The sequence below is a fragment of the Medicago sativa genome, chromosome 6, assembly GCF_051527215.1.
Source record: "Medicago sativa cultivar Bolivia chromosome 6, Bolivia_mono, whole genome shotgun sequence".
Taxonomy (NCBI): domain Eukaryota; kingdom Viridiplantae; phylum Streptophyta; class Magnoliopsida; order Fabales; family Fabaceae; genus Medicago; species Medicago sativa.
Genome location: NC_140754.1, coordinates 85,067,484 through 85,139,572, shown reverse-complemented (window position 1 = coordinate 85,139,572; position 72,089 = coordinate 85,067,484). Strand labels below are relative to the sequence as shown.

The 72,089-nt window shown below is 35.3% G+C and overlaps 4 protein-coding genes and 3 pseudogenes across 7 annotated transcripts; 4 read left to right on the top strand and 3 right to left on the bottom strand.

The window, feature by feature from the left end:
- Window positions 1-27,304: 27,304 nt before the first annotated feature.
- LOC146917620 (miraculin-like) lies at window positions 27,305-27,792 on the bottom strand (annotated as a pseudogene).
- Window positions 27,793-29,450: 1,658 nt separating this feature from the next.
- LOC146917619 (kunitz trypsin inhibitor 5-like) lies at window positions 29,451-30,202 on the bottom strand. Its single transcript, XM_085719453.1, has one exon. It carries the CDS (start codon window positions 30,135-30,137, stop codon window positions 29,556-29,558), a length of 582 nt encoding a protein of 193 aa, XP_085575579.1. The 5' UTR covers window positions 30,138-30,202; the 3' UTR covers window positions 29,451-29,555.
- Window positions 30,203-37,907: 7,705 nt separating this feature from the next.
- LOC146917618 (miraculin pseudogene) lies at window positions 37,908-38,903 on the bottom strand (annotated as a pseudogene).
- Window positions 38,904-42,391: 3,488 nt separating this feature from the next.
- Window positions 42,392-71,483, top strand: LOC146917614 (uncharacterized). Of its 2 annotated transcripts, XM_085719444.1 has the most exons (3): window positions 42,392-44,405; window positions 71,027-71,128; window positions 71,248-71,483. In XM_085719444.1, exon 1 carries the CDS (start codon window positions 42,690-42,692, stop codon window positions 44,391-44,393), a length of 1,704 nt encoding a protein of 567 aa, XP_085575570.1. In that variant the 5' UTR covers window positions 42,392-42,689; the 3' UTR covers window positions 44,394-44,405; window positions 71,027-71,128; window positions 71,248-71,483. The 2 variants fall into 2 exon arrangements, with proteins under 2 accessions (XP_085575570.1, XP_085575571.1); XM_085719445.1 differs by lacking the exons at window positions 71,027-71,128; window positions 71,248-71,483 and having other exon boundaries at window positions 42,395-42,730; window positions 42,912-44,553.
- On the top strand, window positions 50,241-54,712 carry LOC146917617 (uncharacterized). Of its 3 annotated transcripts, none has more exons than XM_085719451.1 (2): window positions 50,241-50,360; window positions 50,457-52,299. In XM_085719451.1, the coding sequence occupies exons 1-2, from the start codon at window positions 50,356-50,358 to the stop codon at window positions 52,024-52,026; spliced, it is 1,575 nt and encodes a 524-aa protein (XP_085575577.1). In that variant the 5' UTR covers window positions 50,241-50,355; the 3' UTR covers window positions 52,027-52,299. The 3 variants fall into 3 exon arrangements, with proteins under 3 accessions (XP_085575577.1, XP_085575575.1, XP_085575576.1); XM_085719449.1 differs by adding an exon at window positions 54,152-54,712 and having other exon boundaries at window positions 50,273-52,032; XM_085719450.1 differs by adding an exon at window positions 52,647-54,115 and having other exon boundaries at window positions 50,273-52,032.
- Window positions 57,641-60,097, top strand: LOC146917616 (uncharacterized). Its single transcript, XM_085719448.1, has one exon. The coding sequence runs from the start codon at window positions 57,896-57,898 to the stop codon at window positions 59,585-59,587; it is 1,692 nt and encodes a 563-aa protein (XP_085575574.1). The 5' UTR covers window positions 57,641-57,895; the 3' UTR covers window positions 59,588-60,097.
- LOC146917615 (uncharacterized) lies at window positions 67,037-69,109 on the top strand (annotated as a pseudogene).
- Window positions 71,484-72,089: the final 606 nt, after the last annotated feature.

Below are 72,089 nucleotides of genomic sequence, written 5' to 3'. Positions count from 1 at the left end.
TTCCAGCTTAAAAAACTCATTGCTCCCGGCAGGCCTGACTGCCAGGACCCGCCGATAAAAAAGAATTTTTGTTATCATTTTTTTCTGCCTTTGCTCGCCCACCTTCAGACCCCTCACGTCCCATGTTGAGTTTGGTAGCATCAATTTGTATTGAATGGGATACTGATTGCATTGATTGAGGAAAAGAAATTATTGATTCCCTCATTATAGCATCGCCCCCTCTTCATTATTCCCATTTCTTGGCCTTTTTTTATCAGACTCCACCACATCATTTTCTATTTCTGTTACATTCATTTCATTGCTCACCTCCACTTTTTTCTCCACATTAATTTGCGCCTTATCACCTATTTTCCCCTTCATCAATGATTTTTCTTGTAACTGCTTTTTTATCATTTCAGCTATTACATCCTTCCATAGCCGTTATGTTTCCCCCCATAATTGCTCCATGATTGCGGCCATCTCTCTCCTGGCCTGAACCTGAACCACCCTGTGTCGTCTGTCCTTCTTTCATCCACCTGTTACCTCCGTCTGAACCTGAACCACATTTTAGACCCAGTTTTAAACTTATTTATTGGGATTTTGCATGGTCGTCCCTGTAGTTAAAGCTGGAAACTTAATTTTCATCCATCATTCCATCACTTTCCGTCCCTAAATTTGTTTTTTTCTTTTTTTTTTGAATGGCGATTTGTTTCTTGGTTTTGATCCATAGAATTTGGTTTTCATCAATACCACATATCCGTTAGAAATTGACTGACATGATGACATATCAACTCAACACCACGTAAGACTATCGTCTAATGTGGCAGATATGCCAACGTGGCTTCTATTTGTTTTGTAAGTTGCTTTTTTTTGGATGGAGAGATGACATTAAATTATCAAGATCGTAACAACAAAAACAAGATATTTACTGCAAGACATGTGCAGTATAATATAGTCTAAATGTTTGTAATTTTTTTTTTCAAATTTTAAAACTTATTTTTCAGTGATAATGATTACAGTCGGTTACAATAAAGGATCTAAAATATAATATATTGTGTTGGGTCATTTCGCTTTTTATTGACATACCCAATTCTTTTTAGTTGTGATTATCATTGTTTTCTTAAAGAAATTGTCGCATCTTCTCTCTTTTTTCCATGTTGTTAATACCGACGTTTTTGTTGATGTTGCGCCTGTTGTCGTTAATTCCGATGTCTATGGTATTTTGGTTTTCCCCGCTTCGTTAATTAATGAGAAATCTTTTCAATCATTTAGATTTTAGTTTAGATTTGTTTTATTGATGTTTTTGGCATTGGGCGTTGAAAAAAACCAATTTTTTTAATCATTTTTGCACAAAAAACAAAAGAAAAAAACGCTAGTGCAAATTTTATCAACTCTAATTCGAATGACTTCGTTTGAAATCGATATGATGCTATTTTGACCGGATATGATGCTCTTTCTCTCCACTCACAATCTTTCCTTCCTCCATCAGTTGAAACAAGCAGACCATTAATGGTGCTCTTGAGCATGACCAGGATTACCAAGACCTACTGCTCAAAGCCCAATATATCAAGGGGAACCAATATTTTATTTTTATAATAAGTCTATTCTAAAAAATATTTTGTGTATAGATAAATAAATGAATAGATTTTCCCTCAAAAAAATAAATAAATAAATAAATAAATAGATATCTACATATAAATATAGATTAAAAAAAGAGCAATGCTATATGTCCCGATATAATTTATCGTGAATCCTCACGAATGACCATACAGCTTGTGTTAAAGTGTTACACTTACACCGCTTGCACTGTTTTTTTGTGTGATAACCGCTTGCACCTCTTCACTATTATTTTGTTCCTCCTAATCTTCTGCAACAAAGACTACTCCAAATCTTCTCTCCATGATTCCACATACCAAAACCTTTTCTTCACCTACTCTATTTTTTCTTCCAACAAATTTACCTACTCTATCTTGGACAATCAAGATTGCTTAGTACTTATTCAAGATAAAAAAACTCTGTCAAAATTGAATAACATATTTATGTTAAAAGTTGAATTTGACCTTTGAAGCAGTGCAACTGTAGAAAGGAAAACATTTGCCACCTTGTTACTTAAGAAGCAACACGCTCGGGAAGCTTTCGTGAAGCCTGGCTTCACGAGATGTAGCATTTTCCTTAAAAAAATGAATATATATAAATACAGATATAGACATATTTATTATATATTGAGCATAACATAATAAGTATATAATTAATATAAATTTATAATCAATTAAAAAAGATCAAGTTAAGGAATGTAGAATAAAATACATAAATATTAAGAGGGGTACTAAATTTGTTTTAATTTACTCCCTCCGTCTCTATATGTAACCACCATTTCCCTCTAATAAAAGGGTGTTTACATATAGGGACGGAGGGAGTATATACTTATAGTTAAGAGTAACATTTTTGCGCAACAACATTGGTACTTGTACGTTCGTAAAAATGTCTTTTATTTTATTCTTGTTTGCAAGGAGAAGAAAATACAAAAGAATATATGAAGATATATGAGGGATAAAATAATTAATTGATATTGTTGTTGTTTTTTGTGTCTAATTTCAAAGTGGTAAATGATGTAATTTATAATTTTTTTCATAAAATAATATAACATTACAAAATTTTATGTTATTATTTAAAGAGAAAAATCAGATATTTGATAGAAAATAGATACATAGTACATAAATCTAATATGAACGTTATATGTTGTTATTGTGTGAAGTGTGAGCAAATATAAATAAAAAAATGAGTGAGAGAGCGTGGTCCAGAGAGAGAGAGAGAGGCGGTTACCCTAGGCTCCGCCACGGGCAACCGCGCCGGTATTCACCATCGCCGGATGCGAGGTACTATGGGGGGGATCGGGATCCAAGCAGGGTGCCACCATATGGGGGGGATAGGGGAGAATGGGCTGTTGTGAGATCGCGGAGGAAGAAAGCGTCTGAACAGGTCGATGGAAAGCGGGACAGGTTTCGAGAGGAGCAGCGGCGCGGAGGAGCTTGGGAGGAAGATCAGCGGCAATCTAGGGTTAGGTCTCGGTACGGTTCAGAGGTTCGGTATGGTTCAGAGCAGTGGTATTACAGTGATATGGAGGATTTAGAGGATTTCCATGAACCTAGGGTTTCTGCTGATGGTCAAGTGATGTTACAGTATGCGCGTCATGGCTATAATCCTGATGATGATACTCGACGTTCAACAAGACAGAAGCAGCATTCACATTTGCGGCATTATCACAAAGTGGCAGGTGCAGCTTCTTCCATTGCAGCAGCGAGCAGAATCATTAAACCTGGTAGGCGCTCACTATCAAGGCCTCGGATGCAACTTCCTCTTGGAAATTCTGGTATTGTTTCCCATAATTTTGTATCTTTTTATTTTACGAACGTTCCAGACAATATTACCTATCGTTCGTTACGTGAAGGCTTTGAGGTTTGTGGTATTTTGGAAGATGTTTATTTAGCTAGGAAACGTAATGTCAACAGAGGTGTCTTTGGTTTTGTGCGGTATAGTAAGGTGAAGGATATAGATAAGCTTTTGAAAGCCTTGAATAATGTACGGTTTGGTGATTGGAAGGTGGTGGCGAAGGTGTCGAGTTTTGATAGGTTTGGGAATGCTCGGACTGTTGTCCGGGATATTGGTGAGGGAGAAAAAATTGTTAGTGGTAGAAAAAACAAAGAGGGAGAAAAAATTAAAGAGGGTGGTAAGGGGGTTATTGGGGCAGGTGTTACGTGTGAGGGTGTTAAGGGTAAGGCGGCTGAGGTGGAGAAGGATGTAGAAGGAGTGGTTAAGGATGTCCCGAAGGTGGGAGTGCCTAGTGGTAATATGGGGAGAGAGGAGCGGGAGGTGGACGTGTCGAGGGTGGAAGAGCCTGTTATTATAATTGATGGTGAGAAGAAGAGTGGTATTGATTTGAAAGGTAAAATGGTGTATGTTCCAAAGTATGTTTCGTCTCATGATGACTTGGTTTGGGCCACAAATTGTGTGGTTGTTTCGGTGGTTAACGGCGAAGCTATACCGGTTATTCAACGTCGAATTTCTGATGCAGGCTTGGGTTCTTTGTTAATTATTCCGTTGGGAGCGGATAAGGTCCTCTTGAAGAGTCCTGACGGCGGGGATGTTAAGACTATTTTGTCGGAAGCACCGGATTTTTTTAACATTTTCTTCTCTAATCCCACTCGCTGGAATAAGGATTTTTTAGTTCAAGAAAGGGGTGCTTGGGTCAGAATATACGGTGTGCCACTTCACGCATGGAACTATGATTTCTTTAAATTGTGTGTCATGGATTGTGGTCGGTTGTTACGGGTTGATGAAATAACATTGGATAAAGAACGGCTCGACCATGCTCGTGTTTTAGTGTCAACAAGTTCTTTGGATTTATTGATTTTGAATACTTCGGTGTTGATTGACGGAGTTCCTTTTAAGCTTAAAATCATTGAGGAAGGGGGTTTGTCCTTGGGTGAAGATGCATGTTTGTTTGACGAAGAGTTTAATTCGGTGGAAAATAATTCAGGTTTGGGAGTACATCATGACAATGTGGGGGACTGTGGAGATGTTAATGATTTAATACAACACTTATCTGAAGATTGGAATCAAGAGGTGCATCAGGATTATGTTGCAAGTCGGCATCCAGCTGTTCCAGTTACTGTTCACGATAATAAAGAGCAGGAATATATTGATTTGTTGACAGCTGAATGTTCTCTGTCGCCATCCATTTTGAAGCCAGTGGTGCAGGTTCCTTCTCTTGATGCGGTTCCATTGGTTCAGTCTCAGCCAACATCGGTTCAGAATTGTAAAGTGGCTACAGAATTTTCTCCTTCTATTCTTGATCGTGAATGTGCAGGTGGTCAAGTGTCACACTCTTTTAAACTTTTAAACCAAAATAAAAAGGCTGTCAAACGCACCAGCTCTTGCCCTCCAGCCAGGGAGCGTTCGTTAAAGGCAGGACCGTGGAGTTTGGATTGGGTGAATAGAAATAAAGTGGATGTTGTGGGTGGAGCCGGAAAAACTTCAAGTGCTCCTATTTTTTCTTCTTGTCGTGCTCCTCCAGTGACTAAGAAGAAGGGTGGTGGATATCTACATAATTGTGCTCGAAGTTTGAAACGTATAGCTAGACTTTCTGATAAGGATCGACGGGAGGTGCTACGGGTTTTGAGTAAGAAGGAAAAGAAACGCAAGAGGGTGTCAGCTTCATCTAAGGTTATGGGTACTTCGGGTGAAGGGTCTTCCGGTGGTGATTCTCAATCCTCTGTTAATAATGATTTAAAAAATTGGTTAGTCCTTCATGGTAATAATAAGGTGGTGTCAGATGATGTTAGTGGGATAGGCAAGACGGTGGGCATTAAATTTCATGGTGATAAAAATAATATGTTTGACGTCTTGTCTGGGGTGGGAAGGAAAAATTCGGCAGTTGGAGGGAAAGGGGTTTAAGTTGTGTCAGAGGTTGGTGGTGGGGGTTGGTAACGTGTTTTGAGTGTGTCATGAAGATTGTGTCTTGGAATGTAAGGGGTCTGGGTGGCTTTGAAAAACGGAGGGAGGTGTCTCAGTTGGTGCGGGAGAAACAACCTTTTATTCTATGTATTCAAGAATCGAAATTAGCTGTGTTTGATGTTCGGATTTGTAAAGCTATGTGGGGGGATGTGGATGTGGATTTTTCTTTTCAACCGTCGATTGGGGCGTCGGGAGGTTTAGCCATTATGTGGAATAAAAATGAGGTAGAGGTGTGGTCGTCAATGTCGTTTGATCATGTTTTGGTGGTTGCCGGGAAATTTGTGAAGTCGGGAGAACAATTTGTTTTATTTAATGTTTATGCACCTTGTGATGTAAACGGTCAGGAGGCTCTTTGGGTCAATATTTCTAATAGATTGAATTCTTTAACTGATCAAAATGTCTGCATTTGCGGTGATTTTAATGCGGTGAGGTGTGGCGATGAAAGGAGAAGTATGGGTGGCGTTTCTAGTCAAGCTGGTAGTGCACCTTTTAATAATTTTATTGATGGGAATTTTCTGATAGATCTTCCTCTCCGGGGTCGCAGTTACACTTGGTTTCGGGGAGATGGGAAGTCTATGAGTCGGTTAGACCGTTTTTTACTATCAGAAAAGTGGAGTTTGTCTTGGCCGAATTGTTTTCAGATGGCGTCGGCGCGTGGGTTGTCTGATCATTGTCCTTTAGTGCTTACCGTTGATGAGGAAAATTGGGGACCGAGACCGGTTCGGATGTTAAAATGTTGGGAAAATTTTCCGGGTTATAGTAATTATGTTCGTGAAAAATGGAATTGCTTTCATGTTGTTGGATGGGGTGGTTTTGTGTTGAAAGAAAAGTTAAAATTGATCAAATTGGCCTTGCGGGAGTGGCATCAGAGTCACGCTCAAAATTTACCAGCCAAAATTTTGGCTTTGAAGGATAGAATTTCTTTGCTTGATTTAAAGGGGGAAACATCTGTTTTACTTGACGAAGAGGTCGAGGATCTTCATGGGTTTACGGAGGAGCTGTTTTCTTTATCCCGGATTAATTCTAGTATCTGTTGGCAACAATCGAGGATGAATTGGCTACGGGAAGGGGATGCAAATTCTAAATTCTTTCATGGTATTATGTCAAGTAGAAAACGAAGAAATAATATTCCATTCTTTCTGGTGGATGGTGTGTTGGTTGAAGGTGTCGATAATGTCCGACATGCTGTATTTTCCCACTTTCAATCGCATTTTCGTACCTCAAGTGTTGTGCGCCCCTCTATGGGCAATATGGAGTTTCGCTCTTTGTCATTTAGAGAAGGGGATGGTTTGATAAAAATCTTTACTGTCGAAGAGGTGAAGGCGGCGGTTTGGGACTGTGAAAGTTACAAATGTCCGGATCCGGATGGAATTTCGTTTGGCTTTATCAAAGATTTTTGGGACATTTTGAAGGATGATTTGATGCGCTTTTTACTTGAATTTCATAGGAATGGAAAATTGGCTAAGGGGATAAATAGCACTTTTATTGCTCTTATTCCTAAGGTCGATAGTCCTCAACGTCTGAATGATTTCCGTCCCATTTCTTTGGTGGGAAGCATGTATAAAATCTTGGCTAAAGTTCTTGCTAACCGTCTTCGCTTGGTAATTGGTTCGGTAATATCAGACTCTCAATCGGCTTTCATTAAGGGGCGACAGATTCTTGATGGTATATTGGTGGCTAATGAAATAGTTGATGAAGCTCATAGACATAGTAAGGAGTTGTTACTCTTTAAGGTTGATTTTGAAAAGGCGTACGACTCTATTGATTGGGGTTACTTACAAGAGGTGATGCAGAAAATGGGGTTTCCTACTCTTTGGAGGAAATGGATTAAGGAATGTACAGAGACAGCTACAGCTTCTGTGTTGGTCAATGGCTCTCCAACTGATGAGTTCTCCCTGGGGCGAGGACTGAGGCAAGGTGATCCGCTTTCTCCTTTCTTGTTTCTCTTGGCGGCAGAAGGATTCCATGTTTTGATGAAATCGATGCGTGTTAATAATTTATTTCGCGGTTATCGAGTGGGAAGTGGTGATCCTGTGGTAGTGTCTCATCTTCAATTTGCGGACGACACTTTAATTTTGGGAGAGAAGTCGTGGGCTAATATCCGAGGCATGAGGGCGATTCTTCTTCTCTTTGAAGCTTTGTCTGGTTTGAAGGTGAATTTTTCCAAGAGTCAATTGGTTGGGGTAAATATTCATGCGTCTTGGTTGTCTGAGGCGGCTTTGGTGTTAAACTGTAAGGTTGGTTCTATTCCTTTTGTGTATTTGGGGCTGCCCATTGGGGGAAATCCGAGACGGTTGGCTTTCTGGGAACCTCTTCTGTACCGAATTAAATCTAGATTGTCAAGCTGGAATTCCAAACATTTATCCTTTGGTGGTCGTCTGGTTTTATTGAAGTCTGTCCTGTCATCTCTTCCTGTTTATGCGCTTTCTTTCTTCAAAGCTCCTTCAGGTATCATATCCTCTGTTGAATCTATTTTAAATTGTTTTTTTTTGGGGGGGGGGGGGGGGGGGGAGTGAGGACCACAGGAAAATATCATGGGTTGATTGGAACTCTATTTGTAGAAGTAAGGAGGTTGGAGGTTTGGGGGTAAGGAGAATTAAGGAGTTTAATGTGGCGTTACTAGGGAAGTGGTGTTGGCGTTTGTTAGTAGAGCGGGATAGTTTGTGGTTTAAGGTGTTGTCAGCCAGGTATGGTATGACAGATGGGAGGTTGAGGGATGGGGGGCGCCATGCATCTGCGTGGTGGCGGGAGTTACAAGTGATGTGTAGGGAGGAGTGGTTTACGGACAGTGTCGACCGGGTTGTTGGGAATGGGGTTAATACGTTGTTTTGGACGGATGTTTGGGTAGGTGAGGTGTCGTTTTGTGTTAGATTTCCTAGATTATATGCTCTGTCGGTGTATAAGGAGGCGTCAGTGGCGGAGATGTGTCAGTTAGGGTGGGGGGAAGGTGGTCAGGCGTGGAGTTGGAGGAGGGGGTTGTTCGTGTGGGAAGAGGAGTTGGTGGGGGAACTTATATTATTACTTCACAGGGTGACTTTGCAGGTTGACAAAGAAGACATGTGGCGTTGGAATTTGGAAACATCTCATGTTTATTCCGTCCGTAGTGCTTACAAGTTGCTTACTTTTCAACCTCCGTCTGATAGTGTGGTGTGTTATACCCTAATTTTGGACCTAAAAATACTTGTTTAATTCTTCTTTTCTTGCATTATAAGTCATTTGATATGTCTCTGATCAATTGCATCTTTCTCTGCATTTTATTTCAATGTTATTTGCAAAATTCACATAAAAGGGTATTTTAGTCATTTCCTGCATTCAACTCATTTTAATCTTTGAAAATTGTTTGAGTCTTTTAAATTGGTTTGTATAAGCCCTTGTTTCAATCTCATGTCAAAATTCATTTCAAAAATATCAGTTAAGTCATTTTTTTAGTCAGTATAGCCCCTAGGGGCATTTTAGTCATTTCCTATGTCAAAAGTTCTTTCAGTCTTTTAAAGATTTGTTTGAGTCCTTTCAAGTAGTTTGAATAAGTCTCTGTTTCAATTCTATGTCAAAATCCAGTTCAAAAATTGCGTTTGAAGTCATCTTGAGGCAGTTTTGCCCCTAGGGGCATTTTAGTCTTTTCATGTGTTAAAGTCCTGTTTAAATCCTAAAATTTGTCTCTGAGTCTTTTAATGTTGCTTGTATGAGTCTTTGATTCAATTCCTTGTTAAAAATCCATTTTAAAATTCATATCTGAGTCATTTTTAGTCATTTTAGCCCCCAGGGGCATTTTGGTCATTTCACATGAAATTTCGGCAGAGAGGTACTTTGAAGTACCTCATTTAGGCCATTGGTTCGTTTTAGTCCATTTTGTCAAATTTTAGACGTTTCACTTTACGTTTAGTCAATTTACCCTTTTTATTCCAATTTTATTTTAGTTTTATTACTTTTTTCATTCCAAGTCCCAAATTCCCAAAAAATTTTGCATTTTGGTCCTTTTCCTAGTCTCAGATATTTTTTTAGTCCTTTATTTCGAAAATTCTTATTTTTTAAGTTTTTAAATTTGCAGAATAATTTCTTTGAATTTGCAGATTGGGTCTTTAGTTTTAAGAATTTGCAGTTTGGTCCTTTTGTCCCAATTTTGTCCAGATCATCATTTCATAACACGTGTCAGCTTATTACTGGGTCTCAGGCACAGGTGTCAGCCTATAAAAAGGCTTCAATCATTGCAGAACCACACACTTCACGCCAACTCATCAAAAATCATCACAAACACATTTCAGTTTCTCTCACTTCACAAAACAGATCAAACCCAGAAAAGTTCAAGAACAGCTTGAAGATTCAACGAATCTTCAAACCCTAACCGATTCAGTTACACTCCCAAACAACAAATTCATCACCAAATCCTTCAGTCCTTTACCAAATTCAACATCACGAAACCATTACATTCATCAAAATCACTTCAATTCCATAGAACACAAAGAAATCAGCAAAATCACGCGCAAAAAGAAGTTTCCAGAATCTTCGGTTGAGCAACATCGAAGTGGATTTCGTGCTGGTTCTCAGAGATTCTTCAAAGAATCATCATCATCGAACTGTAAGGACTGCAATTCAAGTGCAAATCCATTGGATTCACACGATCACAGTCAAAGAAAGAGAGAAGAAGAAGAATCGAAGGTTTTCTCAAAGATTTCGTTCGAACCTCCATTAAATCCAGGTATATTCAAAGAATCCTCTCGTTTACACTTCAAATCATCATCGAAGACTCAAGGTTGAAAATAAACGGTGAATCAAAGCGAAAGTTTCGAAGAAATCAAAAATCCAAAACGAAACCCTAATTTGAAAAAAATCCCGAAGATTCACCGTTCGTTTTCAAATACGAGTTCAAATTCGTAATCAGGAGAGAAAATAGAACATGTTAGGGTTTCGTTTCATGAAGTTTGAAAACATAAGAACCGAATGATTCAATCCTAGATCTACTCCGATCTGAACTTGCTTTCAAGAAAACGTTTCCAAAATAATGAAGAGGAGAGAAAGAGCTTTAAAAAGATGTACTTAGTTCTCAGATCGGAGAAGGTTGAGACTCCGACGCGGCGGCGCCACCGTGGGCCACCACGTCGGAGAAGGAAGGTCTCATCGGAGAAGAGAGAATCATCTGCAGACTCTCTCTCTCTAGGTTTGGTCTTAGAGAGAGAAGGGAGGTTAAAAATGGAGGGTTGGACCGGTTTCTTGATTATATATGCATTCAAGCCGGTTCAACCCGTTCCTTCAACCCTAACCCGGTCCATTCTCTTCATTTTTAGCCCAATAACTGTTTTATACCCTGCCTGCTCTTTGCGCCCCCCACCCCTGTGTTGTTTCTTGCTAAAATCTGCTGTTCATACCCCCTGCATGTTCAAAAATCTTTTAAAAATTCCAATTAAATTTCCATAGGTTCTTGATGATATTCTTGATATTTTTATGACATCTTACATGGTAAAATTTGATAAAAAAAAATATGTATAGCATTTTTCCTTATTTTTGTTGGAATTAGCAACTTTCTTGCACTTTTTAGTCCTAAAAACCTTTAAAAATTCCTAAAAAAAATTCACATAGGCTTCTTGATATTTTTGTAGCATTTTGTGATAATTTTCACATGTTAAAATTGGTAAAAAAAATAAGGTGCTAATTTTCTTGGTATTTTTGTTATATTTTGTGCCAAAAATGAATGAAAATTTACTTGATTTTAATCCAATTTGCTTGATGAATGTTGGTGACCTATACTACTTGAGTTCATAGGATTTTAGCTACTGTTTGTGTTTAATTTTGTTGCCTAATTGTGAGTTTTGGTAGGTTACTTAGCTTACAAGTCATTAGGTAGTTAAATAATGTAAATATGCTCCAAATTTGTTTTAAAAATGTCAAGTAAATCATGTAGCCTTAATGCCCATTCCAAAACTTGTTTCTAAACCTTTAAAATGTAATTGGAATGTGAGAATTATAGGTCACTTGGTTCTTGCATTTTATGAACAAATTTTAGCCATATTTGCACTTATTTTCTATCTTTTATATTCTAGTATTTCTCTTACTTCACTTCTTTGATATTGCCTTATGCTACTAACCTTTTCATTTCATATTTCACATTCACCATAAGCATCATCATTGCATCCCATTTTCATCTCTATTTTCTTTCTTGCAACTTAATTTGTACCAAAAGTTAGAATGTAAACACTTAGGAAATTTTGTAATATTCTTTCATGCTTTTAATTTCTTGGCAAAGAGGCCATAGAATGTATCTAGGGTATGATGTAAAGGACAATGGACTCTAAAAATGTACACCGACACAAGCACCGACACATGCACACACATCACTAAGTAGCTAGAATATGCATGTTTAGATGTATGTTTAGGATTGTATGTTTAGATGAATGCCTAGGACTTATGCTTAGAAAAAACCAATTTTCCAAACAAATGTGAACAACTTCACACAAACCTTTTCCAAATAAACCTTGGGATCCAATATCCCATTGTATTTTCTTTTCCATTTTCTTAATCAAATTTCAATGAAAATAATCAAACTTTGACTTCTTTTGCAATTCACTAATTCAACCTCACTATTTCTTAATCTCATGCCCTTGAGGCCTCTTTCTATTCTTCAAAATCCATTTTCAAACTTAAAATCAACCAACAAAAACAAAAACATTTTTTGAGAGAGAACTACGGTGGATTTGATCCCTTAAACGGGTACGTAGGCAAGGAACAAAATTCCTTCAATTCAACTAAAATAAAAATCCAAAAACATTCTTCTCCCTCCAATTCTTCATTTAGTAACTTCCAGGTGTAAATAACATTTTCAAATAGCATTTAAAAATAAAGCGCGCGCGTAGAAATTAAAGACGGTTCCTATAGGTTACTATAGTCGTTATGGGTGCCTAACACCTTCCCGTAGCGAAAACAACTCCCGGACCTCGATTCTCAAGGGTTTTGCTTACTTTTTCCCTTCCCAAGAAAAAATGAGATATCACCGGTTTAAAAGGTTCAAACGTAATCAATGTTTGACACCCGAAAACCAAGATAAAACAGCTGGTGACTTCACTGGGGAGATTCGAGAGTTACGCCTAGTCTTTATTTCCACGCTTGCGCTTGTATTTTTACTTGTTTCTTTTACTTGCTTTCTTACGTGAATAAATGTTTAATTTCTTGCAAACGTGTGGGGTGAGAATATCAAAAGTCCTGCACCCGGGCTGAGTGAACTTAGGATTTAGGAGGGATATAATCGACAATTCATTCCGGGGGTTGCCTCGTGTTTTGGATTATGCGATCAATCCCACATAGCTAAGGCATTTTGGAGGTGATGTTGTCGGCGCGTGTTGTCGCGTTTAGGCACTTTACTTCTAATTGTTCTATGACGCTATGAACCGTAGATAACCAAACCCATCCATGGCCATTTTCTAGGACGTAGTGCGGAGGCTAAACCGAGTGTTGTCTCGAGTTTTAGTCGTCACGCGATACTACACTCAAGTTAGACCTTCTTATGTATAATCATGGAGCGAGTGTTGTCTCGTGACACCGTGATATACGTCGGAGAGGTTGCGACTTGGGAACCTTTTTAGAACCCGGTTACTATCTCCTAAAGCCCTAGTTTCACCGGACACCATGTCCACCCGTGACTCCTCGACTTTGAACTTCAACCCACCATGTTTTCTCCGAACTTGAACATAATCATGCATACATGCATACATGCATAAACTTTTTTCCATGCATTTATCAGAGGACTTAGACAAGTCATCTTTTGAAAATCACAGATGTGAACACCAAGTGATACCATCTCAACTAAACTTTTAGTTTTGCTCAAGATTTTCAAATAAAACCGTGTTTCTCCGTGATGTTCACAACCACTTTGACAAAGTCCTCTGACAAAAAAAAAAAGTCTTTTTGCATTTGCATATCATGCATCATATGCATCATTCATCAGTCACAAATGGCTTCCCGTGCTCATTGTCTCCTGGTTCCTCTGCCGCAGTCTGAAAAGTGGCTCGTGCTCGTAAGGTTTACCAACCAGATAGAGTTCATCAAACAAGATTGTGCAAGAGAAGAAACATGGCTAACCTTGAGGAAGAGAATGCCAGCCCCTCGGGCCAGCCCATTGAAGAGTCTAATCTGGACGAAATTCTGAGGCTTATCAAGAAGAGCGATTATAAGATTGTTGACCAGCTGCTGCAAACTCCATCAAAAATCTCCATCTTGTCTTTGCTCTTGAGCTCAGAAGCTCACAGGAAAGTGTTAATGAAAGTACTGGAACAAGCATATGTTGATCACGAAGTCTCCGTGGATCAGTTCAATGGAATAGTGGGTAACATCACTGCTTGCAATAACTTGGGGTTTGGTGATGATGAACTCCCCGAAGCAGGGAAACACCACAACTTGGCCCTGCATATCTCGGTATACTGCAAGTCTGACATGATATCCAATGTGTTGGTGGACACTGGATCATCCTTAAATGTAATGCCTGAGTCTACACTGAGACAATTGAGTCATCATGGGATTTCTCTGAGGGGAAGTAGCTATTTGGTTAAGGCTTTCGACGGATCCCGCAAAGATGTTCTTGGGGAAGTAGACTTGCCAATTACCATTGGACCGGAGACATTTCAGATTACTTTCCAAGTCATGGACATCAATGCTTCTTACAGCTGTCTCCTCGGAAGACCGTGGATTCACGACGCTGGAGCAGTCACTTCTACTTTGCATCAGAAGCTCAAGTTCATGAAAAACGGTAAGATTGTCACTGTACATGGTGAAGAAGCCTATCTGGTTAGCCAAGTATCATCTTTCTCTTGTGTTGAAGCAGGATCCGCGGAAGGGACGTCGTTTCAAGGCTTGACCGTTGAGGGTGCAGAACCCCGGAGGGCTGGTACTAGCATGGCTTCACTAAAAGACGCCCAGAAGGCTGTTCAAGCAGGGCAGGCTGCTGGCTGGGGCAAAGTGATTCAGATTCTGGAAAACAAGCATAAAGAGGGCCTTGGATTCTCTCCAACCTCTGGTGTTTCAACAGGGACTTTCTACAGTGCTGGGTTCATCAATGTCATTACTGAAGGTGCTGCTGGGAGTAGTCACGTGCCCACTTTTGTTATACCAGGAGGCACTGTGAGAAATTGGGAGGCCATTGATGTTCCCTTAGTCATGCATGCTTCCATGTAATGTGTTTTGTTGCTCATGTCTTTTGTTTTCAAAATAACAATCCTTTCGCTCTGCCCAAGGCGAAAGTGATATCATTGTAAGGGCATGTTTGTTTCGGCATTGCCGTTATCAATAAAAGTTGTCGTCTTTCTCACGACTCTTTGTTTTTTACTTTTTAGTGCCTTTTCTTGGAAATAATGGTAATGCCAGAAAAAACCAAAACATCTGTGTTTTTCTTATTAATTTCAAAAAATCTGCATAGAAAACATCTTTCTAAAATCATCCCAATCATATTATGCAGATTGAACCATAATAAACCCGTTGAACACGGTGACCCTATGGTTCCTCCAAATTTTGAATTCCCTGTATATGGAGCTGAAGATGAGGATGATGATGATGAAGAGATACCGTATGAGATCACTCGACTGCTTGAGCGAGAAAGAAGAGCCATTCAGCCTCACCAGGAAGAGATTGAGCTTATCAACCTGGGAACTGAAGAGAACAAGCGAGAGATCAAGATTGGTGCTGCACTTGAGCCAGAAGTGAAAAGGAAGATTACTCAGCTTCTCCACGACTATCCAGATGTCTTTGCATGGTCTTATGAAGATATGCCGGGTCTAGATCCCAAGATTGTGGAACATCGGATACCGACAAGACCTGAATGTCCTCCTGTCAAACAGAGATTGAGAAGGTCTCGTCCAGACATGGCTCTTAAGATCAAAGCTGAGGTGCAAAAGCAAATTGATGCGGGTTTCCTCATGACAGCTGAATATCCTGAGTGGATTGCCAACATCGTACCAGTACCAAAGAAAGATGGGAAAGTTCGAATGTGCGTTGATTACAGAGATTTGAATAAAGCCAGTCCAAAAGATAACTTCCCATTGCCTCATATTGATGTGCTTGTTGACAGTACTGCTCAATCCAAAGTCTTCTCCTTCATGGATGGTTTCTCTGGCTATAATCAGATACGAATGTCTCCTGAAGATAGAGAAAAGACGTCCTTCATCACTCCATGGGGAACATTCTGTTATAAAGTGATGCCATTTGGCTTGATAAATGCTGGTGCTACCTATCAAAGAGGTATGACAACTCTGTTTCATGATATGATTCACAAAGAGATTGAAGTATATGTTGATGATATGATTGTGAAGTCAAGAGATGAAGAGCAGCGTGTTGTGTATTTGAAAAAGATGTTTGAAAGACTGAGAAAGTACAAGCTGCGGTTGAATCCTAATAAGTGCACATTTGGTGTAAGATCGGGAAAGTTGCTAGGCTTCATTGTCAGCCAAAGAGGCATTGAAGTTGATCCCGACAAAGTTCGAGCTATCAGAGAGATGCCGGCCCCTCAAACTGAGAAGCAAGTCAGAGGTTTCCTCGGACGCCTGAATTACATTTCAAGATTCATATCTCACATGACTACTACTTGTGGTCCAATTTTCAAATTGCTCAGAAAGAATCAGCCTGTTGTATGGAATGATGAATGTCAGGAAGCTTTTGATAGCATCAAAGAATACCTGTTAGAGCCACCTATCCTTGTCCCGCCAGTGGAAGGAAGGCCTTTGATTATGTATCTGTCAGTGTTAGATGATTCAGTGGGCTGTGTTCTTGGTCAACAAGATGAGACTGGTAAGAAAGAGCATGCTATCTACTATCTGAGCAAGAAGTTCACCGACTGTGAGACTCGGTACACAATGCTTGAAAAGACTTGTTGTGCTTTAGCCTGGGCTGCCAAACGCCTGCGTCATTATATGGTGAATCATACAACTTGGTTGATATCCCGAATGGATCCAATCAAGTACATCTTTGAAAAGCCTGCTGTTACTGGAAAGATCGCACGTTGGCAGATGTTGTTGTCTAAATATGACATTGTATACAAAGCCCAGAAAGCAATCAAAGGAAGTGTCCTTGCTGAGCACCTTGCTTGCCAACCTCTTGATGATTACCAGCCAATTAAGTTTGATTTCCCTGATGAAGAGATTATGTATCTGAAAGCAAAAGACTGTGAAGAGCCACTGATCAATGAAGGGCCAGATCCCAATAGCAAGTGGGGATTGGTGTTTGATGGTGCTGTTAATGCTTACGGTAAAGGAATTGGAGCTATCATTGTGACTCCGCAGGGGCACCACATTCCTTTCACCGCTCGAATAACCTTTGACTGCACAAACAACATAGCTGAATACGAAGCATGCATCTTGGGCATTGAAGAAGCCCTTGATCTGAGAATTAAACACCTTGACATCTATGGAGATTCTGCACTTGTTATTAATCAAATAAAGGGTGAATGGGAGACTCATCATGAGAAACTGATCCCTTATCGTGACTATGCAAGACGTCTGTTGACATACTTTACCAAGGTTGAGCTGCACCATATCCCTCGGGATGAAAATCAGATGGCTGATGCTCTTGCTACTCTGTCTTCCATGTTTCGTGTCAATCACTGGAATGATGTGCCCGTAATCAAAGTGCAGCGTCTTGATAGACCCGCTCATGTGTTTACTATTGAAAATATGCCAGATCAAGCTGATAGAGATGTGAATGATAAAAAGCCTTGGTATTACAACGTCAAACAATTCTTGCAGAATCGTGAATATCCACCTGGTGCTTCCAACAGGGATAAAAAGACCTTGAGACGATGGGCTAGCAGATTCCTTCTGGACGGAGAAGTCCTATACAAGAGGAACTATGACATGGTCTTGTTGAGATGTGTTGATAAACAAGAAGCTGAGAAATTGATGCATGATGTACATGACGGTACTTTTGGGACCCACACATCGGGTCACACCATGTCAAGAAAACTATTAAGAGCCGGCTATTACTGGATAACTATGGAGCGTGACTGCCACAAACATGCTAAGAGATGCCACAAGTGTCAAACTTATGCTGACAAGATTCATGTGCCTCCACACGCTCTCAATGTTATATCTTCCCCATGGCCCTTCTCTATGTGGGGCATTGACATGATCGGAAGAATTGAACCGAAAGCTTCCAATGGACATCGTTTCATTCTAGTGGCAATTGACTATTTCACCAAGTGGGTTGAAGCTGCTTCCTATGCCAATGTGACCAAACAAGTGGTTGTCAAGTTTATCAAGAATAATATCATCTGTCGATATGGTGTTCCCAACAAGATCATCACTGACAATGGTTCCAATCTGAACAATAGTATGATGCAAGCTTTATGTGAAGAATTCAAAATTGAACATCACAACTCTTCTCCTTATAGACCTCAGATGAATGGTGCAGTTGAGGCCGCTAACAAGAACATCAAGAAGATTGTTCAGAAGATGGTCACTACTTACAAAGACTGGCATGAAATGCTACCGTTTGCCTTGCATGGTTACCGCACTACAGTGCGCAGTTCAACCGGGGCAACTCCTTTCTCTCTTGTGTATGGCATGGAAGCAGTTCTCCCTCTGGAAGTAGAGATTCCATCTCTTCGAGTGATCATGGAAGCAAAGTTAACTGAGGCTGAATGGTGTCAAAGTCGGTATGACCAATTGAATTTGATTGAGGAGAAACGTATGGATGCTATGGCTCATGGACAGTTGTATCAAGTGCGAATGAAGAATGCTTTTGACAAGAAAGTCCGACCTCGGGAATTCAAGGAAGGCGAACTTGTATTGAAAAGAAGACTAAGTCAGCAACCCGACCCAAGGGGCAAGTGGACACCTAACTATGAAGGTCCTTATGTTGTCAAGAAGGCTTTCTCTGGTGGTGCTTTGATTCTTACACACATGGATGGTGTTGAACTCCCAAATCCTGTCAATGCCGATATAGTCAAGAAATACTTTGTCTAAAAAGAAAAGAACAGCGTGGTAGGTCGAAAACCCGAAAGGGCGGCCTAGGCAAAAATGCGCTTCCCGGTGGATCGAAAACCCGAAAGGGCGATCCAGGCAAAAGTTAGGGACAAAAAAAATGAATATGAAAAAGCTCGCTGAAGTTGTGCGCAACTCAGGCAAGAATGAGCGCCTCGATGAGCCGAAAACCCGAAAGGGCGGTTCATGCAAAAATGAGGTTGACAATAAAGACAAGTAACTATATCTGGCAAATCACCATCACCCCTTGGGGCATCTACAACTGTCAAACGATCGTCTTCATCAGAGGCTTCTGTACTTGTGGATTCAAAATTTCTATGAAATGTAGCGGTCATCGTGTTCAATGTATCACCAACCAATAAAATTACCATTTTCCAAACTTTGTAAATCCGTGAAGTCATGCCCTTGGCTGACCCTCACTCTTCTACGTCAATTTGAGCCTTTCTATTGTTTGAAACTCTATTTTTCTTTCTACTTTCAATGCTATATGCAAAACATTTTCTGTCTATTTTGATAATGTTAATGTCTGAAACAAACATTTTTGAAAATTGAAAAATCTTTTTCTGTCTATTTTGAAAGCAAACCTGAGCAATAAAGTACATTTCAATGAAACATGCATGAATGAATGAATGTCAATGTCCATTTCAATACATGTTGCAAGCAGGTTACTCCCCAGGATGATCTGTGGTCGATGGCAAGAATGAAAAAACAGAATGAAAATGAAAAATGAAAAGAATACAAATAAAGAGCTCGCTAAGTTGAAAACCCGAAAGGGCGGCTTAGGCAAAAATGAGCACCCCGCTGATTGACAACCTATGAAGGCAATTCAGGCAAAAATGGGGCAATGCAAAGAACCTATTCCCCGGTGAATCGAAAACCCGAAAGGGCGGTTCAGGCAAAAGTGGGGTTTGAAAATGAAAAATGAAAGAATGGAATATTAAAAAAGCATTGACCACAGATGCGAACATCCAATATTTACCCAGCACTGACACGCCTAGCAACGGCGACCTGTATCCAAGGACTTTCCAAGGGTCCCTCCTTTACAAGTTTTATTGCCCTCAGCCATGGTTTCGATACGTCTCCCGACGACGGTCTCTCCAAAAGAGTTTTTTCCCCTGTGAATATGTCGCAGCACGAGCCACTACGTGCCCAATCTTCCAATGTTTTGTCTGCCTTTGTGAAACTTCTCTGTCAAACTGCCAATCAATCATGCATTTCAAGCATTCATACATGCATAATCATGCATTTTATGTGCTCATACATCCAATAATCTTGCTATACCATACATACATGTTGCATATCCAACTTTCAACTGCCAAATTCAATGCAAGTTTCCACTCTCCAACTTCAATTCCAATCATGTCGACTGTCAAATTCGAGGCAATTTCCAATCTCCAATGTCAATCCTAACCTCAATTTCAATGTCAAACTGTCAAATTCAACTCAATGTCAATTGTCAAATTCGATGCAATCTCAACCTTCCAATCTCAATTCCAAACCATGTCAAATGTCGAATTCGAAGCAATCTCAACTCCAATAACAATGTCAATGTTGACATCCAATGACAATGTCAATGTCAATCTCCAATTCCAATGTTGACATCCAGTGACAATGTCAATGTCAATCTCCAATTCCAATTCCAATGCTAATCTCTAATTCCAATTCCAATGCCAATTTCCAATTCCAATGTCAATTTCAATGTCAATTTCCAATCCAATCCCAATGTCAAAATTCCAATTTCAATCCAATTCCAATGTCAATTTCCAATTTCAAATCCAATGTCAATGTCAATGTCAAATGTCAAATGTCAATATCCAATGTCAATGTCAAATGCAAATGTCAAATGTCAAATGTCAAATGTCAATGTCAAATGTCAATGTCGAATATCCAATGTCAAATGTCAAATGTCAATGCCAATGTCAATGTCAAATGTCAATGTCAAATATCCAATGCCAATGTCAATGTCATTGTCAATGTCAATTTCAATTGCCAAGCCAATGTCAATGTCAATGTCAATGTCAATGTCGATGTCAATTCTCAATTCAAATCAATGTCAATTTACTCTTGGGCCAACAAAAATGGTCATGTCTACTTTCAAATTAAGTCAATGACAATTTACCCTCAATTGGTATCTTGTTAAACCAGACTTTCAATTTGTATCTTGTTACTGGTCAAGCGCCAGGTTCGATCCAAAAAAGAACCACTTGTACCTGCTTATATACCTATGCTTCCGGACAAACGGCAAGTTCGATAGAACAGTTTGTACCCAGCTTATGTTCTATTATCGGTCAAACGGCAAGTTCGATAGAACAGTTTGTACCCAGCTTATGCTTTGTTATCAGTCAGACGGCAAGTTCAACCTGAAGAACAGTTTGTACCCAGCTTATGCTTTGTTATCGGTCAAACGACAAGTTCGTTCTAAGAGAACAGTCTGCACTCTCCCACATGATGTGGTGATAATCCAACAAGCAAGTTCGATCCAAAGAAACAGCTTGTATCAACCCTTTTGTCTATGTCTCCAGCCAAACAGCCAGTTCAATCCAAAAGAACAGTTTGTGTCTGCCTATCTGTTTGTACCTTCAACCAAGTGTCAAGTTCGATCCAAAAGAACCGCTTGTATCTGCCTATATGTTTATGCTTCCGATCAAGTGTCAAGTTCGATCCAAAGAACAGCTTGTATCTGCCTATATGTCTATGTTTCCGGTCAAGTGCCAAGTTCGATCCCAAGAGCAGCTTGTACCTGTCTATTTGTTGCCCGTTCTTTCTACCTTGATGTCTATAAATCCCTTGGTGGTGTGACACAGCCCGTAGATTCCGGTTCGATTGTCTTGCATTCATAAATGAAATGTTGCATGGCATTCGTGCTTGTTTGAAAAATCTGAAAGTGTATTTTTATGTCCAAAAGCAGTGCAAATGTTAATATTTAAGTATCTTCGTCCCGTCAACTCAAAGACTTCGTCTCTTGACCCTCCGGACAAAGAAACTTAAATAGGGGCAGCTGTTATACCCTAATTTTGGACCTAAAAATACTTGTTTAATTCTTCTTTTCTTGCATTATAAGTCATTTGATATGTCTCTGATCAATTGCATCTTTCTCTGCATTTTATTTCAATGTTATTTGCAAAATTCACATAAAAGGGTATTTTAGTCATTTCCTGCATTCAACTCATTTTAATCTTTGAAAATTGTTTGAGTCTTTTAAATTGGTTTGTATAAGCCCTTGTTTCAATCTCATGTCAAAATTCATTTCAAAAATATCAGTTAAGTCATTTTTTTAGTCAGTATAGCCCCTAGGGGCATTTTAGTCATTTCCTATGTCAAAAGTTCTTTCAGTCTTTTAAAGATTTGTTTGAGTCCTTTCAAGTAGTTTGAATAAGTCTCTGTTTCAATTCTATGTCAAAATCCAGTTCAAAAATTGCGTTTGAAGTCATCTTGAGGCAGTTTTGCCCCTAGGGGCATTTTAGTCTTTTCATGTGTTAAAGTCCTGTTTAAATCCTAAAATTTGTCTCTGAGTCTTTTAATGTTGCTTGTATGAGTCTTTGATTCAATTCCTTGTTAAAAATCCATTTTAAAATTCATATCTGAGTCATTTTTAGTCATTTTAGCCCCCAGGGGCATTTTGGTCATTTCACATGAAATTTCGGCAGAGAGGTACTTTGAAGTACCTCATTTAGGCCATTGGTTCGTTTTAGTCCATTTTGTCAAATTTTAGACGTTTCACTTTACGTTTAGTCAATTTACCCTTTTTATTCCAATTTTATTTTAGTTTTATTACTTTTTTCATTCCAAGTCCCAAATTCCCAAAAAATTTTGCATTTTGGTCCTTTTCCTAGTCTCAGATATTTTTTTAGTCCTTTATTTCGAAAATTCTTATTTTTTAAGTTTTTAAATTTGCAGAATAATTTCTTTGAATTTGCAGATTGGGTCTTTAGTTTTAAGAATTTGCAGTTTGGTCCTTTTGTCCCAATTTTGTCCAGATCATCATTTCATAACACGTGTCAGCTTATTACTGGGTCTCAGGCACAGGTGTCAGCCTATAAAAAGGCTTCAATCATTGCAGAACCACACACTTCACGCCAACTCATCAAAAATCATCACAAACACATTTCAGTTTCTCTCACTTCACAAAACAGATCAAACCCAGAAAAGTTCAAGAACAGCTTGAAGATTCAACGAATCTTCAAACCCTAACCGATTCAGTTACACTCCCAAACAACAAATTCATCACCAAATCCTTCAGTCCTTTACCAAATTCAACATCACGAAACCATTACATTCATCAAAATCACTTCAATTCCATAGAACACAAAGAAATCAGCAAAATCACGCGCAAAAAGAAGTTTCCAGAATCTTCGGTTGAGCAACATCGAAGTGGATTTCGTGCTGGTTCTCAGAGATTCTTCAAAGAATCATCATCATCGAACTGTAAGGACTGCAATTCAAGTGCAAATCCATTGGATTCACACGATCACAGTCAAAGAAAGAGAGAAGAAGAAGAATCGAAGGTTTTCTCAAAGATTTCGTTCGAACCTCCATTAAATCCAGGTATATTCAAAGAATCCTCTCGTTTACACTTCAAATCATCATCGAAGACTCAAGGTTGAAAATAAACGGTGAATCAAAGCGAAAGTTTCGAAGAAATCAAAAATCCAAAACGAAACCCTAATTTGAAAAAAATCCCGAAGATTCACCGTTCGTTTTCAAATACGAGTTCAAATTCGTAATCAGGAGAGAAAATAGAACATGTTAGGGTTTCGTTTCATGAAGTTTGAAAACATAAGAACCGAATGATTCAATCCTAGATCTACTCCGATCTGAACTTGCTTTCAAGAAAACGTTTCCAAAATAATGAAGAGGAGAGAAAGAGCTTTAAAAAGATGTACTTAGTTCTCAGATCGGAGAAGGTTGAGACTCCGACGCGGCGGCGCCACCGTGGGCCACCACGTCGGAGAAGGAAGGTCTCATCGGAGAAGAGAGAATCATCTGCAGACTCTCTCTCTCTAGGTTTGGTCTTAGAGAGAGAAGGGAGGTTAAAAATGGAGGGTTGGACCGGTTTCTTGATTATATATGCATTCAAGCCGGTTCAACCCGTTCCTTCAACCCTAACCCGGTCCATTCTCTTCATTTTTAGCCCAATAACTGTTTTATACCCTGCCTGCTCTTTGCGCCCCCCACCCCTGTGTTGTTTCTTGCTAAAATCTGCTGTTCATACCCCCTGCATGTTCAAAAATCTTTTAAAAATTCCAATTAAATTTCCATAGGTTCTTGATGATATTCTTGATATTTTTATGACATCTTACATGGTAAAATTTGATAAAAAAAAATATGTATAGCATTTTTCCTTATTTTTGTTGGAATTAGCAACTTTCTTGCACTTTTTAGTCCTAAAAACCTTTAAAAATTCCTAAAAAAAATTCACATAGGCTTCTTGATATTTTTGTAGCATTTTGTGATAATTTTCACATGTTAAAATTGGTAAAAAAAATAAGGTGCTAATTTTCTTGGTATTTTTGTTATATTTTGTGCCAAAAATGAATGAAAATTTACTTGATTTTAATCCAATTTGCTTGATGAATGTTGGTGACCTATACTACTTGAGTTCATAGGATTTTAGCTACTGTTTGTGTTTAATTTTGTTGCCTAATTGTGAGTTTTGGTAGGTTACTTAGCTTACAAGTCATTAGGTAGTTAAATAATGTAAATATGCTCCAAATTTGTTTTAAAAATGTCAAGTAAATCATGTAGCCTTAATGCCCATTCCAAAACTTGTTTCTAAACCTTTAAAATGTAATTGGAATGTGAGAATTATAGGTCACTTGGTTCTTGCATTTTATGAACAAATTTTAGCCATATTTGCACTTATTTTCTATCTTTTATATTCTAGTATTTCTCTTACTTCACTTCTTTGATATTGCCTTATGCTACTAACCTTTTCATTTCATATTTCACATTCACCATAAGCATCATCATTGCATCCCATTTTCATCTCTATTTTCTTTCTTGCAACTTAATTTGTACCAAAAGTTAGAATGTAAACACTTAGGAAATTTTGTAATATTCTTTCATGCTTTTAATTTCTTGGCAAAGAGGCCATAGAATGTATCTAGGGTATGATGTAAAGGACAATGGACTCTAAAAATGTACACCGACACAAGCACCGACACATGCACACACATCACTAAGTAGCTAGAATATGCATGTTTAGATGTATGTTTAGGATTGTATGTTTAGATGAATGCCTAGGACTTATGCTTAGAAAAAACCAATTTTCCAAACAAATGTGAACAACTTCACACAAACCTTTTCCAAATAAACCTTGGGATCCAATATCCCATTGTATTTTCTTTTCCATTTTCTTAATCAAATTTCAATGAAAATAATCAAACTTTGACTTCTTTTGCAATTCACTAATTCAACCTCACTATTTCTTAATCTCATGCCCTTGAGGCCTCTTTCTATTCTTCAAAATCCATTTTCAAACTTAAAATCAACCAACAAAAACAAAAACATTTTTTGAGAGAGAACTACGGTGGATTTGATCCCTTAAACGGGTACGTAGGCAAGGAACAAAATTCCTTCAATTCAACTAAAATAAAAATCCAAAAACATTCTTCTCCCTCCAATTCTTCATTTAGTAACTTCCAGGTGTAAATAACATTTTCAAATAGCATTTAAAAATAAAGCGCGCGCGTAGAAATTAAAGACGGTTCCTATAGGTTACTATAGTCGTTATGGGTGCCTAACACCTTCCCGTAGCGAAAACAACTCCCGGACCTCGATTCTCAAGGGTTTTGCTTACTTTTTCCCTTCCCAAGAAAAAATGAGATATCACCGGTTTAAAAGGTTCAAACGTAATCAATGTTTGACACCCGAAAACCAAGATAAAACAGCTGGCGACTTCACTGGGGAGATTCGAGAGTTACGCCTAGTCTTTATTTCCACGCTTGCGCTTGTATTTTTACTTGTTTCTTTTACTTGCTTTCTTACGTGAATAAATGTTTAATTTCTTGCAAACGTGTGGGGTGAGAATATCAAAAGTCCTGCACCCGGGCTGAGTGAACTTAGGATTTAGGAGGGATATAATCGACAATTCATTCCGGGGGTTGCCTCGTGTTTTGGATTATGCGATCAATCCCACATAGCTAAGGCATTTTGGAGGTGATGTTGTCGGCGCGTGTTGTCGCGTTTAGGCACTTTACTTCTAATTGTTCTATGACGCTATGAACCGTAGATAACCAAACCCATCCATGGCCATTTTCTAGGACGTAGTGCGGAGGCTAAACCGAGTGTTGTCTCGAGTTTTAGTCGTCACGCGATACTACACTCAAGTTAGACCTTCTTATGTATAATCATGGAGCGAGTGTTGTCTCGTGACACCGTGATATACGTCGGAGAGGTTGCGACTTGGGAACCTTTTTAGAACCCGGTTACTATCTCCTAAAGCCCTAGTTTCACCGGACACCATGTCCACCCGTGACTCCTCGACTTTGAACTTCAACCCACCATGTTTTCTCCGAACTTGAACATAATCATGCATTCATGCATACATGCATACATGCATAAACTTTTACAAGATAAACTTTTAAAAAAAATTTCAAAATTTCAAAATTTCAACCACCTAAAAAAAAAAATTTCAAAATTTAGTGCAGGCACAAGCCCACACACTCAACATTTCAACTATAACTATATATTACTATATTTCTACCACCTAAAAAAAAAAATTCCAAAATTTAGTGCAGGCACAAGCCCACACACTCTTGTGCCTGCATCCGTCCCTGGATCCCTCCCACAATTCTTTCTCGAGCAAGAACACATTCATTCAGTCATCCCTCTGTCGTACCAACCAGCACGATTTCCTTGGTGAACCAGTACTTGATATACTCCCTAAGCAACTCGTCTTTCGCTTGGATGACAACTATCAAGGTAGTTGTGACTTGGGCTACTTTTGAGGCGGGATGAAATGTGTGATGAACTATCTTTTGAGACCCGACAAAGAATTGACGGAGTGGTAGTTGAGACTTTTGAACTAGGTTGTGGCTCATATTTTTTCAAGGTAAGCACAAATGGTTGGCACTTTGTTGGTCTGGAAGATCCTCTAAAACTAAAAATAGTATTTATTCTTCCAAAGGTCATCCAGATCTACATGTCCTTTGTACATCTTCATAGTAGACAGTTTCTTAGAATGAAAAATGATTCTCTTGTGATTCTTTTGGTGAATCACATATTTTTGAAAAAACAAATTCTCCCAACCAAAGTAGTTCAGGAATATTGGTGTGTCGAGATGTTGAGTATGTCCATAAAAAACGAAATCACCCAACACAATAAATCATATTTTAAATGTAACCGAAAAATCTGTAATCATTCTCACTCAAAAAAAATTAACATTTGAAAAAAACGTATTATATCATATTGCACTTAAATGTCTTGCGGTAAATATCTTTTTCTTGTTGTTACGATAATTTTTTGGATGAAGAGATGACATTAAAGAGAGCATTGCAATGCTATATTTGTTCATATTATAGAAACTTGCACTAAAGAAAACTCACCATACAACGTTAAAGGAAAACATTTAGTTTATTTAATTATATTTTTTATATGTTAACAACGAAGCTTATGAGAATCCTCATAAATTAAGGAAACGGAAATAATATGTATCCCAACAAATGTGATCGCGAATGCATCCTGAAGATAAAAGCTAACTAGCTGGCACAAAAATACTGCAACTGCTCACAATGATTTGCGGCTGATGCTTGCTTTTAATTGGTTGATTGCAAAGTCGGGATGCTTTCGTGGGAAAAATGGTCGCGATATTTAGCATTGCTCGGACACTTATTGATAGTTTCTTTTTCTCGTGTGCATGATTAAAGACAAACCTTCACGAATTTAACTTGGTAAGGAACGTCACTGAGAGCTAAACATTTATTAGAATTTTCATCCTCAAACAAACCAACATTTTTGCACTCATGTTTGCAAGAAGCACAAACACTAGGACAATAAACAAGTTTATAGCCCTCGACGTATTTCTCAATCTTGAACCAATTACTAATGCTATGTGGGCCCAAGTTGCCAGTAAAACCATTTGTGGTAGTACACGACTTTCTCTTAGAAACATCAAATCGATCAAGCTTCCACACGAATTCGAACGAAACATGATGTTTAGGTCGGAAGAGACATAAATAACACCTTTTTTTTTTGTTAGGATGTGTTAAGTGTAAACCTGATTGAAAGACTTTGGTATCTACTCACAACAATAGCATCACGAGGGTACATATAGCTGACCAATATAGCTGGAGAGACCTAGGCCTTCAGGACTTCTACTATTGGTGTAAGGCATGGATGAAAGAACATTTTAATTGGTATTAGCTCAAGAAAAGTGCTCTTCTCCCGTCACGGTTTGCTCACTCCCAACCGCACTTCCAAAAATAACCTCATCGCGAGTTAACTCACGCAGGTGATAAACATAGCGTGTCTTAAGTCACGTTGGTTATACATCTGCGTGAGTTAAGTCACGTTGCACCCATCATGGGTTAAGTCACGATGCGTGTCCTTTTAAAGACCAGACAACAACTCATTTTTTCTTTTACATCTAAAATCTCCAAAATCTCTCTCAAATCATCCAAATTCGAAATTTCTCCAAAATTCTTTTTTAGAAAAAGGATCAATCTTCCACAATCCGTCAATGACATGAGAATAAATGGCTTCCCCGGAAGGATGTAGTAATCTAAAACTCATTTCCCATGCAAATATTTGGAGTAGAAACTCATTTCCCATGCAAATATTTGGAGTAGATAATCTTCATTTCAACCTGTCTCAAGGTATTTCTTTTTACTAAACTAGAATAAAAATTCAATTCATTTAGCAACACATGTACATATATATTTCAAAAAACTTATTCATCCAGGGTAACTCGTGGCTGCTACCAACAACATAATTTTTTAACTTATGAATAGAGTCAATATAAAATAATTAATACTATATTAAAAAAAGTAAAACGATATTTATTTTTAAACTTTTTGTTATTTGTATATTATATATATAAACTATTATTTACACTTGAATAGAAGGGAAGCAAGCAATAAGCTGCGCCGCCAAGCCTTTTTGGAGCAACACTTAGTATAGAATAAAAGGAATAAAGGAAGAAGTATATATAAATTGATCTTGAAGAACAATTTTTTTTTTTAAGGATTGAAAAACAATTTGTTCTTCAGTGCTAAAATTATAGAATATGTGTTGGAACATTGGTGTGATGTTGGAAGAAAAATTGGAAGATTAAACATCAAGTAATTATAATTTCATATAATGTTGTGTGAATTGAAAAAATAGGGTGTGGGGGTCCCACAAAAAATAGAGCACACACATTTGTAGTGTTTAAATTGCGGTATTTAATTTTAAATACTTGAGTGGTTGTAGTGTCATATTGATAGTTTGGAGAACTTAAAGTTAGAATGGTGATAACACCATATTGGAGTGGTCTCAGCACCATAACAGAGAGGTAACAATACCATATTAAAGTGGTTTCAGTATTAAAGAGTGATCTTAGTACCATATTTGAGGGTGTAAAACTCGAACGGTTTTCTACAGTGCAGTAGTTAACCACACAGTTGTAGCTGGGCTTGTTTTATCCTAGAGGCGACGTGGTTGATAGTCCTCCTTGCACAACTTTGGTCAGTGCCACGAAACGTCTTAAAGAGAGCTACCTAGTCGTGACTTAACTTATTAACAACTTCGGTAGATATTCTTTTTCAAAAAAAGAATTTTAAAATTCAAATACAACAGTTTGAAAATCCAAAAACAACAATTTGGATGAGATAATTTGAGTAACTTTCAGTTTAATCAGTGATTGTGAATTTGAATTGGAACTATGAGAGTGCAACTAAATTAAAAGTCTTAAGAAATATCCTTATAATTTTTGTGATATGATAAAAGTTGAGAGGTTGGTCTCCATAATTACTACTACAAGATATCAAATAATTTAGACAAAATGAAATTTAAAAGTTGCAACAAACATAGAAAAGCATAGATCAATCATATTTATTCATTCATATATTTTTATTCTCCACAAGGAAAATCAAACTCAATAATCCTTATAAACATATAAGTTGTTGCCATTGATCAAGCTTGCTGAAACTTGATTTTGAGGGGAACATTAGTGAGAGCCAAACGCATTTCCCTATTCTTATACTTATAAATCCCAATATCTTTGCATACATGGTTGCATGAAGGACACACATTAGGGCAATAGACCAATTTATAAGCATCCTCATACTTCTCAATCTTGAACCAACTATCGATTGAATTCGAACCATTAGTTGTCAAAAATGTTGCTTCCTTAGAATAAGGACCAATCTTCCACGCTACTGAATAGTTAGGACACCTATCATCACCATTACCTAGCATTATATTGAGATCAGTGGAGACACGAATCTCACCTTTAACAGGTGCCAACCTTAGTGGAAAACCAAGGCCTTGTCTTTGTTTCACAACTACTACATGAAGAGGGCAAGGTTCACCAATAGAACTTTCAAGGGAAATATCTCCACCATTCGCCGGGATGATGTAGTAATCGGAATCAGTTCGAAGCTTCTTCCCCGATACGTCAAGGACTTGACTGAGCGATGCTTTAGATGTTACAAGTAGTGGTTGGGAGGACAAGGCAAGGAGAAGGAAAAGTGCTAGCATTGTTGTGCTCTTCATTGTAGTATCTATGTGTTTTAAGTGGTTTGTGTTTGTTTTGGTTTTGAATGGAGTTGATGGGAGATATATATTGAATTATTTATAGTTGCTATTACGATTTCTATATAGATTCATAAAATTTTCATGGTAGATTTGTGATCATTAATTTGACAATACAATTGGCCAACATAATTAGTTGTTGTATTTGAAATTGAATATTTAAGAACCGTGTCTTCAAAATCTCTGGGTGCCCTATAATACTTAGTTCGTAGCCGATAGTGTCGTGTAGCAAATCGATGGACTATATTTCTATATTTTTTATGTCAAAGATGTAATTGGCCAAAAATTCAATACTAAGATTTTTTTTTTTTAAGTCCTAATAGAAATTGAATTAAAATAAAAAGGAAGTACAAGACTGGGGGACATGAACCTGACCCAGATAACCACATATACAAACCCTGACGGGTGATACAACAATCAATACACAAGTGGTAAAGAAACCAACTCTAAACAACACTACTACGGACAACCCAGCGAACCCACGTATGGATACGAAACCGAACTGCAAAAAAACGCTGAGTGAATGCTTAGAGTATCAAGGTAGGCGTATGAATCGTCTGCCAACACAGAAACGATCCAAGGTCCATCAGCTCCCTAAAAACATCAGCAAGTCAAAGCGCCCTTTCGGGCCAAATCAATCCAGTCGAAGTCCAAATCAATGAACAAACGACAAATACAGTCCACCTACGGCACAGCCGTGACGGATGAAATAGTTCTGAAGGTAAGATTAACGACTACTACCGCCAACACGGAGCGACTACATACCAAACTCTTTCGAGCAACATTTGTTGAATCAAATCCACACAGATGAACAGAACTTTATGTAACCAAATCTTAAATCTAGAAAATCCAGATTGAAGATTAACAACAAACCAAGATCTGGATCAAACCTCCAGCAGCTTCAACTTCTTGGAAACAAAGCGAAAACAAACAAACAGAACATCACACAAACAAAAACAGAAAGCACAAACAGATCCGTCGCAACCAAAAAGCCACCCGGAATAGAACATGAACAACAACGGTGGCGCCACCTACGACCGCAACCCCAAAACTTCCGGCGCAGAAGAGGAAGAAACCCCAGCTTGCAACAACTCTAACACAAACTTGCGTACGACGACGAACACAAAGAACGGCGACGAACCAAGAGTAGATCTGAAGCAAGGATCACCGGAGAAGAAAAGGGGCCGCCGGTGGTGCGGAGGTTAACTCGTCGCACCACCGTCTTTGAATACTAAGATGAATAAGTAAGAAATACATAGTTTAAATTTCAATCTTTGTATACTGTAATATCATACGGATTGAACTATATTTATATTCTGCTACATATTTTAAAAATATTTTATTTATGAAAACATATTTAAATTATTAAAAATATATTTTATTTATGAAAACATATTTAAATTATTAAAAGTAGTCAATTCGTTCTCCATTTTGGTGAACCAACGCTAATATTAATATCGGTTTACAACCACGCTTGTTTACAGATACTTTCCCCGGTGTAATTTTCTGGAAGCAACTATAGGGCATAACCCAAGTTTTGTTTGGAGGAGTATATGCAACTCTAAATTCATTCTCAAAGCTGGTAGTAGGTGGAAAATTGGAAATGGTACATCTATCCTGGAATAATTATTGGATGAAGGATAATGTTACTTTATACCCTCTTGAGGATGTTGCGGCCACACTAGCTAACCTGCGTGTTTCAGATTGTCTTTTACCGAACGATAAGTCTTGGAATCTGCCTTTTCTGCATTCAGTTTTCAATAACCAGGTTGTGGAGCATATTATCAACACACCTTTATATCCTTCAGTGCATGAAGATAGGCTGATATGGAAGAAGGAAAATAACGGTGAATATTCCGTTCGAAGTGCTTACCGCTTATGTATGAACGAGTTGTTAGACACTTCACATTTTAAAGTGCAAGGTTATTGGGACTTAGTATGGAAGCTCAAAGTGCCACCTAAAATAAAAAATCTGATTTGGCGCATCTGCAGAAATTGCCTCCCCACACGTAGCAGACTTCGTGACAAAGGTGTGAATTGCACAACTAGTTGTGCCTTATGTAGTTTGAATGAAGAAGACAGCCTGCACTTACTGTTTCAATGCTCTAACAGCATGGCTATTTGGAAAATGTGGAACGGCTTCCCTGCTGTTAGTAATTTATTTAATCATCAACAAAGTGCAGAAGGGGTTATATTTAGTTCCTTACAGGTGCTGGCAAGTGAAGAGGCAGCTATGTTTTGTTGTATTTTATGGAGTATTTGGAAGCAACGAAACAACAAAATATGGAACGAAGTGGTTGATGCACAGGTATTTGTTTTTGATCGTGCAAAGACTATGTTGCAGGACTGGAATTCAGCAAAACTCATTCGGGGAGCTTCACCTACCCATCAACAACGAGCGCATAATGTCAAATGGGTGAAGCCAAGTCCAGGTCGATTTAAATGTAATATTGATGCATCGTTTTCTGAGGCTTCAAATATGGTTGGAATAGGAATGTGTATCAGGGATGAAAATGGTACGTTTGTTCTGGCTAAACAAGTATGCTTCAGTCCCATTTGTGAAGTGCACATTGGTGAAGCTTTAGGACTCTTGTATGCTTTAGATTGGGTGCATAATTTAAGCTTAGGACCTGTGCATTTTGAGTTGGATGCAAAGAGAGTGGTTGATGGTTTTAGTTCCCTAAACTGCGATGTCACTGAATTTGGGAATATCATTGAACATTGTAAATCTCTCTGTAGCAATTTTTATGTAAACTCACGTGTCGAGTTTGTGCGGAGACAAGCAAACGAGGTTGCTCATAACTTAGCAAAAGCAGCCTTGTTATCAGCTAGTTCCCAAATAGTGGTAGAAATACCATATTGTATTGAACACATATTGATGAATGAAATGCTATAACTTTATTTCTCTCAAAAAAAAAAAACCACGCTTGTTTACTATTAATGCTAACTAGTTTAGAGACCCGGCGTTGTCCGGGTTAGATATTAAATAAGTTTTATAAGTTTGTGTGCACGAATAGACGTGTCAGTATATTAGATTGAATTTATTTAAATTTACAATTATAATAATATCATAAAAATAAATATAAATGATGAGATGAATGTCTAATGCAAGAATAAAAAGTGTAACAAAATCAATAATGAATTAGTGCAAGTGATAATAGTTTTGGGTCCCTTTAAACATGTGGTCATGGGTTTGTTTCGTGGCCCATGCGTATGAGAGAGAAAAATCGACTGAAAGGGAAGAAAGTGGTTGATATATATATATATATATATATATATATATATATATATATATATATATATCAAAATATATGTATGAGAAATAATAAAATTGGTGTTTGGCAAACCTGAAGAAGGAAAAATGTTAGATGAAAAGAAGGTTTGGAGTTTCTGCTTGTGCTCAAAATATGTAAATATGTGATTAACGAAAATTTATTTATTTATAGTTAACATTTGCATTAGAATATGCTGCTAAAAGATAACATAATAACTAATCGAACCTTTTTTTATCAAAAAAAAACTAATCGAACCTTTTTTTTATCAAAAAAAAAACTAATCGAACATTTTTTTTCCTCAAACATAAAAACTAATTGAATGATATAGTGCTAAAAGATTAGTAATAACTAATTGAAGCTTCTTTTCCTAAAAACAAATAAACAAATTGAAGTCTTTTAATCATAAAATAAGATCGTATATGTAAACTTTGTTGAAAGAATTATGAGTAGTTTGTTGAGATATTTTTGTTACATAAAATATTAGAAATTCAATAAAAATTTAAAGAAAATATTGAGTGGATAAGATCAAAATGTTGTTGAGATATTTATGTTAAATAAAATACTGGTTTTTAAAAATAGAAAAAATAATAAAATTATTGAGAATGAATGTGGAAGTGACATGTGGCATAAAAAACCATACTTTATATATACACTATTGATTTAGAAATACAAACGACTGTGATATTGGTTTGTTATTTAGAAACGACTGTGTGTTCCTATACACTATTGGGTTCATGGTGTCCGCTATATTGGCATTCACCAATTATGAATGGATGCCAATACCTATTGCTATAACGGCACACACCAATTATGAATGTCCGCTATACTGGGTTCAAGCACAAAACAACATAAAAGATCAACATAAGCAAAAATACCTATTGCTAAACTACGAAACTGGTGAAATAATAATAATAATAATAATAATAATAATAATAATAATAATAATAATAATAATAATAATAATAATAATAATAATAATAATAATAATAATAATAATAATAATAATACAAAATAGGAATGGATGCCACAAACTCAATTATGAATTATGAATAAGAATGGAGAGAAGAGCGGTACTGTTGAATCGGAAAAAGAAAAAGAAAACAATAGTATAGGTGTTAGTTCAAGGACCTGAAACAAAAACAATAGTATAAGTGTTAGTTCAAGGACCTGAAACTCGTAGGTGTTTGTAATGGATACCAGAAACAATAGTTCAAGGACCTGAAAGAAAGAAAAAAAACAATCAGTAAACTCACTCGTAGATGTTAGTTCCATCTTATATTATATATATAAAAATAAAAATCTAAGCATAAGTAGAAGAAACGATAGTATAAGTGTTTGTCAAACATGAAGCAAAAAAAGCTTAGATCAAAAGAAGGTTTGAGTTTCGATTTCTGCTCAAAATATGTGATTTTGGTTATTAACAAAATCTCATTTATTTATAGTTAAAAAAAAACAAACCGAAACCTTTTTTTTCTCAATGAAAATACTAATTGAATAATATGGTGCTAAAAGATTATATAATAACTAATTGAAACTTCTATTCCTAAAAAAAAATAAGAAGAAAAAAGGAAGATTTAATGGATAATATTGAAAGTATTATATATAGTTTGTTGAGATATTTTGGCTACATAAAATATTAGAAATTAAATATAAAATTAAATAAAATATTTAGTGGATAAGATTAAAAGTTTTTTGAGATATTTATGTCAAATAAAATATAAAAAAATAATAAAAATATTGAGAATAAACGTGGAAGTGACACGTGGCATAAAAAACCTTACTTTATATATATACCATTGATTGATATTGATTGATGTAAACTTAGTTGAAAGAATTATGAGTAGTTTGTTGAGATATTTCTGCTACATAAAATATTAGAAATTCAATAAAAATTTAAAGAAAATATTGAGTGGATAAGATCAAAATGTTGTTGAGATATTTATGTTAAATAAAATATTGGTTTTTAAAAATAGAAAAAATAATAAAAATATTGAGAATGAATGTGGAAGTGACATGTGGCATAAAAACCTTACTTTATATATATACTATTGATTGATACTATTGATACTATTGATTGATTTAGAAATACAAACGACTGTGATTGGTTTGTTATTTAGAAACGATTGTGTGTTCCTATACACTATTGGGTTCACGGTGTCCGCTATATTGGCATGCACCAATTATGAATGGATGCCAATACCTATTGCTATAACGACACGCACCAATTATGAATGTCCGCTATACTGGATTCACGCACAAAACAACATAAAAGATCAACATAAGCAAAAATACCTATTGCTAAACTACGGAACTGGTGAAATAATAATAAAATAATAATAATAATAATAATAATAATAATAATAATAATAATAATAATAATAATAATAATAATACAAAATAGGAATGGATGCCACAAACTCAATTATGAATTATGAATAAGAATGGAGAGAAGAGCGGTACTGTTGAATCGGAAAAAGAAAAAGAAAACAATAGTATAGGTGTTAGTTCAAGGACCCGAAACTCGTAGGTGTTTGTAATGGATACCAGAAACAATAGTTCAAGAACCTGAAAGAAAGAAAAAAACAATTAGTAAACTCACTCGTAGATGTTAGTTCCATCTTATATTATATATATAAAAATAAAAATCTAAGCATAAGTAGAAGAAACGATAGTATAGGTGTTTGTCAAACATGAAGAAAAAAAAGCTTAGATCAAAAGAAGGTTTGAGTTTCGATTTCTGCTCAAAATATGTGATTTTGGTGATTAACAAAATCTCATTTATTTATAGTTACAAAAAAACAAATCGAAACCTTTTTTTCCTCAATGAAAAAACTAATTGAATAATATGGTGCTAAAAGATTATATAATAACTAATTGAAACTTCTTTTCCTAAAAAAAAGAAGAAGAAGAAAAGGAAGATTTAATGGATAATATTGAAAGTATTATATATAGTATATTTTGGCTACATAAAATATTAGAAATTAAATATAAAATTAAATAAAATATTTAGTGGATAAGATTAAAAGTTTGTTGAGATATTTATGTCAAATAAAATATAAAAAAATAATAAAAATATTGAGAATAAACGTGGAAGTGACATGTGGCATAAAAAACCTTACTTTATATATATACTATTGATTACGCTCAGTTTTATAAGATGAATATATGGAATGTCTAAGGTTTGAACCATGAGGCCTACATATTGTTCAATGTTCATAGCAACTAAGCTAAGCTCACAGGGATCACTCAGTTCTTTTTAAATATCGACTTAAAATAATATTGTTCAAGTAATGTAGTAAATTTTCGGAGTTCTTTTTTGTTTTATTATGCATTCAATTTATTCCACAAATTTTGTTGTCATATGCATTCAATTTATTCCACAAATTTTGTTGTCAAGTAGACTATAGGCTTGAATTCACTTTTTATTGTGAATAAGTGCGGTGTTCGAACTCTAACATTTTCATATAACGAAGCATTGTCTCTACCAACTGACCTATGCAGAACATTTTTTTATATACACTCTCACATGCCAATAAATTTGATTAGTAATATTTTCTTCAATAATTTGTGATACATCCTCTCTCCAATTAATTCCTTTTCTTTTTTTACATACACTATTACTCTCCAAAAAATTGATTGCCTCTCTCTCTTAAATTTGATTTTTAAGTGGATAAAAAAGGAGTGATTCCACCCGGAAATTTAACCCCGCTTCTTGATTATTTTTTCGTCTTCTTCATTAACATCAATATATTTTATCATATCTTTCATATAAAATGACTAAATCATTTAACCTTTCTTATGACTTTGAGAAACTAAAGTAGTTTTAAAAAAAAAACTTCTTTTTACAAATGCAACACCCACTGACATAGTTAAAAAAAATTAATAAACAATTTTGTTAATAAATAGTAAAAAAAAATTGAATGAACTTTTTTTAGCTTAATAAGCACCTAATTTTTTTTGTTAACTTTTAGCCCTAATTTTAATAAACTTATTTTTTTTAGGACGGTCGCCCTATCTCATGATATAATATTGCTAACTTCTTTTTTTTTTTGAGGAAATAATATTGCTAACTTTGAAAAGTGAAATTAAAATATTTTCATCACTTTCCGTCCCTAAATTATTTTCCTTGGTTTTGATCCTTTGAACTTGGTTTTCATCCATACCTACGTGCCCATCAATTAGAAATTGACTGACATGGTACTGCTGAAATAACAACTCCACACCACATGATACTATCATCTGATGTGGCAGATATGTCAACGTTGTCTTTTTTGGATGGAGAAGATAAAATATTAAGAGAATATGAAATTTGAGGAACCGTTGCAATGTTATGAGGGTCGGTTCTAAGATTTTTAGTGTTTTGGCAAATTAGTAAAATTGTGTTCTTTTAATTACTTGAATGTATTTCTTCTTGCATTTTTTATTACAAAAAATTCATCCATAATCAAAATGATTCAGAAAGAAATATATCTATAAAATATTAATTACTACATAAAAATAATAATTTTGATGTCCTTATATATCAAAATGATGCCCTGGGCACATGCCCGCCCTGAGGGCCACCCCTCAATGCTATATTTAGTTCATATTACTCACCATACAACGTTAAAAGAAAACATTTATTTTATTTTATTATATTTCTTATTTATTTCTTGACAAGGAGTGTATGCTGAGAATCCTCATAAATTAAGGAAATACACTTATTCATAGTTTTTTTCCTTCTTCTTGTGTGCATGATTAAAGACAAGCTTAATTTGACTAAACCTTCACGAATTTAACCTGGTAGGGAACATCACTTAGAGCCAAACGTTTATTCCCATTTTCATCCTCAAACAACCCAACATTTCTGCACTCATGTTTGCAAGAAGGACAAAAACTAGGACAATAGACAAGTTTATAACCCTCGACATATTTCTCAATCTTGAACCAATTACTAATGCTTTGTGGACCCGGGTTGCCTATAAAACCATCCGTGGTAACAAATGACTTTCCTTTAGAAACATCAGACCGATCAAGCTTCCACACCGTAGTATGATAAGGACAATTTGAATTCGAACGAAACATGATGTTTAGGTCGGAAGAGACACGAATAACATCTTTTTTTAGGTTAAGAGGTGTAAACATGATTGGAAGACTTTGGTATCTACTCACAACAATGATATCAAGAGGGCATGGTTGACCAATATTATTAGAGAGGCCTAGGCCTTCAGGACTTTTACAATTGGTGTAAGGCATGGATAAAAGAACATTGTAATAGGTATTAGCTCGAAGGTATTTGCCTGTTATGTCTAAAACTTTTTCGGGTGATGATTGTGATGAACTAAGTAAAGGTTGTGAAGTTAAGGCAATGAGAAGTACAAAAGCTAGGAATGTTCTCTTCATTTTGTTTTATTTGTGAATCAAGGTTTGAGTAAAATTGTGTTTTGGTTACTTGTGAATGAAGGTTAAGGAATTGAATACCATGAATTTATAGATAGCTATTATAGATTATTATTAAGAAAATATATAACTACTATATAGTTTTTAAGATATCTGTGGGGGTCTATCAAAAAAAATTCCGTGGGGTTAAATGATGCTCCCATTGTTATTACATGGTTCTTTTTTTTTTTTTTGACCGAAACAAAGTTAACTATCATTAATCATCCAATGTTCAATACAAGAAGGATAAGAATCAAAAATACAGTGACTAGCCCAAGAACAAGCCGCCCTAGCTAAACTATGAGCAACCATGTTCGCTTGTCTCCTAACAAACTTCACCTCGAAGTTGGAATGTAAAGATAACTGATAAATAATACTAGAAACAATAGCATAGAATTCCGAATCACCCTGGCACGGAGACGATAGAGCTTGCACTAGAGTAGATGAGTCGGACTCGAAGACAACCCTGTCCCATCTGTTCGCATCAGCAAAGTGAAGAGCCTCGAGTAAGGCAACTGCCTCCCCCTCCAAAACTGTCATATTTGCCCGCTGCCATTTCGTTTGAGCATATTACATCTTTTGCGTGTTGTGTTAGAGATTACATGGTTCTTTTTATATATTGGTTCTGTTTGATAAAAATAGTGGATAGCTGATAGCTTATAACTTATGGTTGATGTTGTTAACTGATAGTTGATAAGCTAATTGAAGTGTTTGGTAAAATTAGCGGTTCAACTAGCTGATAAATGTAAAATGACTTAAAAGAACTTCCTTAATTCATACTAAAATTTATATCAATTAGTATTTAAGTATTTAAATTTATTAATTTAATATATCATTTATATTATATTATTTAATTAATTTTTTATTTACTACAATTTTTAATTTGATATTTGTTTGATTTGAGTGTTTTTTATATTATAATTTTTTGTAATGACAAATATTAATAGTTTGATTATTTTTTATCCTTTGTTCGTGTTTGAACCATGATTTTTAACGCGTTATCCTTTAACTCAAATCAATTAAACTACTCAACATCCCAATTTATAAAACAATTAAACACACTTATAAGACAAATATTATTATTATTATTATATGTGTTTTTAACAATTTAACAATAATGGATAGAAGCCCCCTAAGAAACAATAATGGATAGTTACATAATAATATCTTGAATTTTTTAAGAATTTTATATTGAATTGTTATGTATATTATTGACAACAAAACGTATGTTGTACCAAAAAGACTTTTTATTTAAGCAACCAAAAAGCAATGAAAGTAATTAATATTCTCAAATCTTCTCCGACATCATGTAGCCACCGGTGGTGGTGATGCGATGGGGTCTCTATACCTCCGCATCACCGTTTAGGTGCGACGGGTCCCTGTCTCCGTCCCTCTGTTTCTCTGTTCCCTTCTCCTCCTTCCGGCGCTCGATCTGTTTCTTTGGTGAAGGAGGGGTTTTGTTAGGTGATGTTGGAGTGAAGATTTGGACTTGTAACGGTGCTCGCGTTTGGATCGGTTGAGTTTGTGTCTGGCTTTGGAGGATTGGCACGGTTTGGTGACTGTTGTACAGCTGATTTGATGTTTGGCTTCGGTGTGTTTGTTCGACTGGAATGGGTTACGACTCAGTTTTGTTTTGTACGGTTTAGGTGAGGCAGTTTGTTTATGTCTTAGGGTTTGATGGTTTGTAATGGGTTTGGGTAGTGGGAATTCAGTTTGTAGGTTGTAAGGTTCTGAGATTTTGGACGATTTGTGTCGTGTTGATGGTTGGGCTTTGATTCAGTTATTTTGATTTTTTTGTTGTGTTGTGTTCCGTTGTGAGAGATTGTGAATGTGTTGGGATTGGTTCTGTGATGTTTTGCCTTGGTTCGTGTTCGGCTCGATTGGGATAGTTTGTTCTTGAGGCGTGCTTGTGATTGTGTGTGAATCGCAGGTTTATGTGGCTTGTTTGTGGCATGATGGAATTGTTTTGTGTTTGATGTCAGTTTTGCTGTGTTGTCGATGCAGGTTTTAGACTCTGTTGGTTTTTTTTGTGTGGAAAAAGGTTTGAGAATGTTGCAGATGTTGTTGGGAAATTTGTTGCTGCTATGGTTCGGCTGATAATTGCTGTGAAATTGTGTGTGATGGCTATGGGTGGTTGTGTGGTGGCTCGCGTGATGGTCGTAGTAGGTGCTGATTTAGTGTGGTTGTAGGTGGTGGTGGCGGTGGTTGATTCCAAGGGTCCACCGGTGCAGTTGTTGTGGTAGATGTGGCTGGTTTTTATGGGTGTGTATGTTGGTTTTCGTGGTAGATTTTATGGTGGTTGTGGCGTGATGGTGGTGGCTCATGGTGGTTTTTGTGGTGGCAGATTTGAATTGGGGTGGAAGTGATGGTGGTGTTGGTGGAGAGGCAAGTCTCGGGTATGGTGGTAAGAGGAGGTGATGGGGGTGGTTTTGGTATTGTAGTTGCGGCGGTGTTGTTCCTTGCGGGTGCTGAGTTTGCGAGTTTGCGGGTGCTGAGTTTGTGGATGTTAGAAAAACATAGGTGTTTGGTGTTTTTGTGTGGTGGGTGTTTCCTTTGTACTATTTTGCTATATTACGAATCCTATTCTAGCATTCCTTGTGCTGGTTAGGATTCATTGTGATTTTAATAAATTCCATTTTAGCTTCTTCAAAAAAAATATTCTCAAAACCTTTTCATACAGAAATAGAGAGAGTAATGTGATAAATGAAATACTCGCATATATTTATAAAGAGAAATGTTGAGTGGTCTTCAAATATCAATTGATTGTTTTTATATATATGTCTAATTTTATATACTACTATATTTTTATCTTCATTGGCGGTTTGGCACGTTCACTCATTCTTCATTATAATGTAAATGTAAAATAATTAATATACATTGAGGGGATAATTGACAAAAAAAAGGTGGTATACTAATATTAAAATTTGAAAGTGAGAGACAAATAGAAAAAAAAAATCCATAAAATCAACAACTTTTTTCTTTGAGGGAAAATCAACAACTTTTTTGTAAACTATAAATTTGACAATTAAAATGAAACTAAGGAAGTATGAATGAATATAATATTTTATGGTCATTGGTTTGAGTATACAATTGGTCCAGCATTTTTTGAAAACCTTGTGAATGTGTATATTAGAATGTATTATGGCGGTATTCTCAAATCAAGTGCTCCTTTGTTCTTAAGTAGTTGCTTGAAAAATTAATTATGGCGGTATTCTCAAATCAAGTGCTCCTTTGTTCTTAAGTAGTTGCTTGAAAAATTAATTATATAGTTAATTGATATGTGTGTTTATGTGTGAGTACAAATAATTTATATTTGTGATTATGCTTAAGTTAAGCAAGTGTTTCTCCACACAAGAACTTAACAAGTGCTCCTTTTGGGAAAGATAAATGAAAGAATTGAAAGAAGGAAGAGTAATAAATAGTTAAGGATATAATAGAAAAAGTAATATTAATGTTGCATTGATAATGTAAAGCGACATATAATTTGGGACAAATTTTTTTTCTAAAGTGACATACAATTTGGGACGGAGGAAGTAATTTTCTTTTTTATTTTTCTCCAACATTGTGAGTGAGAGTAATGTTGATAAGTGTTTTAAGGACATTGTTTAAGAAATCTATTTTATATAATAAATATATTGCTTTTTGTTATTTTTTTTAAATAAAGGGTGACATATCAGTGGTTGACCAATATCACATAACACAGCAACGTCATCGGGTGTTGTCCTAAACACAGTTACTAGATACACATTCATTCAACAGTTCATTTGCGGAAAATCTAATTACATATCTCATTTCAAATTCATTTGCGGAGGACACAACAATGTTTCGCTCTCCTTCTTCTTCTTCTTCGATGTTGCTGAGGTACAATCTTGTTCCTGTTTCTCTCTTTGTTCCTAAAAAGTTTCATCCTTTTCAATTTTCGAAAAACACCCATTTCTATTTCATTCCTTCTTTTCCCTTCTCATCTTCTTCAATTTCATTCCAAAATAACAATGATGATGTTGATGATTCTGTTTCATTGTTCTATCGCTTGCTTCGTCAGAATCCAACTCCTCCCGACATCGAATTCTGTAAGATTTTAGGTTCACTTGTCAAATCCAATCATTACCACACTGTTGTTTCTCTTTCTCAAAAAATGGAATTTAGGGGAATCAAACCTGACTTAGTCAATTGCAACATTCTCATCAATTCTTTCTGTCAATTGGGTCACATCCCTTTTGCTTTTTCTGTATTGACTAAGATTCTCAAAATGGGTTACGAGCCAGATACCATAACATTGACTACACTCATCAAGGGTCTCTGTCTCAAAGGTGACATCCATCAAGCATTGAACTTTCATGATAAGGTGGTTGCGTTGGGATTTCAATTGGACCAAGTTAGTTATGGAACCTTAATTAATGGCTTGTGTAAAGTAGGAGAAACAAGAGCAGCCCTTGAATTGCTACGGCGAGTTGATGGAAAATTGGTTCAGCCTAATGTGGTAATGTACAGTACGATTATTGATAGTATGTGCAAAGGTAAACTTGTTAATGATGCTTTTGATTTATATTCTGAAATGGTTGCAAAGAGAATTTCTCCTAATGTTGTTACTTATAGTGCTTTAATTAGTGGATTTTGCATTGTTGGTAAAATGAAAGATGCAATTGAGTTGTTTAATAAAATGATATTAGAAAACATCAACCCAAATGTGTATACTTTAAATATATTGGTTGATGGATTTTGTAAGGACGGAAAGATGAAAGAAGCTAAAACTGTGTTTGCTATGATGATGAAACAAGGCATTAAACCTAATGTTGTTACTAATTGCTCTTTAATCGATGGATATTGCCTAGTTAAACAAGTGAATAAGGCTAAGAATATATTCGACACTATGTCTCAGAGGGGAGTGACTGCTAATGTTCAGAGCTACAATATCATGATTAATGGATTTTGTAAGATTAAAAAGGTGGATGAAGCCATGAAACTTCTCATAGAAATGCATCACAAACATATTATTCCTGATGTGGTAACTTACAGTTCCCTTATTGATGGTTTGTGTAAATCGGGAAAAATCTCTTATGCTTTGAAGCTAGTCGATGAGATGCATGATAGAGGTGTACCACCGGATATAATTACTTACAGTTCTATATTGGATGCTTTATGCAAAAACCATCAGGTTGACAAGGCAATTGCGTTGTTAACGAAGATGAAAGACGAAGGAATTCAACCAGATATGTGTACATACACAACATTAGTTGATGGACTATGCAAAAATGGAAGACTAGAGGATGCACGGATAGTTTTTGAAGATCTTTTGTTTAAAGGCTACATTCTAGATGTCAATATATATACCACTATTATTCAAGGGTTTTGTAGCCATGGCTTGTTTGATGAATCATTGGATTTGCTGTCAAAAATGGAAGAAAATGGTTGCATTCCAAACGCCGTTACTTATGAAATAATCATCTGTTCTTTGTTTGATAAAGATGAAAATGATAAGGCGGAGAAACTTCTTCGTGAAATGATTATGAGAGGCCTATTGTAAGACTGAAACTAGGTAAGATGTTTTCTATTTATTTGTTGTTATATTGTATTTATATTTAAGCATATAGAATGTACTGAGTTATTGAAGTCACACCTAATTTTGACAAATGACTGTATAAAATCATGGTGTAAAATTAAAAAAGAAAAAGCTTATTTTGTTAGTATGAGGTTGCAGAAATTTTGGAATCTGCATGATGTGTTCTTTTTAGATGTTTGCCTCTAAGGAAAGGTGAAGAGAAGTAATGAAAGGCTAATAGTGATCTGTAAAGTCAATGGAGGACTTGTTTTCCCCCCTCCAGTTCCTTTATGAGAAGCTAGTATTTTGAAATTAACATTATACATTGTTGAAGAGATTGTTATTTATTTTTAGGCTTAAATGCATTTGTGACCCCGTAACTTTTAAAATGTTGTGATTTTGACCCTCTAACAAAAAAAAAAAACAATTTTACCCCTTAATTTTACAAAACGTTGCAAAGCTGCTGAGAAGACGCCATGTGTCCCAAAACGGGGGGCCAAAATCGTAACTTTTAGTGAAGATAAAGGGCCAAAAGAGCTTATTTCTCTAAAGATAGAAGGGAAAATTTTAATTTTTTTTATTAGGGGGCTAAAATTGCGGCATTTGGAAACTTTAGGGAAGAAAACTCCATTTAAGCCTTATTTTTACACAATTTTCTAGTATGTGAGTACCTAGTGAGGACTGCTTTTCCCCTCCGATACCTTATGAGATGCTAGTATTGAACTAGGATAGGTAGCCACTAGGTATGAGTGGATGTGCATTCTTTGATAGACTGGGCATAGAAATCACCAGCAACTTTTTTTGGGGCTGACTAAAACCATGCCCATTTTGCATTGATGGGTTATCTGAGTATCATTGCTATTGAATACCTCATTTCCCACAGTTATGCAAAATCATTTTGATTTGTGAAAGGTAAGGTTGAACATGGTGCTGAATTCAAGTATGAGCTTTTGAAAGGTCTGTCATATTCTGCAGATACTCATTTCCTAAATATGGTTCCTGGTCTTTATCTTTGATGGAACATTTGTGTATCTAGTATCTTCTCTTGATATACCATAAATATGATGAATGGTTTAGGATGGCAGCACCTGCTCACTTTTTTAACAAAAACAGCCTCTCATATTCCTGAATATTGTTCATGATTCACCCTTTTTTTTAAAAAAAATACATGTGTTTTCATTCTTTGAAATATCTTTCTTAGTTGATGGCCTCAGCTGCACACTTAGATTATCACCAACAACTGTGATGTGATTTGATATGCGTTTTGGTGAAGTTTGCAATGAGCATCAAGCCATGAATTGTGATTATGAGAGGTTGTTAAGTCTTTCTTAGACTTGCTTCTTATTCAAGTAAAATAATTTCTAGAATTCAAGAAATCTATGAGCACACAAAAGATGAGTAGATTTAGAAATTAGGGTACATATTTGTTTTTTCAAATATTATTATTATAAGTTGTATACTAAGGTATCTTTATATATATATATATATATATATATATATATATATATATATATATATATATATATATATATATTTGTGGTGGCCGAGGTTCAAACCCCGGACCTTGCATATATTGTCCCTACCAACTGAGCTAAGCTCACGAGGACTATCTTTATATATTATATAGACACGCACTCTATGCTGAAAAAAAAAATTATGAAGGTATAGTGAATATAGTTTGAACTTTATGAAGGTGGAAGGAAGTAGACCTTTATGGTTCTGCGATGCAGACTTTCTCTGCTACATATATGCAAAACTTCATGTAGCTTGCAACCTTATAAGGTTGAAATATGTGTTTTAGTTTGTTATAACCCTCTTCAATTGAAGTTGAATATCTAGTCCCTAAAGAATCATGAATAGATTAGTGGAGCTTGAGTAGGAATTAATTTAAACTTAGTAAGTGAACTAATCAACTAATCTATTATAGTTTACTCAAAATGCTTGTTAACATGCTTCTAAGATTTGTCCAAATACAATTCTTGAATTTGGAGAATTCCATGATTATTTGGTACAACCTTATAGTTGTACACGAAGCTTGAAATGGGTAATGCTTTCTTGAAAGTTTCATGGTATTTCATTGCAATTCTGTTTGGAAGTGAATGTTTTTCGTGTTTACATTTTTCTGTGAATCATAAAGATGAACAAACAATAAGGATTTGAATAGAGAAAACATTCAAATGCGGATAACACTTTATCAATAATTAAAACACTGTAAAAATGTATGTCTTTTTCTTCCATTGCATGAAATCTGGAAGTTCATGTTAGAATCTGTTATGTCACATTCTATGTGAATTCTCTGTATATATTCAGTATGAGACTCAATTTTCGAAAAAGATATATTTGAGCATGAGAATAGGAAGGTCGGACGTGTGCTTTGTTCAGATCGGTGGTAAGGAATAATATGATAAGAATTCAAATATCAGTTCAGTTTCGGCTGGGTACTTGATTTTCTGCATATTGAATGAATTCACCATGTAGGATTCATCAATTTCACATGAAACTTATGTGCTGTCATTTACTGCATTGCCTAAGGATTTCAATTGTATAATCGCACAATATGCTTGACAACATGCTTATAAAGGCTTCCGAATTATAGTTATCAATTTTTGTAAGAACCTTACGAGCATTACATTCAAGGGAAATGCTACCCCAATGCTAGTGTTAAGAAGGCAAGTACAATAGTTTATTTTTATGATTTGATGCACCTGTTTCTGCTCTATGTAGATTTAAGAGCCACTAGCACAAACCACGAAAAAATAGAGAGGAAAGGGAAGAAGAGTAAGGTGAAACGGCAGTACACTTGCACATTAGACAGCTTTTTAAAAAAGAAACATCAACCATTCAAAGAAAAATCAAATTTTTTCCTTCTCCATCGTAGCTGCAGCCTACATAATCTATTCTCAACCCAACAAACCCCCTAAGAATACCAAGCCTTAAGGCTCAAATAAAGGAAGAGCTGAGTTCATTCTAACTTAAGGGGTTTGTAATGTATTTAGTTTCAGTTCAGTACTGTATTGCCATAACCATCATCATCCTTTTTATATTTTTTGTCCTAGTTTGTATTTTTTTAATTTTTTAAGGTTTCTTTTTGCGCATGTATTGTTGACATCTCAATGTTTGGAACATCAATAACACAAAAGCTTAATAAAGATTTTGACACTTGCTTATGCAATTGTACAACTTATATTGTTGACAAACTTGTACTTGCAGACAAAGTAGAAACTCTGTTTTCCAATTATACAAATTCATTTGTGTTTTGCTCAATGGTATATTTGTAGCAGGGGATAGAATATCGACAGTTGTGTCAAGAGGACCCTTATTGGGTAATTTCTGAACCCTTATTGGGGACAATCCTCACCTCACAAGCCGGTTTTGTGGGGTTGTGTTAGGCTTATCCACGATTTTTAAGATGGTATTAGAGCCTTTTCAAGATCCATTAGGCGACCTGCTGTCAGGTTTTCGCTATCGGGCAACCCATCATTTATGTCCACGGACCAAGCCCAATAGTGTTGGTCGTAAGGGGGTGTGTTAAGAGTCTTGCATCAAATAGGAGATGACCTGACAATGTGTTTAGAGGTGGGGGCAATCCTCACCTCACAAGCCGGTTTTGTGGGGTTGTCTTATACCCAACCACGATTTCTAAGAGAGCTCTTAATAAATACAGTGGTACTTTCAAATTTCTAGGTTCTATCAGAAACAAAAACAAAGGTTAGACCACTATAGCATACTTTCAAGATTTCCAGTAAATTTTGGTTTCAGTGTACTATTATTCAAAAGTCATTTGTCAAGTTTGGTTTGTTAGGCTGGCCAGACTTTATGCATCAGTTTGTGCGCCGGTCACGGCTAGAAATTGGGTCATGACAAATTTTCACTCTCTTTTGCTCTTTAAGAAAAAGAAAGAATACATCTCCTTTGAACTTGAAGTAATTTTGTTGCATAATATTTTAGGCATCACTATGCCCTTTCTGGTTAACTCAAATCTAGCCATGTCAATCAACAATTCATCAAATACTATAACCAGATAAACACAAGGTAAATGATTTTGTAGCCTCTTCTACCATGTCTACTTCCTTCTTTTTCTTCTTCATTGTACTGTGATTTCATTTGTTGTATCATGTGTTGGTTGTTCCCATGGACTAGATGACGATGAAGAATAATCAAACCGAATTAATTTCTACAACAAAAACAATTGACAGTTTGACACACCCTTTTACTATATGCTAGAATCTAATACAATTAATTTTGATAAAATAAATAAATAAATTAGTGTCTTCTGTAAATACATAATAAATAATATTTTGAACAGGTGTGACTGACTCAACGTTTTAGCAATTTATTCCAACACATGGAAATTTAATTGGTTTATTATCATATTTTAGTGTGATATTTCGTTCGAAAGTATAAAAAACAAAATAATTTGACAGGGTTATTTTGGTCCATGTCTCAAATATTAAATCTCAAAACTCCCAATTTGCTACAAAACCTTTATATGTAACAAAATAAGTCTTTTTTAATCATGTTTCTTTTTAATCATGTTTCTTGTTCTGAGACTTGAAAATAAGTCTTTTTTAACATAATATTATGGTTATCTGGTCATAGTACCTGTGTTTTTGGAATACAAAGGCAAAACGGGGGAAAAAAAATAAAAGCAAGACTAAAACATAACCAGCAAAACCAAAAGGGCTCTAACGTTGAGCAAATTGAACCATGATCGGAGGCGGATTTGGACTCGTAATATCAGTGATGCAAAAAATTTCTGTCAAATAATTAAATAATACTAAATTCAATAAGAAGTTATATTAAAAATAGTTGTAGCAGGATACCCGTGCATATGGACGGGTGAGTGTGTTACGCTCTTTTTTTGAAAGCAAGTCGCAATTGCGTAGTGTATTGGTATATGAATAAAAATATAGATATATGTATAAATTATACAAAAAGTTATTTTCGTATTAAATATGAGTAAGAATATAGACAAGTGTATAAATTTTAAAAACAAATCGGTATCTGTATATAGACACATGTATAAATTACAAAAAAAAAGGTCTCGTTATTAATATATGAGTTAAAATATAGACACATGTGTAAAAAACAAAATAGGTTCAAGTATTACTATATGAGTAAAAATATAGATGCGTGTGTGTGTCTATATATATATATATATATATATATATATATATATATATATATATAGCTGTTTGTATTGATATTGGAGTAAAAACATATAGGTTTGGGTATTACTCGTATGACATTAGCCAACCACAATATGATAAGTGACCGTTTTCTTTCTTTCCTAAAAAAAAGTGATTGTTTTCTTTCTCTTTGACGATAATGTTTTACTTTTTGTTTTGTTTTTTTAAATAAAGGGTAACACATGAAACATTGTAGTTGACCAATATCACGTGACACCTCAATGTGACCTAAGTGTTGTCCTAAACACAGTTACTACCACAAAGTTGTTAAATGAAATACACTAATCAACTATCAATAATTTTATATTATTAAATTTCAAATTTTTAATATTAAAAGAGTGTAAATATCACTTAAGATTGGGGTCTTAAGTAAGACCCCGGATCTTGTAAAACTCTCAAAAAAAAGTTTCTTCCCAATGGAGGTAACTAATAGATAGGTACCAAATCTTAAATGATTAAAACCCATCTATTGAAGATGATATTACAAAGAGAAATGATATTTTGACAACCACTTTTTGACAACTTTTGGACAACTTTCTCTCTCATACTCACATGATGTTGTTATTCTCTCTCTTCCTTTTTCTCTCTCCATTGTTTTTGACCAATAAGAAGTGAGAAATACAAGATTGTCAACAAAGTTGTCATCAAATGGATGTCAAAATATCATTACTCTATTACAAAACAAAGAAAAAGACCAATTTATGGTTTTGGTTAGTTAAGCGGCAGGAACACACAAACATTCTGAGATCTGTAATGAAATGAGGTCTGTTTCTTCAGTCTCTATATTCATCCTCAATTTTCAACTTCCAAACCCTAATTTTCTGATTCGTTTTTTCTCATCTTCTTCTTCTTCTTCAAGCACAAGGCTATACTCTCAATTCCATGAAGATGACAACAAACAAAATCTCATTTCCTCATTCAATCGATTGCTCCATCAGAAGAACCCTACCCCATCCATCTTTCAATTTGGTAAGATTTTAGGTTCCCTTGTCAAGGCCAATCATTACTCCACCGTTGTTTCACTTCATCGACAAATGGAATTCAACGGAATTGCTTCAAACTTGGTCACTTTAAGCATCTTGATCAATTGTTTTTCTCAATTGGGTCAAACCCCTCTTTCTTTTTCTGTATTTGCCAACATTCTCAAAAAGGGTTATGATCCAGATGCCATAACTTTAACTACACTCATCAAGGGTCTCTGTCTCAAAGGTGAGCTCCATAAAGCATTGAACTTTCATGATCAGGTGGTAGCGCTAGGATTTCATTTAGACCAAGTTAGTTATGGAACATTGATTAATGGGTTGTGTAAAGTTGGTGAAACAAGAGCAGCTCTACAATTGCTGAGACGTGTTGATGGAAAATTGGTTCAGCCTAATGTGGTAATGTACAATACTATTATTGATGGTATGTGCAAAGGTAAACTTGTTAATGATGCTTTTGATTTATATTCTGAAATGGTTGCAAAGAAAATTTCTCCCGATGTTGTTACTTACAGTGCTTTAATTAATGGGTTTTGCATTGTTGGTAAACTGAAAGATGCAATTGGTTTGTTCAATAAAATGACATCGGAAAACATCAACCCTGATGTGTATACTTTCAATATATTGGTTGATGCATTTTGTAAGGAAGGAAAAGTAAAAGAGGCTAAAAATGTGTTGGCTATGATGATGAAACAAGGCATTAAACCTAACTTTGTTACTTATAACTCTTTAATGGATGGATATTGCCTAGTTAAACAAGTGAATAAGTCTAAGAGTATATTCAACACTATGACTCAGGGGGGAGTGAATCCTGATACTCAGAGTTACAATATCTTGATTAATGGGTTTTGTAAGATTAAAATGACAGATGAAGGCATGAATCTCTTTGAAGAAATGCATTGCAGAAAAATTACTCCTAACGTGGTAACTTACAATTCCCTTATTGATGGTTTGTGTAAATCGGGGAAAATCTCTTATGCTTTCAAGCTAGTCGATGAGATGCATGATAGAGGTCAACCACCTAATATAGTTACATACAGTTCTATATTGGATGCTTTATGCAAAAACCATCAGGTTGACAAGGCAATTGCGTTGTTAACAAAGATGAAAGACGAAGGAATTCGGCCAGATATGTGTACATACACTATTCTTATTGATGGATTGTGTAAAAGTGGAAGACTAGAGGATGCACAAATAGTTTTTGAAGATCTTTTGGTCAAAGGCTACAATCTTGATGTCTATGCATATACCGTTATGATCCAAGGGTTTTGTGACAAGGGCTTGTTTGATGAAGCGTTGATCTTGCTATCAAAAATGGAAGACTATGGCTGCATTCCAAATGCTAAAACTTATGAAATAATTATCCTTTCTTTGTTCGAAAAAGATGAAAATGATATGGCAGAGAAACTTCTTCGTGAAATGATCGCGAGAGGTCTTTTTAAAGATTAACTCTTTGTAAGATGATTTTCTATTCATATATTATTATTTTGAATTTGAATTTATATTTCATCATTGTTGCATAGTTTCATTTATGTACTTGCCTCACCTAATGGGGAATATACTCTTTAATTTTTTTTCTTGTTCTGTCTTTTGTTAAGTGTGTTTTCCAAAACCTTTATAGATGCTGTGTATCTCTTTCATAAGTCTTTCTGCCTATACTGCTGGCAAGTACTGAATGTTACCGTGGTGCATTGTTTAAGATTGTGAAAATCTGTTGACCCTCATTATGTGTAGATTTGGACTTTAGTTTTCCTTTCTGAATTGAATTAAATTATTTATTTATCACGGGTGCTTTGAATGAATTGCCTTAACAATTGATTTGATTGCTAGAATATGGTAGCTTGTTCTATGTCTAGTTAAGTGAAATTGAACTTGGCAGTAGAAGGTTTGTTTGTTCTCTTTTCTATAACATTTTCCTCTCATCTACCTCACTTGCTTTGAAGTCCAATCATTCAAAAGGGAGTTGCTGAGATAGAATTCTATTCTATTTTCGTGGAATAATAACAATGCATTTTGACAATATTAAAATGTATAACTTCATGTTATACATTTTAATCTATAAATTGTAGATTGTTGTATGTGGAGACAACTGGATCGTTGTTGCATAAGATTTTACTTCAGGGTTCATGGTTTATTGAAAAAGGTTAGAAACCATGTATATTGATATTCTTCTAAAAGTGCATTCTTCTCTTGAGGTTGTATTGTCTTCAATAACCTGTATTTTTTGTTATAAAAACGGACTGATCCTTAGATATATACGACAGATAAAGGTTGTGTTCAATTGTAAGAACTTTATTTCCAGGTTTCTGAGAGATTTCATTCACTGAAGATGTTGAAGCAAAGGTGTCCATTAATTGAAATATAGCTATTATTTGTCTACTATGATATGTGACTGTATATAATTTCATCAATCCATGAACGTCTAGATATAATATAATATGATAAGAATTCAAATATCAGTTCTGTTTTTTTGCTGGACAATTGATTTTCTGCATATTGAACGAATTCACCATGTAGGATTCTACAATTTCACATGAAACTTATGTGCTGTCATTTACTGCATTGCCTTAGGATTTCAATAGTAAAATCGCACAATATGCTTGACAACATGCTTATAAAGGCTTCCGAATTATAGTTATCAACTTTTGTAAGAACCTCACGACTCACGAGCATTACATTCAAGGGAAATGCTACCCCAATGCTAGTGTTAAGAAGGCAAGTACAATAGTTTATTTTTATGATTTGCTGCACCTGTTTCTGCTCTATGTAGATTTAAGAGCCACTAGCACAAACCACGAAAAAACAGAGAGGAAAGGAGAGAAGAGTAAGGTGAAATGGCAATGCACTTGCACATTAGACAGCATTTTAACAAAGAAACATCAACCATTCAAAGAAAAAACAATTTTTTTCCTTCTCCATCATAGCTGCAGCCTACATAATCTATTCTCAACCCAACAAACATAAGGGGTTTGTTATGTATTTAGTTTAAGTTCAGTACTGTCTTACCATAACTGTCATCATCCTTTTTACTCTTTTGTCCTAGTTTGTATTTTTTTAAGGTTTCTTTTTGCGCATGTATTGTTGAAATCTCAATGTTTGGAACATCAATAACACAAAAGCTTAATAAAGATTTTGACACTTGCTTATGCCATTGTACAACTTATATTGTTGACAAACTTATACTTGCAGACAAGGTAGAAATTCTGTTTTCCAATTATACAACTTCCTTTGTGTCTTGTTTGATGGTATATTTGTAGCAGGGGATAGAAAATCCACAGTTGTGTCAAGAGGACCCTTGTTGGATAATGCCTTTGACACTGGCGACATATATGATTTCATCCATATATGTTGATGATTTAATCTTCTGACTGATTTATATAAGTTTATACGTTGAGGGCATTGACATCTCATTGAGTTTGTTTTGTTTTGATTTAAGCTACACTTTGGCATTTTCATTTCAGTTTTTTTTTTTAGAATTTTGATGTTGTTCAAGAACTAGAAGCTTTTGGTTTTGATGCATTTGTGTTATTGCTTCAAGAGTTATATGTCAGTCTTCTCTGTATTCCTCTTGCAGAAAGTATACATGTAGAAATACGTAAACATGCAAAATAGGAGAACAACATAGATGATGTTAGAAATTGATAGAACCCCGAGTTCCTCTACATGTGTTGGCTCAACTGTTGTGCCGAATCCACACGAGCACAGCTTCTAGAAGCTTGTAGAAGCTGTGACTCAACTGTTGTAGAAGCACATAGATGGTCTAGGAGCTTAGCTCTGTAGGAGTTCTCTGAACTCTGGTTCATCTTTTGAAGAGAAATTGAAGAGGAGCCTGATGCAGTTGTGATTGATGGACAATCTATGTTGCCGTTTCAAAGGTAAATTGAGTCTCTGACGTGGGCAACAATAACTATGTTCATGTGCCTGCAACATATTTATGTATAGAATCCTATACTTTTCTGTATATTTGCTGCACATTTGTGTATATAGAAAACATTTTTGCAGCAAGTATTTGTGTATACTATGCTAGAATCTAATATAATTGATTTTGATAAGAAAAAATACAATTAGTGTCTATTCTATAAATGAAAAATCAATAATATTTTGAATAGGTATGACTGACCTAACGTTTTAGCAATTTATTCCAACACATGGAAATTTGATTTGTTTATTTTCGTATTTTAGTGTGATATTTCGCCCAAAAGTGTAAAAAAAATGTAGTTTTTTTTTTTGACCAAAAAAAAAAATGTAGTTGACGGCATCATTTTGGTTCATGTGTCAAAGATTAAATTTCCAAACTCCTAATTTGGCACCTTTGGAAGATTATTAGTCTCTAGGGTTGTCCTGAGGATCCAGCAAGGAGTATAAGTTTTATTTTAAAAAGAGTAAATTTTCAAGTTGGTCTCTAACAAAAAATATAGAAACTTACTTGGTCATTAATAAATAATAAAAATCAATTTTATCTTTAACAATATTATATGAAATAAAATGAGTCTTCTTTAACATAATATTGTATGAGACTTTTTTTTAACAAGATATTGTACGAGACTTTAATATCTATCAATGGTTAGTTAGATCTATATCTTAAAGGAAAATGTTAAATTGTGTTTTTAAGACACTTGTCAATATATTAAAAGTAGAAATTTTGAATCGGAAGTCACATATCTCATTTTTAAGCGAGTTAAAAGTTGATTTTAAAACATGTCATCCATGGATTTTTTTAATATTGACATTTTGGCACAAGTGAAGTTGATTCATCCTTACAAATCTATTGATACTTTGTGAAATGTTAACACACGCTCGAAGTTGACTTGGTAGTAAGCTTGATTTTAACTTTTCATCTAATTTCATTATTTTTTTTTACTTGAGTTTAACTTTTTTCAGCTGTTTGTAATTTTATTTATGCATTTTTTTAAAAAAAGAATTGTAAACTTTATTGATTTAAATTAAGTTTTTGGTATTATTATATAATAATCTATAAATAAAAGTATGTTACTTCAATTTCAACTGTGATTCTGTGAATCAAGGTGGTTTGAGGGTTCGGAGGTTAGGAGAATTTAATTTGTCTTTATTAGGGAAGTGGTGTTGGAGGTTGTTGGTTGATAAGGATGGACTGTGGTATCGCGTCGTAAAGGCACGGTATGGGGAGGTTGGTGGCCGAATTCAGGAAGGAGGGAGAAATGTGTGTGGTTGGTGGAGGATGTTGTGTCACGTAAGGGAGGGGGTTGGGACGGGTGTAGGAAATTGGTTTGATGATAATATTAGGCGGGTGGTAGGTAATGGTCGTAGCAGTTTCTTTTGGACTGATAATTGATTGGGTGGAGTCCCCTTAGAAATCCAGTTCAGCCGGCTTTATGATTTATCCGTCCATAAGGAGTGTACGGTGGAGGATATGGCTCGATGGGGTTGGGAGAAAGGAGGTGATGGGTGGGGTTGGAGGCGGCTTTTGTTGGGTTGGCGTGGGAGGAGGATAATGTGAGGGAGTGTGTTACTTTGTTGGAAAACGTTGTTTTGCAGGTTAACACTCAGGACCATTGGCGTAGGTTACTTGATCCTATGCATGGCTACTCGGTTCGTGGGACGTATCGTTTCCTAACAACTATAGAAGAACATGTGGCTGTTGGTTCAATAAACGATGTGTGGCATAAACCGGTTCCGATAAAAGTTTCTATTTTTGCTTGGCGTCTCCTTCAAGATAGAACTCCAACTAGATCCAACTTGGTACGTCGACATGCTCTACAACCAAACGACCACATGTGTGTTGGAGGATGTTGTTTCATTGAGACGACAGATCATCTCTTCGTTGGATGTGATTTATTTGGAAGAGTTTGGTTTCTAGTCTGTCATTGGCATGGTTTTTCTTTTGTTTGTCCAAGTTCCATTGTAGATCACTATTTCCAGTTTATTCATTTGGCGGGTTTGCCAAGATCGACACACTTTTATCTTAAGGTTATTTGGCTTTGCTTGTGTTTGGGCAATATGGAAGGAGAGAAACAACCTAGTCTTCACATATGTGGTTATTGATCCCCACAATATTGTAGAAAAAGTGAAGCTTAATTCCTTCTTATGGCTATCCTCGTATTCGGTGCTTATTGCTTTTGGTTTTCACGATTGGTGGAGACACCCACTCCTTTGTATGCGTGTCATGTAACTTGTAATTGTTCATTTATTTTTTCTGGTGGTGGCATCTTTTCTAGGTGTCAAAGTGCTGTAACAGATATTGAGTGATTCATCACTTTTAGCACACCTTGTGTGGGGTGAATCACTTCGTTTTGAGCTATATATTTCATTTTGATTTGTTCAAAAAAAAAAAGAATATAAAAATTCAAACCTATTACGTTTCCGTAATTTATAAAATAAAAATTTATTTTCGTAAAAAAAAACTCATACTAGACTCTGACAAAAAAAATAAATTTTAATAAAATTATAATGAAATTTGAACTTGGTTTATGCACGTCGATGAAAGTTGCCTCAAATGATAAATATTTGATTCAATGCACGGCCGTGGATTCAACTCCTATTAACATTGTGATGACCTTTTTTTGTAGGCAAACCATAAGTAATTATGTAAACACTATTTGAGCATACATACTTTAACTCATCTACATTTGGTTTACAATAAATTATTCAAAAATTCTTTTAAATTATTTAATTGTAACAAATTGATCTTTTCATTTTTTTTCATACCACTTAAATCTTTTAAGTTATTTAATTGTAATAAGGATTGTTTAAAAAAAAAAAATCACACCACTTATATTTTAAGTTATTTAAAGGTAACAACTTGAAGAGTTTTAGATTTTAGAAATATAATTTCCTTGACCTTGATAAATGAAATTGAGAATCAAAGTGGTCATTGTCTTTATAAGTTATTCTCAAATTAGTTTCAAACTTTATTAATATTTTAAATTAGTTTCATTTTTGTTAAAAGTTTTCAACTATACCATAAAATATAAAAGGGGAATTAATCACTTTAGTCTCTGAATGGGAAATAAGTAGTCACTTTAGTCCCCGAATGCAGAGAAATTGCAAAACAGTTCATGAATCTAACTTTGTTGGTCAATTTCAAGGATTAAAGTGACTAACGGAGTTTACATTCAAGGAATAAATTGATTAACGGAGTACATTCAGGGATTAAATTGACAAACATAGTCTATATTCAAGGACTATTTTGCAATTTATCTGTATTCAAAGATTAAAATGACGACTTATTTCTTACGAAGGGACTAAATGACTAATCTCCTAACATAAAACAATGATCAATGAAGTGACTTAACACAGTTACCAGCTAAACATCCAACATTTCGAATTCTGGGACACAACAATGTTTCGTTCTTCTTCTTCTTCTTCGATGTTGCAGAGGTACGGTTTTGTTCCTGTTTCTCTTTTTGTTCCAAAAAAGTTTCATTCTTTTCAATTTCTGAAAAACACCCATTTCAATTTCATTCCTTATTCTTCAACTTCATCCACATTCCATAATAACAATGATGTTGTTGACGATGCTGTTTCATCGTTCAATCGCTTGCTTCATCAGAATCCCAGTCCACCCGCCTTCGAATTCGGTATGATTTTAGGTTCCCTTGTCAAATCCAAACATTACCACACTGTTTTTTCTCTCTCAAAAAAAATGGAATTTGAGGGAATTAAACCTGACTTAGTCAATTGCAACATTCTCATCAATTGTTTCTGTCAATTGGGTCACATCCCTTTTGCTTTTTCTGTATTCACAAAGATTCTCAAAATGGGTTACGAGCCAGATACCATAACATTGACTACACTCATCAAGGGTCACTGTCTCAAAGGTCAGATACATCAAGCATTGAACTTACATGATAAGGTGGTTGCGATGGGATTTCAGTTAGACCAAGTTAGTTATGGAACATTGATTAATGGGTTGTGTAAAGTTGGTGAAACAAAAGCATCTCTGCAATTGCTGAGACGTGTTGATGGGAAATTGGTTCGGCCTAATGTGGTAATGTACAATACCATTATTGGTGGTATGTGCAAAGGTAAATTTGTTAATGATGCTTTTGATTTATATTCTGAAATGGTTTCTAAGAGAATTTCCCGTGATGTTTTCACTTACAATGCTTTAATTAGTGGCCTTTGTATTGTTGGTAAATTGAAAGATGCAATTGGTTTGTTCAGTAAAATGACATCGGAAAACATCAAGACTGATGTGTATACTTTTAATATATTAGTTGATGCATTTTGTAAGGAAGGAAAAGTAAAAGAGGCTAAAAATGTGTTAGCTATGATGATAAAACAAGGGATCAAACCTAATGTTTTTACTTATAGCTCTTTAATGGATGGATATTGCCTAGTTAAAGAAGTGAACAAGGCTAAGAGTATATTCAACACTATGTCTCAGAGGGGAGTGAATCCTGATATTCACAGCTACAATATCATGATTAACGGGTTTTGTAAGATTAAAAAGGTCGATGAAGCAATGGATCTCTTTAAAGAAATGCATTGCAAAAACATTATTCCTGATGTGGTAACTTACAATTCCCTTATTGATGGTTTGTGTAAATCGGGGAAAATCTCTTATGCTTTGAAGCTAGTCGATGAGATGCATTATAGAGGTCAACCACCTAATATAGTTACATACAATTCTATATTAGATGCTTTATGCAAAAACCATCAGGTTGACAAGGCAATTGCGTTGTTAACAAAGATGAAAGACGAAGGAATTCAGCCAGATATGTGTACATACACAATACTTGTTGATGGACTATGCAAAAATGGAAGACTAGAGGATGCACGGATAATTTTTGAAGATCTTTTGGTCAAAGGCTATAATATAACTGTCCACACATATACGGTTATGATCCATGGGTTTTGTAACAAGGGCTTGTTTGATGAAGCATTGGCTTTGTTGTCAAAAATGAAAGACAATAGTTGCATTCCAAATGCCGTAACTTATGAAATAATCATCCGTTCTCTGTTTGATAGCGATGAAAATGATAAGGCGGAGAAACTTCTTCGTGAAATGATTACGAGAGGCCTATTGTAAGCCTGAAACTAGGTAAGATGTATTCTATTTATCTGTTGTTATATAGTATTTATTATATTTAAGCATATAGAGTGTACTAAGTTATGAAAGTTGCACATAATTTTGACAAATGACTGTATATAATCATGGAGTGAAATTTAAAAAAAAACTTGTTTTGTTAGTACGAGGTTGCAGAAATTTCGGAATCTGCATGATGTGTACTTTTTAGATGTTTGCCTTTACGGAAAGGTGAAGAGAAGTAATGAAAGGCTAATAGTGATCAGCAAAATCTAGGGAGGAGTGGTTTTCCCCCCTCCAATTCCTTATGAGATGCTAGTATTTTGGAATTAAGATTATACATTGCAGAAGTGATTGTTATTTATTTTTACACAATTATTATATACAGTCATTTGTCAAAATTAGGATCATATTTTTACATGGGAATTCAATTAGAATTTCAATCTTCAATCAATAAATGTAAAATGAGAACGATCATATTTTTAAATGCGAACTCAACTAAAATTTCAATAACATATAATGCATTCTTTGTGCTTAAACTTGATGAACTTAAGGCTTAATGTTAATGTTATGTCCATTACTATAATCACAACAATTCCATAAATACAATGTCCCATTGTGTTTGTTTCCACCAAAATCTCTGCTATCTGCTGGAGTAATTCTACAATTCCAGTAAACTAGATTGTAAAATTGAATCTATTGGATAGGGTTCCTCTTTTTCATCAGCATTGTCGATCCGTTGAATGCAGTACATGTTGAGAGACATATATTTGATTCACAATTTAAAAACATGATGAAAATGGGTTTTCTTGTGAACTTTTCCTGTTTTCAAATTTAGAGAAATATAATTTATTGTATTCTGTGTTATCCTTATTAAAGAAGTAACCTGTTATGGCTTGGCTGATGTGTGTAATACTTGAAACGATTATGTGTCTATGTATATTATGAACTTTATTATAAAAACGGACGGCTCTGGATATTAATTGCATCTCAGAAATCTGATTTTCAAAGTACTTACATTTTGTCTTACATCAAGGAAGCAAGTGTCATGTCATGGTCATGTAAAAAGCATGAACCAAAAGTACTTGTATATCCATCTACAAATTGTGGCTCAAATCCAGTTCTTGTTATGGTTGATGATATAACAGAATTTATGTGTCTGGTATTGGAAGTATAGAGCAAGGGTCACTTTCTATTTGTGCTTGTGCAGGGTACTTGGTTTTGATTATCTGCCAAATTGTATCAAACTCTGTACTAGTGTGTTTAGCAGTACTTGGGCTCAACATCTCGATAAATTATAGTTTGTTTCTTGATTAAGATCTTAGATTTCAATATAGTATTCAACTGCTCCTTACCTCAATACAAAATAGTTTTAAGTAATCATGACTATGAGCACAGTCTAATGAGGGTTAAGATAACTAGTTATGTGGGTAGTTGTTGAACCAGAATCTGTTGGTGGAAGTTCCGTCCATCCCACATCAGCATTAACGTGGGTTCAGTCAAGGTAAGGGGGAAGATTGTCAATCAAAGGGGGTTCATGCATGTTGAGAACCCATCTTGATTGTTGCATGAAATGTTAAGTGTTCGTTACTTTAATTCTATCCTTCTAGGGTGCCTTATCTCAAGATCTTTGGTAATAACCCACATCTGAGCCTAGAGATTAAGGTTTGATGTTGTTTTCTGGATGCTGAACTTTTGCATTGGTTTCTCGTGTTTACATTTTTCTCTGAATCATAAAGAAATGAACAAACAATAAGGATTTGAATAGCGAAATTAGAGTTCAGAAAACACTTTATCAATATGTAAAAACACTGTAAAAATAATGTCTTGTTCTTTCATGGCATGAAATCTGGAAGTTCATGTTAGAATCTGTTATGTCACGTTCTATGTGAATTCTCTGTAAATTTACTGCATTGCCTTAGGATTTCAATAGTAAATTTGCACAATATGCTTGACAACATGTTTATAAAGGCTTTCAAATTATAGTTATCAACTTTTGTAAGAACCTCATGAGCATTATATTCAAGGGAGATGTTATCCCAATGATAGTGTTAAGAAGGCAAGTTCACTAGTTTATTTTTATGTTTTGCTGCACATGTGTCTGCTTTATGTAGATTTAAGAGCCACTAGCACAAACCACGAAGAAACAGAGAGGAAAGGAGAGAAGAGTAAGGTGAAATGGCAATACACTTGCACATTAGACAGCATTTTAACAAAGAAACATCGAATATTCAAAGAAAAATCATTTTTTTTTTCCTTGTCCATGATAGCTGCAGCCTACATAATCTATTCTCAACTCAACAACCATATGGGGTTTGTTATGTATTTAGTTTCAGTTCAGTACTGTCTTACAGTAACCATCATCATCCTTTTTACTCTTTTGTCCTAGTTTGTATTTTTTTAAAAGGGTTTTTTTGCACATGTATTGTTGAAATCTCAATGTTTGGACCATCAATAACACAAAAGCTTAATAAAGATTTTGACACTTGTTTATGCAATTGTACAACTTATATTGTTGACAAACTTATACTTGCAGACAAAGTAGAAATTCTGTTTTCCAATTATAGAACTTCCTTTGTGTTTTGTTCGATGGTATATTTTTAGCAGGGGATAGAAATTCCACAGTTGTGTCAAGAGGACCCTTATTGGATAATGCCTTTGACACTGGCGACATGTATGATTTCATCCATATATGTTGATGATTTAATCTTCTGACTGATTTATATAAGTTTATATGTTGAGGGCATTCACATGTCATTGAGTTTGTTTTGTTTTGATTTAAGCTACACTTTGGCATTTTCATTTCAGTTTTTTTTGAGAATTTTGATGTTGTTCAAGAACTAGAAGCTTTTGGTTTTGATGCATTTGTGTTATTGCTTCAAGAGTTATGTGTCAGTCTTCTCTGTATTCCTCTTGCAGAAAGTATATATGTAGAAACACTTAGACATGAAAAATAAGAGAACTCCTCAAACATAGATGAAGTTAAAAACTGATAGAACCCTGAGTTCCTCTACATGTGTTGGCCAAACTGTTGGGCCGAATCCACACAAGCACAGCTTCTAGATGCCTGTAGAAGCTGTGGGAATACAAACAGTTATAATAATTATTGGAATCTGGGCAGGATTTCAGTTATAAAATATTGGGAAGCCTATAGGATGGGGCATTCAGAAAGTTTATCAAGAGTTGTTTAGGAGAGAAGTTCTCTCTGGCCTAGGAGCTTAGCTCTGTAGGAGTTCTCTGAACTCTGGTTCATCTTTTCAGTTTTCTGTTTACATCATTTTAAGAGCTTTGAGCACTTAATAAATACATTGTTACTTTCAAATTTCTGGGTTCTATCAGAAACAAAAACAAAGGTTAGGCCACTATAGCATACTTTCATTATGGAATCCTTGGTTTGACTAAACAAACATATTATCTCCTGCTGTTAGCCTTGGATGAACCACTATTCAGAGAGTTTTCATCTGTATATATTTAAAGTAGAGTTTTTTTATTGTGTGTTGCAGTAAATTTTGTAGGCTAAAATTTTACTTGTACCGAGGCCGACACTTCCAGGATTACGATTTACGTCTCTGAATCAGAAGTATCAAAATAGAATGATAACTGGGTATTTATGCTGTAGTGATTATCATACTATTTTTGCTTCTTCTGGTTAGAAACACCAGCTGAAAATTTACATGTTGTTACAAGCCACTGTTTCTGAAATCACGTTATTGGGATTGTATTTAGATATTCCACTGATAACAGGAGTGTAAATTGCATGGATGATATTACTTTTATGATCTATCGATATGAAGTTTGAGTTTTTGTCAAAATGAGAGAATGTTGATTTGAGTTTCTGGGTTGATAGTGAAGGGTGCATGTGTGTTGATGAGATAATTACCAAGCAATTGTTGAGAAAGAAAGTTGATTTTTTCCGGAAATAAGAGAGAAAAAGTTGAATTCTTTTTGTTTTGATGATTCAGTAATAACGAATCTCTTAGAATGGCCGTCGTGAGTCTTGTGATTGCAACAACAAAAAGAACCAGTTCTGTGAGTTGGGTTCAATAATAATGTTAGGGGAGAAATTGAAGAGGAGCCTAATGCAGTTGTGATTGATGGACAATCTATGTTGCTTTTTCAAAGGATATAAAAGAGGGTAAATTGAATCTCTGACATGGGCAACAATAACTCTATGTTCATGTGCCTGCAACATATTTATGTATAGAATACTATGCTTTTCTCCAAAAAAAAAAAAAAAAAAGAATACTATGCTTTTCTGTATATTTGCAGCACATTTGTGTATATAATAATACTTTGTTTTCTATATTTTTGCAGCAAGTATTTGTGTATACTATGCTATAATCTAACAAAAAATATAGAAACTTACTTGGTCATTAATAAATAATAAAAATCAATTTCATCTTTAACAATATTATATGAAATAAAATAAGTCTTCTATAACATAGTATTGTATGAGACTTTTTTTAACAAGATATTGTACGAGACTTTAATATCTATCAATGGTTAGTTAGACCTATATCCTAAAGGAAAATGTTAAATTGTGTTCTTAAGACACTTGTCAATATATTAAAAGTAGAAATTTTGAATCGGAAGTCACGTATCTCATTTTTTAGCGAGTTAAAAGTTGATTTTAAAACATATCATCCATGGATTTTTTTAATATTGACATTTTGACACAAGTAAAGTTGATTCATCCTTACAAGTCTATTGATACTTTGTGGAATGTTAACACACGCTCCAAGTTGACTTGGTAATAAGATTGAGTTTATGTTTTCATCTAATTTCATTATTATTTTTCTTTTACTTGAGTTTAACTTTTTTCAGCTGTTTGTAATTTTATTTATGCATTTTTTTAAAAAAGAATCGTAAACTTTATCGATTTAAATTAAGTTTAGTATTATTATATAATAATCTATAAATAAAAGTATGTTACTTCAATTTCAACCGTGAATCAAGGTGGTTTGGGGGTTCCCAGGTTAGGAATTTGGAACTATTTTGAATGAAATATTTAATGTATGATGCAAAGCAATTAAATTTGGTAATATATATATATATATATATATATATATATATACCGGTGGCTATATGCTTTAAAAAATTTTAACTTGTTTTTTTTTCATAATTAAAATTGGGTACCCATGAATCCAACCCGAACCAACCCATTCAAAATGGATTGGTTTGGTTTGGTTCTATCTATGTAAATACTGGTTCCAAGTTGAACCCAACCAATAGTATGTGAAAGTTGCTTTTTTGACATAGAATACTTCCAATTGACACATGGAAATGACCTTTATGCCCCTGCGGTAGTTAACAACCGCTGGGAAACACGCCGATCGTTAACTACCGCTGAGTTCCAGCAGTTGTTAACTACCGCTGTGTTCGTGATATATTCCAGACAGTAGACATATTCCACACACTCCCTCCATCATCACTCAGCTTGTTCTCTCAAAGTTTCACTTTCCCTCTAGAAAAACTCTACCAAATCATCCAAAATTTCTTCCACTAAATCACAAGTAAGTTATCACTTATGCTATTGTCATACATTTTAGTTAGTATATGTGTTTATATGTTTATAATTTTAGTTGTTGTTTAATTATTAAATTTTGAATATTTGTTTTTAATATAGTTATGTTGTAGATCTGAAATAATATTAACATATTTTTTTTTTTTGAGAAAGCATATTTTATGAATAACTGTTATAATGAAGTTATATTGCTTAAATTTATCATTTTTTTTCGAATTTTATAAATTTTTTAGGGTTTGAATATTTGTTTTTAATATAGTTATGTTGTAGATATGAAATGCTATTAACATATATTATAAATACATGTTATAATAAAGTTATATTGATTGAATTTATAATTTTTTTTCGAATTTTATAAATTTTTTAGGGTTTGTTTAGGATTTTTAGGGTTTATGTCAAATTTTCACTACAAGTGTTTGAATGAGTTTTTCATTGATTATTTTTAATTTCTATGTGTGTAGATTTGAAACAATGGCCGGGTGGATCGACGTTCATTCAGAATTCAACGGCGGAGAACCTCAGAGGTTGAAGGTTCGGTGCCTTGATGTAACGTTAAGAGGTCTCAATGATCAATTGAATGAATTCAACCAATGAGTCAACCCCAGAGACACAAGGATGGTGCAAAACGTCCGGTATAAACGTCTGACGCTCGACGAGGGGAGGGTATCATTCACTTGGGTGGAGTTAAAGAACGACGAAAACGTGACGAGCATGTTTTGGGAGCACATCATGTTCCAGTGGATTGATATGCGGGTGACGTTGCTGAGATCAACTGAAGATATCATCAACATCTTGATTCCGCCAGAAAATCGTCATTAGTTAAGGTAAGGTGCATTCCAACTACAACATTTGTCTTACCTCTGAAGTGGGGTAATTCAAACTTGCCAAATGGCGAGGACTCAAGCATTTCGCTCGGTGTTCATGTTTTTCCTTTGAAAAGATTAAATTCTTGTTAGGCTGGTTTAGATGAAGGTATTAAGTGTCAAGGAATGGACCTCATTTCCGTGGCACTTGAATACCTTCATCTAAATCAAGCCTAACAAAAATTTATTCTTTTCAAAGGAAAGCATGAATGCCGAGCGAAATGCTTGAGTCCTGTTGTTTGGCAAGTTTGAATTTACCCCATTTCAGAGGTAAGACAGTTGTTGTAGTTGGAATGCACATTCCAACTGCAACAATTGTCTTACACTGGATGGGGCAATTCAAACTTGTTAATCGGCAGGATTCCAACATCTGATGAGCATCTTCAACGATGGTATTCAAGTGTCAAGGAATCGACCTCATTTCGTTGGCACTTGAATACCATCGTTCAAGATGCTCATCGGACGTTGGAGTCATGCTGCTTAGCAAATTTGAATTTGCACCATTCAGCGGTAAGATAATTGTTGCAGTTGGAAGGTACATTCCGGAATGTAATGTAATTGTTGACATACATGTCGTTTATGTAATGTAACAAAACCTCTATCACAATATTTATTCGAATTCACGCTATCGCAATATTTATTCGAATTCACTCTATCGCAATATTTCAAATAACATAAAATAATTTCTAAACAATTCCTAACATTTTCTAACACAATTCTATTCTAAACAACATAAAGCAAAACCTCGGCATAGAATGTACCTTACGTGTATTGTGTCGCATAATGTGGAAAATTTGACGAATTTCAAACAATTGTGATTGCTGGATGTTGTTGTTTCGGTTTGATTTCCTCTGGAATTGCCGTTTGAAATTACAGGTAAAACAGGACGTATTTCCTGGGAAAAACCAAGTGCAGGTTCTGTAACTGGTGTGAGCGGAGCGGCTGTTAACAACCAGCGTGTTTACCAGCGATAGTTAACTACCGCCAGAGGCATTAACGTCATTTCCATGTGTCAATTGGAAGTATTCTATGTTAGAAAAGCAACTTTCATAGTATGTTCAACCGGTTGGGTAAAAGGTTAGGTCAAAGTTGGTCCAACCCAACCGTTCACCCCTACTTAACACAGTTACCAGCTACACATCCAACCAACATTTCAAATTCTGGGACACAACAATGTTTCGTTCTTCTTCTTCTTCGATGTTGCAGAGGTACGGTGTTGTTCCTGTTTCTCTTTTTGTTCCAAAAAAGTTTCATTCTTTTCATTTTCTGAAAAACACCCATTTCAATTTCATTCCTTATTCTTCAACTTCATCCACATTCCATAATAACAATGATGTTGTTTCTTTGTTCAATCGCTTGCTTCATCAGAATCCCACTCCTCCCGACATCGAATTTGGTAAGATTTTAGGTTCCCTTGTCAAATCCAAACATTACCACACTGTTCTTTCCCTTTCTCAGCAAATGGAATTTAAGGGAATTAAACCTGACTTAGTCAATTGCAACATTCTCATCAATTCTTTCTGCCAATTGGGTCACATCCCTTTTGCTTTTTCTGTTTTCACAAAGATTCTCAAAATGGGTTATCACCCAAATACGATAACATTGAATACAGTCATCAAGGGTCTCTGTCTCAAAGGTCAGATCCATCAAGCATTGAACTTTCATGATAAGGTGGTTGCGATGGGGTTTCAATCGGACCATGTTAGTTACGGTACCTTGATTAATGGATTGTGTAAGGTAGGAGAAACAAGAGCAGCTCTGCAATTGCTGAGACGCGTTGATGGGAAATTTGTTCAACCTAACGTGGTAATGTACAATACGGTTATTGATGGTATGTGCAAAGGAAAACTTGTTAATGATGCTTTTGATTTATATTCTAAAATGGTTTCTAAGGGGATTTCTCCCGATGTTGTTACTTACAGTGCTTTAATTAGTGGCTTTTGCATTGTTGGTAAAATGAAAGATGCAATTGATTTGTTTCATAAAATGATATTGGAAAACATCAACCCAAATGTGTATACTTATAACTCTTTAATGGAAGGATATTGCCTAGTTAAAGAAGTGAATAAGGCTAAGAGTATATTCAACACTATGTCTCGGGGGGGGGGGGGGGGGGGGGGGGGGGGGGTGAATCCTGGTATTCAGAGTTACAGTATCTTGATTAATGGGTTTTGTAAGATTAAAATGATGGATGAAGCCATGGAACTCTTCGAAGAAATGCATCACAAACAAATTATTCCTAACGTGGTAACCTACAGCTCCCTTATTGATGGTTTATGTAAAAGGGCAACCCGGTGCACTAGAGCTCCCGCATATGCAGGGTCCGGGAAGGGGTCCCACCATTTGGTGTATTGTACGCAGCTTTACCCTGTTTTACACAAGAGGCTGTTTCCAGGACTTGAACCCGTGACCTTTCAGTCACATGACAACAACTTTACCAGTTGCGCCAAGGTTACCCCTCTATTGATGGTTTATGTAAATCGGGGAAAATCTCTTATGCTTTGAAGCTAGTGGATGAGATGCATGAGAGAGGTCAACCACCTAATATAGTTACTTACAGTTCTATATTGGATGCTTTATGCAAAAACCATCATGTTGACAAAGCAATTGCATTATTAACAAAATGTAAAGACCAGGGTATTCAACCAAATATGTACACATACACTATTCTTATCAAGGGATTGTGCCCAAGTCGGAAATTGGAGGATGCACGGAAGGTTTTTGAAGATCTTTTGGTCAAAGGCCATAATCTAAATGTCTATACATATACTGTTATGATCCAAGGCTTTTGTGACAAGGGCTTGTTTGATGAAGCGTTGACCTTGCTATCAAAAATGGAAGACAATGGCTGCATTCTGCTAAAACTTATGAAATAATTATCCGTTCTCTGGTCAAAAAAGATGAAAATGAGATTGCAGAGAAACTTCTTCGTGAAATGATCGCGCGAGGTCTATTGTAAGATTGAAACTATTTGATACCATCATTTCATTTTATGTACTTGCCTCTGTTAGTGGAAAAGAAACTTTTTTATTGTTTTTGTTAACTGTGTTTACAAAAACCTTTATACTTCTTGTATATCTTCCATTTCGATTTCTCTATATGATATTGTCTTACCTCATTGAGAGTTCCATCAATCAATTATGAAAGCTGTGCACCCTCGTATCTGCAGATTTGGATGTTAGTATACCTTTCTGCTTTGAATTACATTTATTTATTTATCTTGAGTGAAACTTTGAATGAACTGAACTGTTATATAGACTAATTGCGATGGAAGGGTTGCCTTAACAAATGATTTGATAGCCAGCATATGGGTAAGAAGGACTTTGTGTGCTCGTTTAGCTAAATGAAATTGCTGCATAATGAGGATCTATGGCCCCATTACTGCTTCGTAATCAACTTAAATATGCCTTGAAAGAAGTATTGAGAGCTAGAAAGGTCATGGAATATAGTTGCCCCCGCAGAATCTGTTTTGCTGTATAATTATAATTTTTACAACATTGTGACCGGCTTTCTTAACCATAATTGAACTTAAGAAGCAGCAGTTGTAGGAAAACAGGGTGATTAAGATTTGGCTTGCTAAGCCTATCTTATGGCTTCTAAATTGAGTTGGCACAAAACAAGTAACTTCATTTATTTTATCTTAGTTATGCTTGTACTTCTACATAATTATAATCTTAGGAAGCTTAACTATTTTAGAATGCTAAACTTAAGGCTGAAATGCTAAAACCTGAGTTGTAAAAAATAGAGACAAGCTTGACACTTAATTGAAGAAAGCTAAAAATGAGTATCTAAGGTCTGGCCTTGAAATTGTTTGGTCACTAGAAATAGAGTTTAGAATTTATAAATTGCATGCTTGTAGGAAGCATGATTCTATTTCCGGCATAATTGTTGATTTCGATGTTAAATTTGATTCTTGGAAATATTGTATGTTGTTTAAAGCTAATTGAATTCTTGCTTAAATGAAATCTATGTTTCGATACATGTACTGTTAAGTCATAGGACTTTTCCTTTTCCATTCAAACCCAAGCCTCTAAAGTTCAGAACCTCCAAACCTTGCTCTGCATCGACTTTGGCCTGGCATTGCGTTGACTAACAAAATTGCCACCATTGTTCAGTCATCCATTGTTTCTCGCGTTTCAAAAGTTATTGAATGTGGATAGAAACTAATGTTTCTTGTCTTAAAGAATATGATTATACATCTGGAACAGTGAAGGTACAGGCTTGAGTTGGGATCACAATGGTTTTATTTTCATGGCTCTACCTCGACTAAGCCCTTTCACTACATTGACTAACAAAATTGCCACCCTTTTTTAGTTCTCCATCGACTTTCTTGTAAAAAAAAATTATTGAATGTTGCGGTTAGAACCTAGTGTTGCCTTTCTTAAAGAATGTAGCTATGCTTCTAGATTAGGTTAGATGCATATATCAGTTTGCAATGATGAACAATAGTAGTAATGTGGTTATGCTTCTTGAGTTCAGACCATTTAGTTTATGCTTTTCCTCTACCTATTTAGTTTTATGATACATATGAACTGCACTTTACCTCAGAAACGGATATGCAGTCTCAATCGAGACATGTTATGACTGTAGAGACACAATTGATTAATCCTGTGAAGCATCTTGTATTTGGCATCCTTGTGATCATGAGTCTTCTAGTGTTTTGTACTTTTGAAAATTTGGTCCATAGTTTCACCCCTGGAAGCAAATTGATTTTGGTCTCACTATAATTTGAGTGAAAGCTGGTAATTATTCTTGAATCTTCAATTGACTTTTGAGGATCATAATGAGGATGTTGTATGTATGTAACTATAGTTGTAGGTGTATAAAGACACACATTTCAACACCAAAAACTATAGTAATAGAGCTCTCAATTTCAATTTTTCTGAGAAATAGAGAGGATCTTTACCCCACTTCTGTAAGAAACTGTAACATTTTTTTAAGACATTTATCGATCATGATTCATTGAGAATTATCATGACAATGGTTTCTTATACAATACTATAATGTCGGTCTTGTGCTGTATTATTCCCCATCGAAATTGCAGTCATGATGCAGAAATCCACCACTTTGGGGGACCATGAAATATCTCTCTGAAAAAATTCCTAAGGATACTTCAAGCAAGGTGCGAATAAACCACGATCTATACACTCACGAAAGGTAAATTTTCCCGAGTTCATGACTAACCTTGTTTCCTAACTGCAATTTGATGATCATTCTTGTAGTACATGAGAAAGAAAAAGGACCAACGAAAACAATACTTTCATATTTTATAACAGGATCATGGAGACAGCTCCAACATTGCCTGAATTTTCCTTGGCATTGAAACCAGATGAAAATCAGCTTCCACCAATGGATACAGAGAACATAAAAGTTACACAGACTCATTCTAACCATCTCAATGGTGACAAATGATAAAAATACTATGAATTTGCAAAATCTAAATTGGAAAAATAAATTATTATTGATTTTTTCTTCTTCTCTTAATATATTGATTTTTTTCTTCTTCTCTTAATACACATAATTAAAAGATAGCTTGCAAATAGAGCTTCAAATGGCTTTGAACGAAAATATGCTGAAAATAACTAATAAACATGTCATAAAATTCCTAAGGATACTTCAAGCAAGGTGCGAATAAACCACGATCTATACACTCACGAAAGGTAAATTTTCCCGAGTTCATGACTAACCTTGTTTCCTAACTGCGATTTGATGATCATTCTTGAAGCTTTTGATATCAGTGTTCTCATTCTGTTGATAAAACATCATCTGCCGACAATTTGAAGAGGTTTTCTTAGATGGTTTTCAAGATGTTGCACCGACCACGATGCATCAAAACCGAAGCATCGATGGAATGTAATGTCAGTCTCAGCTTCTAGAGAATCAGAAAATACTAACATTTCTATGTCACCATCTTAAGTAATTCGTTCTGTATTTTTTCCTAAGAGATGCATCAACTGTTGTTGGCAGCATAGTTGAACTAATTCCTGAATAGAGTTCTCTTCTTATTTGGCCACTTGAAGAAGTGAGACTTTGGTTGGCCAATTGATGAAGTGAGACTTTGGACCTGAACATTTTCTTGATGGTCAATAGATTCATTATCTGGTCTAAATCATATCAG

Excerpts from the sequence above, each read along its gene's own strand:
- LOC146917619 (XM_085719453.1), bottom strand. The coding sequence starts at position 30,137 with ATGAAGAGCACAACAATGCTAGCACTTTTCCTTCTCCTTGCCTTGTCC.
- LOC146917614 (XM_085719444.1), top strand. The coding sequence starts at position 42,690 with ATGTTTCGCTCTCCTTCTTCTTCTTCTTCGATGTTGCTGAGGTACAAT.
- LOC146917617 (XM_085719449.1), top strand. The coding sequence starts at position 50,356 with ATGAGGTCTGTTTCTTCAGTCTCTATATTCATCCTCAATTTTCAACTT.
- LOC146917616 (XM_085719448.1), top strand. The coding sequence starts at position 57,896 with ATGTTTCGTTCTTCTTCTTCTTCTTCGATGTTGCAGAGGTACGGTTTT.